Source organism: Oncorhynchus keta, chromosome 3 (assembly GCF_023373465.1).
Source record: "Oncorhynchus keta strain PuntledgeMale-10-30-2019 chromosome 3, Oket_V2, whole genome shotgun sequence".
Taxonomy (NCBI): domain Eukaryota; kingdom Metazoa; phylum Chordata; class Actinopteri; order Salmoniformes; family Salmonidae; genus Oncorhynchus; species Oncorhynchus keta.
In genome coordinates, this window is record NC_068423.1 from 2,405,708 (window position 1) to 2,477,796 (window position 72,089).

At 43.4% G+C, this 72,089-nt stretch overlaps 1 protein-coding gene and 1 long non-coding RNA gene across 8 annotated transcripts; one reads left to right on the top strand and one right to left on the bottom strand.

The window, feature by feature from the left end:
- Window positions 1-813: 813 nt before the first annotated feature.
- On the bottom strand, window positions 814-43,401 carry LOC118363693 (proline-rich protein 12-like). Its single transcript, XM_035744834.2, is given in 16 exon segments — window positions 814-2,158; window positions 2,615-2,710; window positions 2,900-3,031; window positions 6,007-6,104; window positions 9,546-9,665; window positions 10,443-10,858; window positions 11,323-11,453; window positions 12,006-12,122; window positions 12,302-12,813; window positions 16,632-17,316; window positions 17,483-17,713; window positions 18,042-21,248; window positions 21,250-22,424; window positions 22,764-22,928; window positions 33,557-33,711; window positions 42,533-43,401. Coding segments are annotated over 16 exon segments (7,452 nt in total). The 5' UTR covers window positions 42,610-43,401; the 3' UTR covers window positions 814-2,023.
- A 654-nt stretch (window positions 43,402-44,055) lies between these two features.
- LOC118363705 (uncharacterized) lies at window positions 44,056-58,351 on the top strand. 7 transcript variants are annotated; one of them, XR_008086214.1, is made up of 12 exons: window positions 44,056-44,289; window positions 45,829-52,774; window positions 53,080-53,524; window positions 53,630-53,792; window positions 53,983-54,576; window positions 54,684-55,261; window positions 55,378-55,488; window positions 56,042-56,149; window positions 56,737-56,831; window positions 57,461-57,620; window positions 57,737-57,891; window positions 58,010-58,351. It is a non-coding gene; the product is annotated as an uncharacterized LOC118363705 (long non-coding RNA). The 7 variants fall into 7 exon arrangements; XR_004821458.2 differs by having other exon boundaries at window positions 54,684-54,751; window positions 55,036-55,261; window positions 57,737-58,351; XR_008086211.1 differs by having other exon boundaries at window positions 57,737-58,351.
- Window positions 58,352-72,089: the final 13,738 nt, after the last annotated feature.

Here is a 72,089-nt window from a genome sequence, read left to right on the forward strand (position 1 = left end):
TATAATTCACACACTTACAAGATAACATCCCTGGTCATCCCTACTGCCTCTGATCTGGTGGACTCACTCAACACATGCTTCGTTTGTAACTGATGTCTGAGTATAGAAGCTGTTTTTCAGTCTCAGTCCCAGCTTTGATGCACCTGTACTATCTCTACCTTCTAGACCAGGGTTTAATGTCTGCTGGTTTTTGTATTTTACTTTCAAGTAAGACCTAGACAACCAGGTAAGACCTAGACAACCAGGTAAGGAGTTCCCTTACTAATCAGTGAACTTAATTCAATCAATCAAGTACAAGGGAGTGAAAAACCGCAGACACTCTGCCCTCAGTAGAAAGGGTTTGACACCTGTGCTCTAGAAGGTAGTGGGGTGAACAGGCCTCCTGAGGTTGAAGAGGTGCTGTTGTTACAACTTCTTCACCACACGGTCTGTGTGGATGGACTATTTCAGGCTGTCAGTGACGTGTACGCTGAGGAACTTAAACCTTTTCACCTGCTCTCTGCTGTCTCTTGAAGTCCACAATCAGCTCCTTCGTTTTGTTGATGTTGATGGAGAGGTTAATTTCCTGGCACCAGTCTGCCAGGGCCTTCACCTCCTCCCTGTAGGCTGTCTCATCGTTGTTGTTAAACAGGCCTACGACTGTTGTTGTCTGCAATCTTGATGATTGAATTGGAGACATGCGTGGACACGCAGCCATGGGCGAACAGGGAGTACAGGAGGGGGCTGAGCAGGCACCCTTGTTATGCTCCAGTGTTGAGGATCAGCATAGTGGAGGAGTTGTTGCATTTCATATACATTGATTTCAACAACAAATTGTTCTTTGCCGGTTTTATTTGTTTTTCAAATACAGGGTTAATGTACAGAAGAAAACAACGTGTCAAGAACTGTACAATATTTACACAAAGACTTTCTTTCGAAGGAAAATTTGATTGACTTTCTTTTGGAAACATAGTAATATGCCCAAATATCAAACTAATAAAATTGAAATTACTATTTCCTTTTTAAATATTACTTATTTATAACCACTCGTGTATAAGGGAACTGGATATGGTTATTAGTTTCTTTCATTTTTAACCTGCATGATTCTGATGAATGAACTAATGCACTACAATGTCTACATTTCAAATATACTCTCCCATTCTCCCCGTTTACAGACATAGTTGATAACATGTTTTCGTCTCGTCCTCAAATCTTTTGTATAGAAAAAAAAAAAGGAAGACAGCTCGGATATGTGGGTGTACGATTTTATGTATAACCTGTGAAAAATGTTACTTAAAATGCTAAGGCGGCATCCCAGCGCTTGTGAGAGTTTATATTAAAAACCTCATAAATAATACAAATGTGTTTATATACTACCACATAGCGCGCCGGTACTGCCGACTACTGTCGCATAGAGCGAGCGAGAATTAACACCTTTATGTTGCATCCGTTCCCATATAGTCACACTGCACTCCTCTAACACAATGTTTTAAAAAGCATTCTCGCTCACGTCCACTCGTTAAAAGCCGTTAGAGTCTTTAAAAGATAATTTATGTAAAAACGAAACAGTAATAGATTCTCTCTGAACTGTTTGGGACTGACACCGTTTTACAATGTCAGTATGACAATCCTCTGTAACTTGGTGCAATACCTCATCCATCTGCCTTGTCTTTTCTCTGTGACCCTAATGTCAGTCTTTGTCTCCTGATTGGTCAGTCTCCTCTCTTGGCCCATCAGGAACGACCCCAGCACCTGTGGGGTCATCATCCATTCTCAAGGTCAAGTAATTCTATATTTTAGTAATTGAGCAACTAAGGAGAGGTCACTCTCCAAGGTCACACCTACCAACCCTCTTGTTCCTAGAGTGGCCTTTCAAGTTGTCCCTCAGACCCACACGACTCCAGGTGAGATGGGGCCTCTATACAACTCTATTCCGTCGTTTCCACTCGTTCACCAACCTCTGTTTCTGGGGCCCTAGTTTCTGTGCCTTATGTTCTTTGGCTTTCCCTCTTTCTTTCTGTATTCTTTCCCCTTGGTCTGTCCCTCAGGCCTTGGTGCTGAGTGTGAGCAGCTCGATGAAGGAGTTGAAGAGGGTATCCAGCCAGCCATGGTTGGCCATACACTGCTGCACCACCTCCTCTTGCCCAGGGTCCTCAGCTGCCTGCTCTATAGTGTTGGTCTGCCAGGGAAGACAGAATATAAGCACAATATATGTTTTGACTATGGTAATAGTATGTCTATTTGAAAAATAGAAGTTCATGTCTAGGCTATGGTGTATCTACCCAAGGAATAAACAATATTTGATGTATGCTGGGGAAACACAATATTAATATAAACAAAATATTTAGAATTCCTATCAACTATTGTTGATTGGCAATGAAGTATGAATTTAATTTAGTTGACTATGTCAGCATGGGACATATAAAACACTATATATTACATCTCTTGTGTGTTGATTGGAACAATATAAGCTTGTGTCTTTAAGCAGTGGTTCGGGAATCAAACAAGATGGACTAATATTTCTGCTGGGTAAATATAAATATTTTTTAAAGAACTGTTCTCGATGCTATTTAAATATCGCAACATATTTAAATACCTATTACAATAGTATAAAATACAGGTCGGATGTCCTTACCTCTTTCTTACAATGTAAGAAAGTATGATATTTATAATGATGCAGGGAGTGATAGAGGCTGTAGATCCGACATGACTCTGTTGACAGTTTTAGGTCCTGGCGGAAGACAGAGAGGTTATTCTAATAGTATAAAAACATATGAACCCCCCCCCCCCACACATCTAATCAAGGTTCAACAGCATGACATGGGAATACACACACACACACTTTATCAACTTATGAGAGATGGACAACCAACCCCACCCTCCCCCAAACACACACACAGAATTACCAACAAACACACACCTGTGGTTTGGGCAGGCTCTTCTTGACTCTGTTGAGAGTCTTGCGGTTGTAGCCCTCCCCACTGAATCGCACCCTCACAGTTCCTGAGTCCAGGGGGTCCCCCGCCATCTGAGGGTACGTGTGCAGGGTATCCTAAATGGGTGGAGAGAGAGAAATAGGAAGGACAGAATGAAAGGTAGACCTTGAATATCGAAAAGGCTAGAACGTTTGAGGTTAAATAGAAACATAATATTCTATAAAACAAATATCAAATGTAAATTCATCAGAATCCTGCAAACAAATACATAGAAACAGATGGCCAGAGAAGCATACACAGACTGAAGAATACATTAGGAACACATGATCTTGCCATGACAGACTGACCAGGTGAAAGCTATGATCCCTTATTGGGGCGGCAGGGTAGCCGAGTGGTTAGAGCGTTGGACTAGTAACCAGAAGGTTGCAAGTTAAACCGCCGCGCTGACAAGGTACAAATCTGTCGTTCTGCCCCTGAACAGATAGTTAACCCACTAGACCGTCATTGAAAATAAGAACTTGTTCTTAACTGACTTGCCTAGTTAAATAAAGGTAAAATAAAAATACAATTATTGATGTCACTTAATTAATCTACTTTAAAATCAGTGTTGATGAAAGGGAGGAGACAGGTTAAAGAATAATGTTTAAGCATTGAGGCAATTGAGACATTGATTGTGTATGTGTGCCATTCAGAGAGTGAATGGGCAAGCAAAACGATTTAAGTGCCCTTGAACGGGGTATGGTAGTAGGTGCCAGGCACACCCGGTATAAGGGTGCGTCAAGAACTGCAACGCTGCTGGGTTTTTCACCCTCAAAAAGGACATCCAGCCAGCCAACTTGACAACTGCGGAAAGCATTAGAGTCAACATGGGCCAGCATCCCTGCGGAATGCTTGACAGCTTGTAGTCCAGGTGGCAACCCTAAGTCGAAATATTGCTGTTACATTGCACAACCTTCAATGTTAGGTCATAATTATGTAAAATTCTGGCAAATTAGCTTGCAACGAGCCAGGCAAGCCCAAACTGTTTCATATACCCTGACTCTGCGTGACATGAACGCAAGAGAAGCGACACAATTTCCCTAGTTAATATTGCCTGCTAACATAAATTTATTTTAACTAAATATGCAGGTTTATGTGTGTATTGATTTTAAGAGAGGCATTGATGTTTATGGTTAGGTACATTCCTGCAACAAATATGCTTTTGTGAAATCATCACCTGTTTGGCAAAGTAGGCTGTGATTGAATGATAAATGAACAGGCACCGCATTGATTATATGCAACGCAGGACAAGCTAGATAAACTAGTAATATCATAAACCATGTGTAGTTAAAGTGATTATATGAAGATTGATTGTTTTTTATAAGATCAGTGTAATGCTAGCTAGCAACTTATCTTGGCTCCTTGCTGCACTCGTGTAACAGGTGTAACTCTGCCACGCAGTTTCCTAGTGGAATGCAATGTAATCGGCGCCCAAAAATGCAGATGACCGATTGTTATGAAGACTTGAAATCGGCCATGCTGATTAAATCGGTCTACCTCTAATACAGAAGAATGTCTTTTACCAAATAGGTCTAAGTCCATAATATGGCAAGAACAGCTGAAATAAGCAAAGAGAAACGATAGTCCATCATTACTTTAAGACATGCGTCCGTCAATCCGGAAAATTTCAAGAACTTTTAAAGTTTCTTCAAGTGCAATTGAAAAAATCAAGTGCTATGATGAAATTGGCTCCCATGAGGACCGCCACAGGAAAGGAAGACCTAGAGTTATATCTGCTGCAGAAAAGTTCATTAGAGTTAATTGCACCTCAGATTGCAGTCCAAGTAAATGCTCCACAGAGTTCAGACACATCTCAACATCAACTGTTCAGAGGTGACTGCATGAATCAGGCCTTCATGGTGACATTTCTGCAAAGAAACCACTACTAAAGGACACCAATATAAGAAGAGACTTTCTTGGGCCAAGAAGCATGAGCAATGGACATAAAACTGGTGGAAATCAGTCTTTTGGTCTGATGAGTCCAAATTTGAGATTTTTGGTTCCAACCAACTTGTCTTTGTGAGATGCGGAGTAGGTTAACGGATGATCTCCGAATGTGTGGTTCCAACCATGAAGCATGGAGGTGGTGGTGTGATGGTGCTTAGTCTGTGATTTATTTAGAATTCAAGGCACACTTAAACAGCATGGCTACCACAGCATTCTGCAGCGACACGCCAACTCGTCTGGATTGCGCTTAGTGGGACTATCATTTGTTTTTCAACAGGACAATGACCCAACACACCTCCAGGCTGTGGTAGGGCTATTTGACCAATAAAGGACTGATGGAGTGCTACATCAGATGACCTGGCATCCACAATCACCTGACCTCACCCCAATTGAGATGATTTGGGATGAGTTGGACTACAGAGTGAAGGAAAAGCAGCCAATAAGCACTCAGCAAATGTGAGAACTCCTTCAAGAATGTTGGAAAATAATTCCAAGTGAAGCTGGTTGAGAGAATGCCAAGAGTGTACAAAGCTGTTATCAAGGCACCTTTGCACCCCATTATTTCTCTCTCTACTTTGCACATTCTTCCACTGCAAATCTACCAAGTCAGCCAGTGTTTAACTTGCTATATTGTATTTACTTCGCCACCATGGCCTTTTTTTTGTTGCCTTTACCTCCCTTATCTCACCTCATTTGCTCACATTGTATATAGACTTATTCTTCTACTGTATATTGACTGTATGTTTGTTTTACTCCATGTGTAACTCTGTGTTGTTGGATGTGTCGAACTGCTTTGCTTTATCTTGGCCAGGTCGCAACTGTAAATGAGAACTTGTTCTCAACTTGCCTAGCTGGTTAAATAAAGGTGGGGAAAAAAAGGCTACGGGTGGCTACCTTGAAGAATCTCAAATATATTTTGATTTTGTTTAACGCTTTATGGTTACATGATTTCATGTGATATTTCATAGTTTTGATGTCTTCAATATTATTCTACAATGTAGAAAAATAGTAAAAATAAAGAAAAACCTTGAAATTAGTAAGTGTGTCCAAACATTTGACTGGTACTGTATATACACACACACAGAGTACATTCAAAGCAGGTTACCTGGTGCTGAGTACCCATGTTAATTCTCCTCATCAGCCTCCTCTTCTGTTCCACAATGATGCCGTCAATCTTCCTCATCCCGGGGAGGTACAGCTCATCTGAGGGAACCAATGGAGAGCAAAACATTATTAAATGGATATGTTTCACAAGGCTCTCAAATCATTCCAAACCTTGGGGAGGCTAACCAGGGGCATATTCAGTTGATGAAATATTTTAATTACAATCCTCAACGGTTTTTTACTGAACGGCACACTTTCCTACAGTGTGCACTGACTGCTCTTCAACATTCCTAAAGGTATGTTTGCCCTTGTTTGGTGTGTGTGGCATTGTGTAGCCTGATCAATAGGGGTTTGACCATTTGAAATCTCAAAATACCAAACAATTGATCTCTCAGCCACCATAACCACAACTTTCTTCAACTGGTCATTTAGAACAGTACAGTTGACGTTCAATTTAACGTTAAGCGTTGGGCCCTTACAAAACTCTTTACTGACATATTACAGCTGACATGACCACACTAGCTGCTTTTCACAAATGAGCACAAAGCAACTGCTGAATCAGACACTTTCTAATAACCTTGTTCCTGCAATTAAAGGTGAATGCATAACCAGGCCTAACAAGTTCAGCGCAATTGTGTAAATCATGCAACAGTGACCCTTTCTACCAAATACATCTAACTCCTAATCAGAATGATTTAGGGCCAAGTCCTCAACTTGGGATAACCATGAGGCAACTTGTACTTTCTCACAAAGCATTGGCATAATGCAAGACCTACAGTTGAAGTCGGAAAATTACATAAACTTAAGTTGGGAGTCATTAAAACCCATTTTTCAACTATTCCGCAAGTTTCTTGTTGACAAATTATAGTTTTGGCAAGTTGGTTAAGACATCTACTTTGTGCATGACAGGTAATTTTTCCAACAATTGTTTACAGGCAGATTATTTCTCATTGTATCACAATTCCAGTGGGTCAGACGTTTATATACACTAAGTTGACTGTGCCTTCAAACAGCTTGGAAAATTCCAGAAAATTCCGGCACGGTTTTAGAAGCTTCTGATAGGCTAATTGACATCATTTGAGTCAATTGGAGGTGTACCTGTGGATGTATTTCAAGGCCTACCTTCAAAACTCAGTGCCTCTTTACTTGACATCATGGGAAAATCAAAAGAAATCAGCCAAGACATCATACAAAAAATTGTAGACCTCCACAAGTCTGGTTCATCATTGGGAGAAATTTCCAAATGCCTGAAGGTACAGCTGTTCTTACAAAATATTGGTAGTGTGTGTATGTGTGTGTGTGTTTGTGAATGAGTGTGTTCTGCACTCAACTTCTGTGTCCTCCAGGGTTTGGATCATGTCGGGGTCCAGGGCTGTGTGAGTGAGTGTGTTCTGCTCTCACCGTCAGTGTCCTCCAGGGCCGAGTACGTGTGTGTGTTGTGTCATGTTGGGTCCAGAGGGGTGTTCTATGACGATAGTTAAGATCTTTTCATGATTTTCTAAACCTAGCCAGCTTCAGTTAGCTTCAAAATTCCAGCTCAGGCTTCAACCATGTTACGAAGGTGGAACTGTATCATGCAACCACCATTAACTCGAGCCAGCTTGTAACTGCGCATTCGTGTTGAAAGTGGATAGTCGAACGCCAAAGTCTTCATTGAGACAACGCTGAAATAGTAATCCATGCCACATTTACATTTTTGCAGAAATCAAAATGAAAGGTTATCCTGCAAATACAGCTGGCTATGGTGGGAACTAGGCTTTTAGAAGTGTCGTCTTTCGTGTGCTTATCATTTCACAAGTCATTTTAACCCACTCCTATCCAAAAAATGTAAACGCATGAAGTCATAGAAAAGTTTTACTGCTTGTGAAGTTTCAAATGCATCCTGTTATTACTAAATGTGTACTGTGATATGCATTAGAATATCACTATTTAAACGCAAAATAACATTTGATTAAAGGAGCTATGTAATATTTTTGCATTGTAATTTCAGAAAACATCCTTTATATATGTCTACAGTGATAGTGGAATGATAGTACTGTGAAACACTGTTTCCCCAAAATGCTTATTGGGCCCACACAAAAATTGTATTCTAATGGTGCAGCCTTCTTATTGGTCAACAAAAGACCTGACTATATACACAAACACTGAACAAAAATATGTAAAATGTTGATCCCATGTTTCATGAGATGAAATAAAAGATCCCAGAAGTGTCCATATGCAAAAAAAAGGTTATTTCTCTCAAATTTTGTGCACAAATTTGTTTTCATCACTTTTAGTTAGCATTTCTCCTTTGCCAAGATAATCCATCCACCTGACAGGTGTGGCATATTAAGAAGCTGAGTCAACAGCATGGTCATTACACAGGTGCACCTTGCGCTGGGGACAATAAAAGGCCACTAAAATGTGTCGTGTGACAAAACTGCACACTGCCACAGATGTCTCAAGTTGAGGGAGCGTGCAATTGGCCTGCTGACTGCAGGAATGTCCACCAGAGTTGTTGCCAGAGAATTGCATTTCTCTACCATAAGCTGCCTCCAACATCGTTTCAGACCATTTTTGCAGTACGTCCAACCGGCCTCACAAACACAGACCAAGTCTAACCACGCCAGTCCACGACCTCCACATTCGGGTTCTTCAACTGATTTCCTTATATGAACTGTAACTCAGTAAAAAAATTGAAATTTTTGCATTTATATTTTTGTTCAGTATATGAATGGACAAAACCATCGATCACATGACACCATTCATTCCTATTTGAAGACTCAATCGCGCATTGTAGCCAAATGAAGACTGTTAAGATGGCGTCTCATGGAGACATAACATGCGCAGTTTGAGCTACTCCAGGAAGTGACGTTGCAGACTTGCTTAGTGCTGCCCCTTCTTTTGAGTAACTCAAGTTGAAGGCTGACTGGGGTACTGCAGGCTGCCATTAGCAACCATTACTAACTTCTTCTGGGTGCCATTTTTAAATAAATCAGTTCAAGGACATACTATACATATTGTGTATTAGAAGCAATTTTTGGTACAAAAATCATCTTGGAATTTTTGACATTTTTTTATATGAAAATTGACCACGAAGCAGATCCTGTTTTCTGCAAACAATGCCTGTAGTACTGCGGTCGGCCTTGAACTTCAATGGCTTAAATGGGAAGGGGCAGTACAACGAAGGAAGCTAGATCTACACTCTGGGTTTTCTAACTAGCCAGATTTAGTTAGGTGTACATTACAGCACAGGCTTCATCCGTACTACCAGGTGGATATTTCTTGACCTCCAACAGCTAACTCTAGCTGAATTGTATCTGTACGTGCATGTCGCACAAGCTCGTTGAACTCTTCATTGAGACAATGGTAAATCATCAAGCCATGGGTGAGTCAGTGCCACATTTTAATTTATTCCAAATCAAAATAAATAAAAAAAGTTATATTCCTTGAAATTGACTGTGTTCTGCTCTTAATGTCTGGCCTCCAGGGTTTGGATCATGTCGAGGTCCAGGGTCATGTGTGTGTGTGTGTGTGTGTGTGTGTGTTCTGGGCTCTCACCGTCTGTATCCTCCAGGGCTTGGATCATGTCGGGGTCCAGGGCCGTGCTGACCAGCATCTCCACATAGCTCCTGAACATCTCACGCATGGCCCGGTTGTTCACCCCACCTCGCACTGGCACTGCACAGAGGTTACAAACACATACAGGGTTTAGACAACACACACACAAACACATACATAGGGTTGGCAAACCACCTGTATCAAAATACTCAGGCGTATTATGGTATGGAAACTGAGGAAGATGGGCATAATGTTATCTTATGTTGTAACTCACAAGTAAAAAAATAATAATGCATTTCCAAGCTTTTGCACACAATTATGTAACATACAGTACAATTCATAGAGGGAAAAAAAGTGTAGTCTGCATTGTGTTCCTATCGTGACAACACTACACACACAGCATCTCTACCCAATTGCCAAATACATTCCTGACAGATTTTCTTTTTGTCTCCCCTCCTGAGTCATTCTATTCCATTCATTGAGGGCAGACACAGACACCTATTACTCCCCCGAACATCTCATAATCCCTCCAACCAGTTTGAATGCACAAACACATACTTATAGGCTAAACAGATATGGTCTACATTCCAATTGGCACCCTATTCCCTTTATAGTGCACTACTTTTTGACCAGGGCCCACAGGGCTCTGGTCAAAAGTAGTGCACTATATAGTATGTATGGTGTAGCTATCAATAAATCGGTACAAAATGGGTTCACAAAGTATCAAAAATATTATGGGCTACTTTATGATGGACTATCATGGACACGGTTTATGCCTAGTCTTGGACTAAAAAGCTATTTCAAATGAGAATCTCCATTGAGAATGCTTTTTAGTCCTGGACTTGGCTTAATCCGTGTCTGGAAAACTGGCCCTATAGGCACAAAATGGTTTCTCACTCTCATCCTCACTGGCTGCCTCCTCGGACGAGTCTGAATCAGATGAAGAGGGGACCTCCTTCAGCCACTTCTTCCTCTTTTTCAGAGGAGGCTCTGCCTTGACCTTGGCTGGCTTCGACTTGGGAGGGCACTCAATCTTCTCTTTCTCCACTCCTCCTTTCTTCTCCTCTTTCCCCTTCCCTCGTTCCATCGTTGCCACCGCGGCGGCCCGTTTCTCAGGCTTCTCCTGAGATAGTTGCACCCTCCTCTCCTTCTCCCTCTGCTTCTCTTTCAACCCCGCGGTCGCCTTTTCTCGCTGTTCGTTCTTTGCCCTTGTTCTCTCCCTCGGTTCGCGCTGCACTGGCTCACGCGGCGGTGCCACTCGCTGCTCCCTCTCGGCTCGAGGCGGGGACGCTATTTTGGGGAGGGCCTGTCGCCTGTTGAAGACGAGTGGAGATTTGAATAAAGAGAACGGAACAATATTTCAGATGGCCAGTTCCATAAGCACCCTCTGCCAGCAAAATAGCTGACAACTAACCCTCATGTTGTGGGGGGTTATGCCCACGCACCCTCTAGCTTGCTACATTTTTCAGTATGCTGGCTACTTCAGATTTTCTGGAACACTCTGGATGGCTAGATCAAAGTGCAAACACCATGTTAGCTCTTTAGGCTAGTATTTTCCTCTTAAACATTGTCCATGGACATTCAACAGGACAGCACTCTCCGAAATGTATATTTGAGAGGTGCAAGTAACAAACCTTCCAAGCATATCTTTCAGACAGTACTGTCTTATGGATTGTTCAATGACAAGGTGGAAGAATAACTTTGAGAAGTGAAGGCATAAAAAAAAAAAACACTGGACATGTCTAGATTAGAATTGAATAAATCCCCTAATGGGTACCTCAGTCCAGATGGTCTGTGCCAGGGTCGTCGAGAGCACACTCTCACGTAGTCCTTCTTGTTAACGTTCTCCAGGAACTTGACGTACAGGCGCTGGTACCGCCTCTTGGCATCTCCAAAATAGCCCAGATACTGAGGAAGAGTAGCCATTTTGTTTATTTGGATACCTGATGAGTAGCTGTTCAATAAGTACCTATCTTGGGATCCACACAAATCAATGGGCCTGTCCCAGGTTAATCTTTATTGCAGTTGTGCTGCACGGTGTATATCAGGTTCCACGGTCATAAAGTGTCTCACTTTAGGAGTGTTGATCTAGGACCAGGACCACACTGTCCATTTGTTAGAATCTAAAAAGGCAAAGGAGTACGAGTGCTGATCTAGAAACAGTTTGGGCATTTTAGATATCAGGAATCACATTAATATGATATAAGCACTCTTCTGAGAACTAAGACGACCTGTAATGCAACAACCAACCACACATAGACAGACATCATCAGGGTCGTGTTCATTAGGCACTAAATGGAGGAAAAGGTACTGAATCAGGTAGAGAATTTTAATTTCATTTTAACAAAATGTTTTAAAACATTTTCCATTGCGTGCCCTGTTGATAGACAGTAACATACATGCTGTGTTGACATTGAGCAGTGACAGTCATGTGTTTGGTGGACAGACGGACTGACTCACGTTGCTGGTGGCACAGAACTGCCTCTCTCCGTCCTTGATCTCAGGGCTGAACTTCTGCAGCAGGGCTTTCTGCACCCTCCAGATGGGGGGAGGCTCTCGACCGGTCTTCAGGGCCAGCTAGGGTTTGAGGGGTGAGGGAGTCAATACATCACATACTGAACACACACCTACCATATATGAACACACACATACTCTCACACACTTAACGGAACAGATGGACTATTTTGACAAACTGTTGATTAGTGATGTATTTTTTACTCACACATACACACACACACACACACACACACAAATACCTTCATAGTTGCAATGTCTTCCACACGCACCACAAACTCGTCCCTCTCTCGGAAAATGCCTTCACCTCCGCTCTCGCTCTCATCCTCCTCGCTCTCTCCGGCGATGGCGGCATCCTCCTGCTTCTGAGCCACGTGCAGCGAGGTGACCTGAGAGGCAGGGGCTTCTTCCGGGGACGCGCGGGGCTCCGGTGAGTACTTGGGGATATCCGTGGCCGGGGATGACTGAGGAAGCGGGGAGGAGAGAGGTAGAGTGGCAGAAGCAGGATGAAGAGGGGAGGGATAGAGAGGGAGGGTTGCGTGAGCAGGATGAAGAGGGGAGGGATTGAAAGGAGGGAGGGGGCTCAGAGGTTGGGACTTCTGCTGTTGTGCTTCTTCTTGTGGCGGCAGGGGTGATGAAGGGAGAGAGAGGGGAGGTAAGGGGGAAGGCGGGGGAGAGGGAGAGAAGGATTGAGCGGGGGAGGCGGAGGGATGTGGGGGTGCGACTGGTGCCTCCTGGGACTCTGGGAGGGAAGCTGGAAAATGGAGAGAAGTGCTCATGTAATTTTCTTCAAGAATCAATAGGTATATACGGTATAATTTAAATAAACCAAAACAGCTGTAAAGATCACAGTTGTGGGCCTTTAATATCATTCAGTTCAAACTTTTAGAACTATCATCATAACATTTCTATTACTCAGTTCTTTACTTTGTGTGCAATTCAAGGACAGAATTGTACAGCAACAGCACAGCCACAGGCTAAAATAATTATTTGTCATGAGCTAACTCCTGAAAATAAATTCGAAGAAAAATGGGGCATGAGCTGAACCAACAAGAATATGAAGAAAAGTCTTGTAAGATATGAGAAGGGGAACGTTTTTTCCTGGTGCCAAAAATAGATATATTATCTACACTGAACAAAATCAAACGCAAGATGTAAAGTGTGCCCACATTTGTTTACATCCATGTTAGTGAGTATTTCTCTTTTGTCAAGATAATCCATTCAGCTACAAGGTGTGGCATTTCAAGAATCTGATTAAACAGCATGATGATTATACAAGTGCATCATGTGTTGGGGACAATAAAAGGCCACTCTAAAATGTGCAATTTTGTCACACAACCCCACATCTCAAGTTTTGATGGAGAGTGCAATTGGCATGCTGACTGCAGGAATGTCCACAAGAGCTGTTGAATGTTAATTTCTCTACCATAAGCCGTTTGAAATTTAGCAGTATGTCCAACCGGCCTCAAACTGCAGACCATGTGTATGGCGTCGTGTGGGAGAGCGGTTTGCTGATGTCAACGTTGTGAACAGAGTGCCCATGGTGGTGGTGGGGTTATGGTGTGGGCAAGCATAAGCTACGGACAACGAACACAATTGAGATTTATCAATGGCAATTTCAACGCACAGAGATACCATGATGAGATCCTGCCATTCACCCGCCACCATCACCCCATTTTTCAGCATGATAATGTGCGGCCCCGTGTCGCAAGGATCTGTACACAATTCCTGGAAGCTGAAAATTTCCCAGTTCTTCCATGAACTGCATACTCACTAGACATGTCACCCATTGAGCATGTTTGGGATGCTCTGGATCGACATGTACGACAGTGTACTCCAGTTCCTGCTGATACCCAGCAACTTCGCACAGCAATTGAAGAGTGGGACAACATTCCACAAGCCGCAATCAACAGCCTGATTAACTCTATCCGAAGGAGATGTGTCGCGCTGCATGGAGGCAAATGGTGGTCACACCCGATACTGACTGGTTTTCTGATCCACACCCCGACCTTAAGGTATTTGTGACCAACAGATGCGTATCTGTACTCGCAGTCATGAGAAATCCATAGATTAAGGAATTCATTTTTATTGACTGATGAATTGTAATTCAGTATAATCTTTGAAATGTAATTCAGTATAATCTTTGAAATGTATTTATATTCACTATATACAGTTCATTCGGAAAATATCCAGACCCCTTGACATTTTCCTCATTTTGTTACATTACAGCCTTATTCTGAAATAGATATTTTTTTTTATTATTCAATCTACACACAATACCCCTTAATGACACCGTGAAAACAGGTTCTTAGGTTATTGTTTGCAAATCTATTAAATATAAAAAAACAAATACCTTATACACATACAGTTGAAGTCGGAAGTTTACATACACTTAGGATGGAGTCATTAAAACTAGTTTTTCAACCACTCCACAAATGTTTGTTAACAAACTATAGCTTTGGCAAGTCGGTTAGGACGTCTACTTTGTGCATGACACAAGTACATTTTTCAACAATTGTTTACAGACAGGTTGTTTCACTTATAATTCACTGTATCACAATTCCAGTGGGTCAGAAGTTTACATATAGTAAAGTTGACTTTGCCTTTAAACAGCTTGGAAAATTCCAGAAAATTATGTAATGGCGTTAGAAATTTCTGACAGGCTAATTTACATAATTTGAGTCAATTGGAGGTGTACCTGTGGATGCATTTCAAGGCCTACCTTCAAACTCAGTGCCTCTTTGCTTGACATCATGGGAAAATCAAAAGAAATCAGCCAAGACCTCCACAAGTCTTGTTCATCATTGGGAGCAATTTCCAAATGCCTGAAGGTACCAAGTTCATCTGTACGCAAGTATAAACACCATGGGACCACGCAGTCGTCATACTGCTCAGGAAGGAGACACGTTCTGTCTCCTAGAGATGAATGTACTTTGGTGTGAATAGTGCAAATCAATCCCAGAACAGCAAATTACCTTGTGAAGATGCTGGACGAAACAGGTACAAAAGTATCTATATCCAGGGTAAAACGAGTCCTATGTTGACATAACCTGAATGGCCGCTCAGCAAGGAAGAAGCCACTGCTCCAAAACAGCCATAAAAAAGCCAGAATATGGTTTGCAACTGCACATGGGGACAAAGATCGTACTTTTGGAGAAATGTCCTCTGGTCTGATGAAACAAAAATATAATTGTTTTGTCATAATGACCATCGTTATATTTGGAGGGAAAAGGGGAAAGCTTGCAAGTTGAAGAACACCATCCCAACTGTGAAGCACGGGGGTGGCAGCATCATGTTGTGGGGGTGCTTTGCTGCAAGAGGGACTGGTGCACTTCACAAAATAGATGGCATCATGAGGTAGGAAAATTACGTGGATAAATTGAAGCAACATCTCAAGACATCAGTCAGGAAGTTAAAGCTTGGTCGCAAATGGGTCTTCCAAATGGACAATGACACCAAACATACTTCCAAAGTTGTGGCAAAATGCCTTAAGGACAACAAAGTCAAGGTGTTGGAGTGGCCATCACAACGCCCTGACCTCAGTCCTATTGAACATTTGTGGGCAGAACTGAAAAAGCGTGTGCGAGCAAGGAGGCCTACAAAGCTGACTCAGTAACACCAGCTCTGTCAGGAGGAATGGGCTAAAATTCACCCAACTTAATGTGGGAAGCTTGTGGAAGGCTACCCAAAACAGTTGACCCAAGTGAAACCATTTGAAGGCAATGCTACCAAATACTAATTGAGTGTATGTAAACTTCTGACCCACTGGGAATGTGATGAAAGAAATAAAGGCTGAAATAAATCACTCTCTACTATTATTCTGACATTTCACATTCTTAAAATAAATTGGTGATCCTAACTGACCTAAGACGGGGATTTTGTACGAGGATTAAATGTCACCCAGAGCCCGGACTTGAACCCGATCGAACATCTCTGGAGAGACCTGAACATAGCTGTGCAGCGACGCTCCCCATCCAACCTGACAGAGCTTGAGAGGATCTGCAGAGAACAATGGGAGAAACTCTCCAAATACAGCTGTGCCAAGCTTGTAGCATCATACCCAAGAAGACTCAAGGCTGTAATCGATGCCAAAGGTGCTTCAACAAAGTACTGAGTAAAGGGTCTGAATAATTAGGTAAATGTGATCGTTTTTTATTTTCAATACATTTGCAAAAATGTCTGGGGTATTCTGGGGCTTTGTCATTATGAGGTATTGTGTGTAGATTGCTGCGAAAAACAATTTAATCCAATTTAGAACACAAAAAAATATGGAAAAAGTCAAGGGGCTCAGATATTATGGTACAATATTTTATACTATTACATCTGAGCCAAAATAGTAAATATGTGGGAAACTACTACTAAGTGGTCGCTTGCCACATTTTATGCTGCACTGTGCAACTTTTATTAAAAACTTGTCATCCAAATGACAAAGTTTTCATTTGCAATCTCAGTTGATCCCCTCACCTCGCAAGGACATGTTTTTTTTCTTCTCCTTTTGCCATACTGGCATTGGCAATCATCGACAACAAAATATCATCAATATGATCTGTATGGCCCCGGTATTTCCCTTACCTTCTAATTTGTGTACACCAAGTGTTTCAAACTCTGGCGCCTCCTCTTCCATAACCTTCACTTCACTCTCATTACCCCCTCCTCCCATCTTCCTCTCCTCCTCATCATCATCATCATTCTCCTCCATCTCCCGGTCCTCTCGCTGTAGTACAGCCGGCTCGGCCGCCTGGAGCTGGGTGTGAGGGGTGTGTGAGGGGGTCTGGGGGCTGAGGGTGGGGGGCTGCAGAGGGGTCGATGTGTGCTGGGCCTGCCTGGGTTGGGGTTGGGACTGGGGTGGGGGAGGAGGAGGGGGCGGCTGGAAGGCCAGCTGCGGTGTATCATAGAGAGCCGAGATGGCTGAGGAGATGCTCTTCTGCAGGTCCTGGTTCTTGCCCACCGAATCCTCCTCATCCGAGGAGAACGAGGGCAGCGTCTCCAGGTTCCTCTTCAGCTCGTCATCCAGGGTGCGCTTGCAGGGGCTGGGGCAGCCAACCAGGGCCAGGCCGCCGTTGCCCTCACCCTCCCCGAATGGAGGCGGCACTGGGGACAAGGGACAGAGACCGCCACATTTGAGAGGTGAGGTGTCACCATGTCCTGATTCCATTCCCATAGGCATTTCCAAGCCCTGAGGTCTCTTTCCCGACTTGAGGAAGTCCATGAAGGAGGCCATGAAGCCCGCCTTGGATTCCGAATCCTTCTCCTCCACCTGAGAGCGAGACAGAGAGGGAGCGGGTCGGGAATAGATTAGAGGGGAAATACTGCTTTCCACTCTTCATTTGACCAACTAAGAAGGGTAATATTGTCACGTACAACACAAAGGATAAAACAATTTAAACCGATTCAGTGGACAAACAAATGTGAAAGTCCTTTACCCTTCCATCCATCCCCTCTCCGTCCACTCCATCACTCATCATCTGGCTGTTCTGCTTGCTCTTGTTCTGGGTCCTGTTGGAGTCTGTCCCTCCGCACGGGGGTCCGGGACTCAGGCCAAGGGAGGGTGCCGAACCCACCGAGCCGTCCGACAGAGCGGGGTCTGTACCAGACAGAGAGTCTATCCTCAGCAGGTCATCGGAAGAGGACATGGAGCCGATGGGCAGTTTGATCTACGACAGGAAAAAAACGGGAAAGGTTTTGTTAAAACGCCAATAGAGTACAGAGTACAGTAAACTTTTCTATGCCCGCCACATTAAAGGAACATTCCACTCCAAAATGAAAAGCTGTCAGATGTCATGATGCATTCGAATCCCATGTCATCAGTTGTGTAGATCCAGATTTATGGGAAGTGGTTAAATCTTGACATTCGCCTACTTTAGAGATCTGAAACTGTTTGACAATCTTTAATTTGAAAGTGTTATGTCCCTTTAAGTATAGGCCTGCTATGACATCTATATTTCCCCCTGGGGATTAATAAAGTTCAATTCGATCACTCACCTTGAGAGGTGGTATGGGCTCCTGATGCTGTGGAGCCTGGTGGTGGAGCTGATGCTGTTGTTGCTGATGGTGGTGTTGTTGCATGTGGTCCTTCCTAGTCATCTCCATAAACATGTCATTTCTCCTCAACCTGCATCCACCACCACGATCCCTGCCCAGTTTACCCTCCATTCCTCCTCCATTCCCCCCTCCTACTCCGGTTCCTCCTCCCAGCTCACCGGTCAACATTTCGCAGGGCGTGTGCTGCTCTGGCTGCGGGCGAATGCGAGGCCTACCCCTGGGCCTGGGAGGCCCATCTCTCTTTTGCTTGGTGGGCTTACGGCCCCTCTTCTTGACCATGTCCTGCGACATGAGCTGGGGAGGGGGGCCGAGGGGGGGGTAGCCTGTCGTGTGGTAGAAGTTAAGGTCTCCCATGAGGGGGCTGAGCGTGCCTCCTCCTCCAGCCCCAACTCCTGTCTTACGGCAACTAGAGACCAGGTCAGGGAGGTCGGGGAGCCGGCGGCTGTTCAGGCGGATGTCTGCCGGCTGGTTGTCCTTGTCCTCGTCATCCTCAAACTCGTACTCCTGCGCGTAGCTCTTCTTGGGCAGCGTGTTGGGGTCCCGGCGCTCCTTGAGCAGATGGAACGAGCTCGACTTGAGTAGCTTCTTGGGGCGCGAAGAGCAGAAGATGGGTGAGGTGAGGCCTCCAGGACTGACACCAGTACCGCCAGCGCCCCCGCCTGGACTCGAGGACAATTTCCCCGGGCCAGTGACACCCATGCCTCCAGGGCCCTGCAACTGGATCAGGCCCAGCTGCTCCGTATTGACGGTGGAGGGCAGCTCGTGGGTCTTAAGGGAGTCCAGGTCCAGGGTGCTGCTGCCTGACTCGGAGAGACCGTGGCAGTACTGCACGTAGCCCTGGTCGCCGCCGTGGTGGCCATGCATGTCGTAGCTGGCTCTTCCGCTTCCCCCTCCACTTCCTCCACCTGAATTAGCCTTCATGGCCTCCTCATGGCCATCTCCTGGTCCCTCTTTGTTCATCTCCCCCTGCATTGGGCCTGCGCTTCCTCCGGTGCAGCTAGACTTGGAGTAGTCGTCCGAGCAGAACATGTCCTCCATGCCAGGGAAGAAGGAGCGGTCCTCGTCTTGCAGGAGCGAATCCGGGAAGCAGATGGAGGTGAGTGGGACGAAGTGATTCTGGCTCTGGCCGCCGCTTTTCTCCACAGGGCTGACCGTGTCAAACGGGTGCTGCTCAGAGCGCTGTTGCTGGTCCAATTGTACCTGCTGGCCCAGGGTGAGCTGGGAAGGGTGGGACTGGGACTTCTGTTGCTGTGAGTGTGTGGAAGCTGAGGGAGGGGGCAAGTGGTTGGACAGGGGGTGAGCATGGCCTTGGGAGTGGTGCCCTGAGTGGCTTTGCTGGTGGTGTGAGTTGGGGTGTTGCTGTTGTTGATGGTGCTGGGGGAGGTGGTGCACTTGCGAGGAGGCGGATAAGCCCATGTCAGGCTCAGAGAGTAATGAGTGGACCTCTGAGTGTTGAGGGTGGTGGGACGAGAGCCTCTGCTGCTCTTGTTGCATGCGGCACTCTCCACTCCCTCCACCACTCCCTCCTCCTCTTCTCCCCTCCACTCCCCCTCCATCCGTACTGGAGGTCTGGGAGAGCGAGCACTCCAGCATGTCCAGGGAGGACACCACCGAGCTCTGCTGTTGTTGCTTGGACTGGCTCTGGTCCTGCTGAGGAGGTCCTTGGCTGTAGTGAGTGGCCGCCACTGCGGCCTCCAAAGCCTGGGACTGGAGTTGTAGCTGAAGCTGGGAAGCCTGCTGGGTCGGAGTCTGGTGTTTATTCGGGCCCATTCGCCCTCCGGCTCCATCCATCATAGCTTGTTGTTGGCTCACCGAATGCTGCTGCTGCTGATGGGGTTCCATCTTGTTGCGGGTGGTGTGGGACAGCACAGACTGGAGCAGGTGGGGCGTTTGGCGGGACTGGTGTGTGGGGGAATCCATGAGGGTGGCTGAGGCTTGAGACTGAGAGTGTTGTTGCTGCTGGACCTCGGGGGTCTTGCGTGGGTACACCAGCTCCGAGCGCTCTTGTGGCTTCTTCTGCGGGTCCATTTGAGTGAGGGATTGAAGGTGGGCATGGGAGGCAGTGTGCTGTTGCTGCGGGTGGGAGGTGTGTTGGGGGCCCAGGGAGTATGGGTCCCCCCGGCCGTAGTGCACCACTGATCCCAGAGAGTGGTGGAGGAGGGGGTGACTTTGCTCAGCACTTCCTCTTCCTCCAATCCTGCCACCACCTCGTCTGTCATTCCTCTGTTGTTGTTGCTGCTGTTTCTTGAGAGACATCTCCAGCTGCCTGTCTAGGCCAGTAACCCCCCCGCCCGATTCGGTGCTGGAGGTGGCGCTGTGAGTGCGGATAACACTCTGGAGGTGGCACCTCTCCTCAGAGCTCTTTCCCAGCTCATAGGACGACAGCCCTTTGCCGCCATCTGTGGTGGAGGAGACGGGCTGTGGAGGTGCCTGCTGTTGGGCCGTCTGTTGAGATTGTTGCTGCTGGGAGTGGTGATGGGACTCCTGGGACGCTGGACTGGCCTGGGCTTGGAAAAGGTGCTGGATCAAGAAGTCGTCATCCACGTCCTCTTGAGACCTCTGAGAGCCCACACCTAGCATGCTGCTGGGGTCAGATTTGGTCTTGCTGGAGTTGGGGTGGTAGGACTGGGGCCGAGGGCCTCTGGTGTCAGGGTAGCCCTGAGGGGAGGACATGAAGGTGGGGGAAAGGACAGAGGGGATGTATTTGTTGGAGCCCGTTCCTCCTGGGGTCTTGGTGGGGCAGGCAGTGGCAGGGGAGTGCAACCCTGGACGGATGATCCCAGAGTTGGCCGACGGGGAGGGGATCGACTCAGGGATATGGTAAGACCCTCCTCCGCCACCTCCTCTCTCATTTACCATACTGCTTGTGGCTCCTCCTCCTGAGCCGGAAGTCCCACCTCCTGAGCTGCTACTACCACCGCCTCCTGAGGTTCCACCCCCAGACGGCCCACCCGACCGTAAAAGGGCGGGGGAGTGGCCTGGGCCGTAACCTATTGACGGACTTCCCTCTCCGCCTAGTGAGGAGGGGAGGGAACCGTAAGCAGAGTCAGTCCCGTATACCACATCCGCAGAGTACGACTGGCTTTGCCCTCCCAGGCTCCCATAGCCTTTTCTTACCCCAGATGAGCTCAGGTCTTGGGCCTGAGGGGGAGCTGAAGCCGCCATATGACTGGGGGAGGTGGGAGAGAGGGGGCTGACTGGGTGAGTATGACTGGGTCTGCGGTTGCGGCGGGGTTTGGCCTGCGAGGGCAGCGGTGGGGGGTTTCACAAGGGGTGCGGGTGAGCTGTAGCTCGAGAGCCTGTGCTTGGGTAAGGGCTGCTGGGCAGACGAGGATGAGGTTGGAGGGGGCTGTTGCTGCTGGGGAGCTGGGGGAGCGCTCTGGGTGGGAGGCTGCTGTCTAGAGGGGCCCGAGCTAGAGCTGGAGGGGGGAATGGAGTTGGAGGGGTGGGCTCCCGAGGCAGAGGAGGAAGAAGAAGAGGTCGAAGAAGTGGAGGATGCAGAAGGGGGTGTGTGAGGGGTGCGGGAGGAGGACACCGAGCTGGCCGAGGAGTAGCCGCTGCTAGAGTTGCTCTTGGCGCCCTTCCCCACTGCTGAAGAGGAGGAGGATGAGTAAGGGGGCTGGATGATTGGCCGATAAACCTGTTCTGTCCGGGAAGAGGCCTTGTGGTCCGAGGAGGGACTCTGGTCACCCAGGGGGCTGCAGGAAAGGCCGGCATGCCGGGGGTGGGCTATCTGCTGGTACCCGGCTCCTCCGCAGCTGAGGTACTGCTGTAGGGAGTGGGCTGCCGAGGAGGAGAGCTGTGACTGGGACGGCGTGGGCCGCTGGTAGTGCTTGATTACGCTGTCCTGCCGGGGCACAGCCCTCTCCTGGACCGAGTTAGATTGGGCCTGAGCTTGGGCCTGAGCCTGAGCTTGGGCTGAGGAGAACACTGAGGCGTTGTACAACTGGGAGGACTGGTCCTGCAGCTGGGAGGACAGCAGGTTGAACTGGTGGGACTGGATGTGTAGCGCCGACGAAGCTTGGGCTGAGGAGGCGGCGCCTGTGGAGTCCTGGGCACCACGGTAGGCTGCGGCGGCGCCCTGAGAGGACAGGAGGCGGTCGAAGCCCAGGCTGGACTGGGCGGGACCCTTAATGTGTAGCAGAGGGTCGTGGGGGGAGAGGAGTCCATTGGAGGTAGGGCTGAACGTGGGAGTGTCCTGGAGGGTGGGGAAGGAGCGGCTGGAGAAGGAGGCTGGGTGCTGATAGGCCGAGAGGGCAGAGGAAGAGGGGAAGGAGCCCGAGCCGGAGATGAAGAGCTCGGCAGGGGCAGGGGTGTGCATCGCTGTCAGGGTCAGATAAAGAGACAAGAGGACGATTATTCAACACCCGTCAACTGAAAAAACTGACACGCATGAGTAAATAAATTGAAACCCACTCCCCTCCTGTAAAATGTAAACAGATAAGACAAACCAATATCCAAATGACACCAACATAACCTCAATGCAAATCACTGACAGTAATCACCGTTCAGAGTAAGGCGAGGCGCAACAATGCCGACATAAGAGAGGAATAACAATTCGACATTGTTTGGCGTTGGAAATGTCATATTGACTTTTGCAACCCCGTTTTGAATGTAAACACATTAACACAGGTCTGGTCACATGCCTGGTCACATGCCTACCTGTCTGCCAGGACGGAGTGCGGAACTGGGAAAGCAGGGAGGAGGCGGAGGGTTGAGGCTGGGGACCCCGCTGGGACTCAAGAGCAGAGATCAAATTCATGACTGAGGCATCTGGGCCAGAGGGGCTGGCATGGTGCAGACCTGTGTCAAATAGTCCAGAGAGACCTGATGAGACAAATACAACCATGAGTAAACCGTGATGACCATGTCCTTATTTGACAGCAAACTCAACAGGACCCGCTTTCTCAAAAGCATCTTAAGGCTAGGTATATCATTAGAACTGTCAAAGAAGCATCGTTAAAACAAAGAGCTGTTTCCCCAAAACCATTGTGACTGAAGTTGGAGTTGAAAACGCTTATTATTTACCGACTGCCACAGACCATTCGTAGAAGAGCTAAGTGCGTCGTTTAGATGCTTTTTTGCCACCTTTCCTCATCACTTTATACAAAGAAGATCTCCGCTAAAACATAGGATCAACAAGTTCTCCGTCACCGCTGAAGTTAAAGGATAAAAACACGCTTCAAATACAAAAACGAGACGACCGCATAATAAAATAAAATACAGTAGACATATAGGCCTATTATTTAAAATCATATAAAAATACTTTCATGTTCCATTTTGCTAATTGAAGGCTACGGTCTAATTTTTTACCCCAATATACAGTGCATTTGGAAAGTCGTCTGGCCCCTTCACCTTTTTCCACATTGTTACATTATAGCCTTATTCTAAAATGTATTTTTCTTGAAAATTAATTTAATAAAATTGAAATATCACATTTACATACGTATTTAGACCCTTTACTCAGTACTTTGTTGAAGAACCTATGGGAATGATTGCAGCCACAAGTCTTATTGGGTATGTAGCTACAAGATTGGCACACCTGTTTTTGGAGACTTTCTCACATTTTCTCTCTGCAGATCCTCTCAAACTCTATCCGGTTGGATGGGGAGCGTCGCTGCACAGAAATTTTCAGGTCTCTCCAGAGATTGATCAGAATCACGTCTGGGCTCGGCAAGGGCATTCAAAGACTTGTCCCGAAGCCACTCCTGCGTTGTCTTGGCTGTGTGCTTAGGGTTGTTGTCCTGTTGGAAGGTGAACCGTCGCCCCAGTCTGAGGTCTTGAGCGCTCTGGAGCAGGTTCATATGAAGGATCTCTGTACTTTGCTCCATTCATCTTTCCCTCGGTCCTGACTTGTCTCCCAGTCCATGCCGCAGAAAAACCTCCCGATAGCATGATGCGGTCACCACCATGCTTCACCGCAGGAATGGTGCCAGGTTTCCTCCAGACATGACGATTGGCATTCAGGCCAAAGTGTTCAATCTTGGTTTCATCAGACCAGAGAATCTTGTTTCTCATGGTCAGAGTCCTTTAGAGTCCTTTTGGCAAACTCCAAGCGGGCAGTCATGTGCCTTTCACTGATGAGTGGCTTCAGTCTGGCCACTGTACAATAAACACCTGATTGGTGGAGTGCTGCAGAGATGGTTGTCCTTCTGGAAGGTTCTCCCATCTCCACAGAGGAACTCTGAAGCTCTGTCAGAGTGATTAATGTTTTGGCACCCTTCCCCAGATCTGTGCCCCAACACTATCCTGTCTCGGAGCTCTTCGGACAAGTCCTTCGACCTCATGGCTTGTTTTTTTCTCTGACATGCACTGTCAACTGTTGGACCTTATATAGACAGGTGTGCCTTTCCAGATCATGTCCAATTAATTATGCATTTATTTATTTCACCTTTATTGAACCAGGAAGGCTAGTTGAGAACAAGTGCGACCTGGCCAGGATAAAGCAAATCAGCGCAGCACAAACAACAACACAGAGGTACATATGGAATAAACAAACATGCAGTCAATAATACAGTAGAAAAAAAGTATATACAGTGTGTGCAAATGAGGTAGTATACCGGAGGAAAGGCCATAGATTGGCCATAGTGGTAAAATAATTACAATATAACAATTAAACACTGGAGTGATAACTGTACAGAAGATGAGTGTACAAGTAGAAATACTGGGGTGCAAAGGAGCAAAAGTAAATAAAATAGATAACAGTATGGGGATGAGGTAGTTGGATGGGCTATTTACAGATAGGATATGAACAGGTGCAGTGATATGTGAGCTGCTCTGACAGCTGGTGCTTAAAGCTAGTGAGGGAGATATGAGACTCCAGCTTCAGTGATTTTGGCAGTTGGTTCCAGTCATTGGCAGCAGAGAACTGGAATGAAAGGTGGCCAAAGGAGAAATTTGCTTTGGGGGTGACCAGTGAAACATACCTGCTGGAGCGCGTGCAACAGGTGGGTGCTGCTATGGTGACCAGTGAGCTGAGATAAGGTGGGACTTTACCTAGCAAAGACTTATAGATGACCTGGAGCCAGTGTGTTTGGCGATGAATATGAAGCGAGGGCCAGCCAACGAGAGCATACAGGTTGCAGTGGTGGGTAGTATATGGGGCTTTGGTGACAAAACGGATGGCACTGTGATAAGACTGCATCCAATCGTCTGCGTAGAGGTGGATCGGAGAATCACCAGCAGTAACAGTGACATCATTGATGTATACAGAGAAAAGAGTCGGCCCGAGAATTGAACCCTGTGGCACCCCCATAGACTGCCAGAGGACAACAGGCCCTCCGATTTGACACACTGAACTCTATCTGAGAAGTAGTTGGTGAACCAGGTGAGGCAGTCATTTGAGAAACCAAGGCTGTTGAGTCTACCGATAAGAATGTGGTGATTGACAGAGTCGAAAGCCTTGGCCAGGTCGATAAAGACGGCTGCACAGTATGGTCTTTTATCGATGGCGGTTTTGATATCGTTTAGGACCTTGAGCGTGGCTGAGGTGCACCCTTGACCAGCTCGGAAACCAGATTGCATAGCGGAAAAGGTACGGTGGGATTCGAAATGGTCGGTGATCTGTTTGTTAACTTGGCTTTCGAAGATTTTAGAAAGGCAGGGAAGGATAGATATAGGTCAGTAGCAGTTTGGGTCTACAGTGTCTCCCCCTTTGAAGAGGGGGATAACTGCGGCAGCTTTCCTATCTTTGGGGATCTCAGACTATATGAAAGAGAGGTTGAACAGGCTAGTAATAGGGGTTGCAACCATTTCAGCGACCGGCTGATTTGTAGGGGATCCAGCTTTTGCATCGCTTTCAGAACATCAGCTATCTGGATAAAGGTGAAGGAGAAATGGGGAGGCTTGGGCAAGTTGCTGTGGGGGGTGCAGGGCTCTTGACCGGGGTAGGGGTAGCTAGGTGGAAAGCATGTCCAGCCGTAGAAAAATGCCTATTGAATTTCTCAATTATCGCAGATTTATCGGTGGTGACAGTGTTTCCTAGATTCAATGCAGTGGGCAGCTGGTGCTCTTATTCTCCATAGACTTTACAGTGTCCCAGAACTTTTTGGAGTTTGTTCTACAGGACACAAATTTATGTTTGAAAAAGCTAGCCTTCGCTATCCTTACTGCCTGTGTACATTGGTTCCTAACTTCCCTATTCAAAGCTAATGCAGTACGCCACAGAATATTTTTGTGCTTGTCTAGGACGGTCAGGTCTGGAGTGAGCCAGGGGCTATATCTGTTTCTGGTTCAACATTTTTTGAACGGGGAATGCTTATTTAAGATGGTGAGGAAAGCACTTTTAAAGAATATCAAGGCATCCTCTACTGATGGAATGAGGTCAATGTCCTTCCAGGATACCCGAGCCAGGTCGATTAGAAAGGACTGCTCGCTGAAGTGATTTAGGGAGCGTTTGACAGCGATGAGTGGTGGTCATTTGACCGCAGACCCATTACGGACACAGGCAATGAGGCAGTGTTTGCTGAGATCCTGGTTGAAGACAGCAGAGGTATTTGGAGGGCAAGTTGGTTAGGATGATATCTATGAGGGTGCCCGTGTTTATGGATTTGGGGGTTGTACCTGGTAGGCTCCTTGATAATTTGAGTGAGATTGCGGGCATCTAGCTTAGATTGTAGGACGGTTAGGCTGTTAAGCATGTCCCAGTTTAGTTCACATAACAGCACAAGCTCTGAATAAATGGGGAGCAATCAATTCTCATATGGTGTCCAGGGCACAGAAGGTGGTTTATAGCAAGCGGTAACGGTGAGTGAGAGACTTGTTTCTGGAAAGGTGAATTTTTTTAGTAGGAGCTTGAATTTGGGCACAGACCTGGATAGTAAGTAAGACAGCACTCTGCAGGCTCTCTCTGCAGTAGATTGCAACACTTCCCCCTTTAGCAGTTCTATCTTGTCAGAAAATGTAATAGTTAGGGATAGAAATATCAGGGGTTTTGTTAGTCTTCCTAAGCCAGGATTCAGACACGGTTAGGACATCTGGGTTGGCAGAGTGTGCTAAGGCAGTGAATAAAACAAACTTAGGGAGGAGGCTTCTAATGTTATTTTTTTAAATTTATTTTACCCTTATTTAACCAGGCAAGTCAGTTAAGAACAAAGTCTTATTTTCAATGACGGCCCAGGAACAGTGGGTTAACTGCCTGTTCAGGGACAGAACGACAGATGTGTACCTTGTCAGCTCGGGGGTTTGAACTTGCAACCTTGCGGTTACTAGTACAACGCTCTAACCACTAGGCTACCCTAGGCTACCCTGCATGAAACCAAGGCTTTTACGGTTACAGAAGTCATGAAATGAGAACGCCTGGGGAATGGGAGTGGAGCTTGTCACGGCAGGGCCTGGATCAACCTCCACATCATCATCGGAGGAGTAGGATAAGGGTACGGCTAAAGGCTATAAGAACTGGTTGTCTAGTACGTTCGGAACAGAGAGTAAAATGAGCAGGTTTCTGGGCACGGTAGAAAAGATTCAAGGCATAATGTACAGACAAAGGTATGGTAGGATGTGAATATAGTGGAGGTAAACCTATGCACTGAGTGACAATGAGAGGGATAATGTCCCTAGAAACATAATTATAACCAGGTGAGGTCACCACATGTGTGGGAGGTGGAACTAAAGGGTTAACTAAGGCGTATTGAGCAGGGCTAGAGGCTCTACAGTGAAATATGGTAATAATTACTAACCAAGACAGCAATGAACAAGGCATATTGACATTAGGGAGAGGCATGCGTAGCCGAGTGATCATAGCGGTCCAGTAAGTGGCTCGGGCCGGAAACAAGGCAATTCAGGCAGCTAGCGGGCCGGGGCTAGCAGATGTGTATTCAGGGGACATCGCAATGGAGGAGCCAGTTGATAAAATAAATAGGTATAAAATAAAATAGGTATTATAGCCCAAGGAGTGGCTGATGGACCTCTTCGGCTAGCTGGTAGATGGGCCTAGCAGGGCTAGCTACAGGCTAATTGGTTCTTGCACCGGGACAGAGACGTTAGCCAGGAGTGGCCACTCGGTTAGCAGCTAGCTAGCTGCGATGATCCAGGTGAGAAGGTTCAAAGCTTGCGGTAGGAATTAGAGGTCGACCGATTAATCGGAATGGCCGATTAATTGGGGCCGAGTTCAAGTTTTCATAACAGTCGGAAATTTGTATTTTTGGACACCGATTTGGCCGATTGTATATATATATATATATATATTTTTTACACCTTTATTTACTAGGCAAGTCAGTTAAGAACACATTCTTATTTTCAATGACGGCCTAGGAACTGTGGGTTAACTCCCTTGTTCAGGAGCAGAACAACAGATCTTTACCTTGTCAGCTCGGGGATTCAATCTTGCAACCTTACGGTTAACTAGTCCAACGCTCTAACCACCTGCTTTACATTGCACTCCACGAGGAGCCTGCCTGTTATGTGAATGCAGTAAGAAGCCAAGGTATGTTGCTGGTTAGCATTAAACTTATCTTATAAAAAACAATAAATCAATCATAATCTCTAGTTAACTACACATGGTTGATGATATTACTAGTTCATCTAGCTTAAAATCGATGCGGTGCGCATTCGCGAAAAAGGACTGTCGTTGCTTAACGTGTGCCTAACCATAAACATCAATGCCTTTCTTAATATCAATACACAAGTACATATTTTAAACCTGCATATTTAGTTAATATTGTCTGCTAACATGAATTTCTCTTAACTAGGTAAATTGTGTCACTTCTCTTGCAACAGAGTCCGGGTATATGCAGCGGTTTCGGCCACCTGGCTCGTTGCAAACTAATTTGCCAGAATTTTACGCAATTATGATATAACATTGAAGGTTGTGCAATGTAACAGGAATATTTAGACTTATGGATGCCACCCGTTAGATAAAATACGGAACGGTTCCTTATTTCACTGAAATAAACATTTTGTTTTCGAGATGATAGTTTCCGGATTCTACCATATTAATGACCTAAAGCTCGTATTTCTGTGTGTTATTATGTTATAATTAAGTCTATGATTTGATAGAGCAGTCTGACTGAGCGATGGTAGGCACAAGCAGGCTCGTAAGCATTCATTCAATCAGCACTTTCGTGCGTTTGCCAGCAGCTATTCGCAATGCTTCAAGCATTGAGCTGTTTATGACTTCAAGCCCATCAACTCCCGAGATTAGGCTGTTGTAACCGATGTGAAATGGCTAGCTAGTTAGCGGGGTGCGCGCTAATAGAGTTTCAAACGTCACTCACTCACTCTGAGACTTGGAGTAGTTGTTCCCCTTGCTCTGCAAGGGCCGCGGCTTTTGTGGAGCAATGGGTAACGATGCTTCGAGGGTGGCTGTTGTCGATGTGTTCCTGGTTCTGGGATGGTGTTCTTTGGCTTGCAAGCATCCCCATTTTTCCTCCAAACATAACGATGGTCATTATGGCCAAACAGTTCTATTTTTCATTTATCAGAGTAGAGGACATTTCTCCAAAAAGTACAATCTTTCTCCCCATGTGCAGTTGCAAACCGTAGTCTGGCTTTTTTATGGCGGTTTTGGAGCAGTGGCTTCTTCCTTGCTGAGTGGCCTTTCAGGTTATGTTGATATAGGACTCGTTGTACTGTGGATATAGATACGTCTGTACCTGTTTTTCCTCCAGCATCTTCACAAGGTCCTTTGCTGTTGTTCTGGGATTGAGACAGAACTCCGCTCCTTCCTGAGCGGTATGACGGCTGCGTGGTCCCATGGTGTTTATACTTGCGTACTATTGTTTGTACAGATGAACGTGGTACCTTCAGGCATTTGGAAATTGCTTCCAAGGATGAACCAGACTTGTGAAGGTCTACAATTTTCTGAGGTCTTGGCTGAATTATTTTGATTTTCCCATGATGTCAAGCAAGGTCAAGGTAGGCCTTGAAATACATCCACAGGTACACCTCCAATTGACTTAAATTATGTAAATGAGCTTCTAAAGCCATTACATTTTAAAGGCACAGTCAACTTAGAGTATGTAACCTTCTGACCCACTGGAATTGTAGTACAGTGAATTATAAGTGAAATAATCTGTAAACAGATTCCAACAAGTCTGTAAACAGTTGTTAGAACAATTTACTTGTGCCGTGCACAAAGTAGATGTCCTAACCGACTTGTTAAAACTATAGTTTGTTAACAAGAAATTTGTGGGGTGGTTGAAAAACGAGTTTTAATAACTCCAACCTAAGTGTATCTAAACTTCCGACTTCAACTGTATTTGAGCTGTTCTTTCCAAAATGTGGACTTGGTCTTTCCCTATCTTGTCACAACACAACTGGTTGGATCAAACCCATTAAAGGAAAGAAATCCCACAATTTAACAAGACACTCCTGTTAATTGAAATGCATTCCAGGTGACTACCACACGAAGCTGGTTGAGAGAATGCCAAGAATGTGCAAAGCTGTCATCAACGCAAAGGGCTACTTGGAAGAATCTCAAATATATTTTGATTTGTTTAACACTTTTCTGGTTACTACATGATTCAATGTGTTACTTCATAGTTTGATGTCTTCATTATTATTATACAATGTAGAAAACTGTAAAAAAAAACACACAAAAAACAGAATGAGTAGGTATGTCAAACTTCTGACTGGTACTGTAAGTAGTAAACAAGTTACAGCAACTGTAAATGAACTTTTCATCAAGTTGTCAATTTAGCATTGATGATGCTGCTGCTAAAACATAGCTAGCTAACTAGCCAGTTTTGCTGCTGCTAGCTAATGACTGTTTCGCCTAAATTACACTATAGTGACCTGGAAACAGGATGAGATTGCTAAAGTAGTCAAATAATGAATAGGAAACAACTATTCCATCATTATGATGTCATCAAATTTACTTTAGGCAAATGACAATGTTACCATTAGCTAGCCAAGTTTGTAAAAAAAAAAGCTGAGTTTAGCGATGCTAAAGGTAGCTTTCAGTCGAGCATCAGTCTTCAAAAGAACATTCTAAACAAAACGTGCAATCCGTGATTAGCATGTCCTTTTAATAATAGTTAGTCTTCTAGCTAGACACTTCTTGAATGGTTGCTGCCGCTGCCAGGTGCAAGATGCATGGAAGTGGAGGAACAAGCTGCTGGCAAATCCATGTGTGTAAATTGCAATTGAAAAGTATTCAGACCCCTTGGCCTCCCCACATTATGTTGTTACAGCATTATTCTAAAATGTATTAAAAATTAATTGTTCACCTCAATCTACACTCAATACCCCATAATGACAAAGTGAACACAGGTTTTTAGACATTTTTGCAGAGAGAAATACATTATTTAAAGCAGTATTCAGACCCTTTGCTATGAGACTCGAAATTGAGCTCAGGTGCATCCGGTTTTCATTGATCATCCTTGAGATATTGCTACAACTTCATTGGAGTCCACCTGTGGTAAATTCAATTGATTGGACACGATTTGGAAAGTGGCCAGACTGAAGCCACTCCTCAGTAAAAGGCACATGACAGCCCGCTTGGATTTTGCCAAAAGGCACCTAAAGGATTCTGACAATGAGAAAAAAGATTCTCTGGTGTGATGAAACCAAGATAGAACTCTTTGGCCTAAATGCCAAGTGTCGAGTTTGGAGGAAACCTGGCATCATCCCTATGGTGAAGCATGGTGGCAGCAGCATCATCATGCTGTGTGGATGGTATTCATCGGCAGGGACATGGAGACTAGGCAGGATCGAGGCAAAGATGAATGGAGCAAAGTACAGAGATCCTTCATAAAAACCTACTCCAGAGCGCTCGGGAACTAAGACTGGGGTGAACGTTCACCTTCCAACAGGACAACGACCCTAAGCACATGGTAAAACAACACAGGAGTGCCCTTGAGTGGCCCAGCCAGAGCCCGGAGTTGAACCCAATTGAACATCTCTGGAGAGGCCTAAAAATAGCTGTGCAGCGACGCTCCCCATCCAACCTGGCAGTTTGAAAGGATCTGCAGAGAATGGGAGACTCCCTAAATACAGGTGTGCCAAAGAAAACTTGAAGCTGTAATCACTGCCATGGGTGCTTCAATAAAGTAGAGTAAAAGGTATTTTTGTTTTTAACTAGGCAAGTCGGTTAAGGACAAATTCTTATTTACAATGACGACCTACAGCGGCCAAACTCGGACGACGCTGGGCCAATTGTGCGCCGCCCTATGGGACTCCCAGTCACGGCCGGTTGTGATACAGCCTGGATTGTGATACAGGTTGTCTGTAGCGACGCCTCTAGCACCGAGATGCAATATCTTAGACCACTGCGCCACTCGGGAGCCCCAAGTCTGAATACTTATGTAAATGTGATTGTATTTATTTTCTAAAAACCTGTATTTGTTTTGTCATTATGGGGTATGGTGAGGAGATTGATGAGACAAATATATATATAATTCATTTTAGAATACGGCTGTAACGTAACAAAATGTGGAAAAATTCATGGGGTTTGAATACTTTCCCAATGAACTGTACATAGCCTGATTTGCAATGCTGTCCAATGTAAAGTGTGCTCATAACAATGGATTGAACTTCTCTGGCCAAATCAGACAAATTTACTTTTCAGGTGGAAGACAGTACAAAGAAACATTTGCTGCCTTGCAGCCAGCTACTGCACAATTTCTCTTCCTTTTGCTCATTGCTTTGAAGTAGGAATTATCTCTGCCAACATTGAGGAATGGAATGTCAATATGATCGGGCGGGGCCAACAGCAGTGTAGGAGGATATGCAAATAAAAAATGAATTGGTCTATTAGAATCAGATCGCTGTATGATGTTATGTGGCGGCCCAAAAACTAAATCCCACCTGAACAATAAGAAATTCCAAGCCATATTTGCAAACTGCACTGACACAAAAAGGGTATTAATCATAATTTTCACAATTTCAGTGTTACTTTGACCTCAGTTTGGAAATACCATTGAAAATATATTAAAAAAACAGGAAAATCTCATTAAATGCACTGCCACTTTAAGGTAAGATTTGAATGGAGAAAGCTGATCCGAGAGCAGTGCTGCCTTCTTTCGATCGTATCAGTATCGACACATGCTCCAGCAACGTACTTAGCGAACGTTATCTCTGCGGGGTGATTTGGGAAATGCATGTTACATCTTCAGACACTGTAGGAATGATGCATCGTTAAAACACTTGTAAGCCTAAGTTCCACCTCTATCAGGAAACCAGGCACAGGGCATTAACAAAAGACATACAATTCTATAACATAGGTATAGCTAACTGTACTGAATGGGTCAAGGAGTGTCCATTTCACCATAATACGTAGGCCTAACAGATGTTAGAAATAAAATGTGGCCCTATATGTTACTCTGTAAAAACAAATACAGTTTTTTCCCCCACACAAGTGGCTTCCATAGAAACTGCCTCCAATAGCATTCGGTGAAATGCATTTGTCAGTGGCAGCAACCTTACTACCAAAAGCATGGCCTGTCATATATCATTCCGAAAGCCCTGTACTGTGGCAAGTGGTGACTAAATAGTAAGGTGTGTGACATGTCTCTCACCCAAACTCCGTCCTGCACCCCAAGCACCTCCTTGGCCAGAGCTGCCCGGGTGGTGATTGGTGGCATAGCCCTGCAGAGGGTGAGGAGTGCCGTAGGCTTGTCGATGGAGAAGCTCTGACTCAGGGTGTGATGATCTGGAGCTCCCATAGACGAGACTGGGGAAGAGGAGAAGAGGTAATTAATTTAACCGTTCAAGTCCATTTTCATATTAAAATTTTCCAACGGGTAACCTTAGGGAGAGGCTGTGAAATTGAAATGTATTCAACGACTATGTAAATACTAAGTGGATTGTTTGTCATGACAAAGTACAACACTCTGTTCAGAAAACCTTGCAATCGTATTAAAAGTTATTCAGATACATCAGTCAACTTAGAGTGCATCTCCATCCTAATAAAAATGAATATGGCATAATTACTTTAGGTCACCATTCTTGGCATTGTAAAAAAAATGTGGCTATGGATTATACAAAATCAGTAAGAAGATAATCAATTAGCTTTATCAATAACATCAAAAAGATCTTAAAGCCTGTTGTAGACTTCTTTATTCACAATTCCTATCTTTGATATTTGACCAACACTACTTTATGCCTGTACCCCCTCCTAGGGGTGTTATAATTATTATTATGACGCATAATACCTAATTTTAAGTGGGCTAAACAAGCACATTTCAAGAATTAAAGTAGATTGATAGAATGGCGCATTCTTGTTAAAACATCCAGCCTATAAGCTAGAACAAACATAAAAATATAAAAATGCAACATGCCACAATTTCAAATGTTTATTGTGTTACTATTCACAGAAGGAAATCCGTCAGTTGAAATAAATGTATTAGGCCGTAATCTATGGATTTCACATGACTGGGAATACAGATATGCATCTGTTGGTCAAAGATGCCTTAAAAAAAAAAGGTAGGCACGTGGATCATTAAACCAGTCAGTATCTGGTGTTAACACCATTTGCCTTCGCATAGAGTTGATCAGGCTGTTGATTTGTATTTGTTATGGATGTCCATTAGCTGCTGCCAAGGCAACAGCTACTCTTCCTGGGGTCATGACATGACATGTCTGGTGACAATGCAAGCCATGGAAGAATTGGTCATTTTCATCTTACAGAAATTGTATACAGATCCTTGCGAAATAGGGTTGTGCATTGTCATGCTGAAACATGAGGTGATGAATGGCACGTCACGGTATCTCTGTGCATTCAAATCAAATTATATTGGACCCATACACATATTTAGCAGATGTTATTGCGGTGTGGTGAAACACTTGTTCCAAGCTCCAACTGTGCAGTAATATCTAATACACACAAATCTTAAAGTAAAAGAATGGAATTAAGAAATATTAGAACAAGCAATATTGGAGTCTGGTGTATAAAATGTACACTATATATTAACACAAACGTATGTGGACACCCCTTCAAATTAGAGGATTTGGCTATTTCAGCACACCCTTTGCTGTCAGGTGTATAAAATCGAGCACACTGCCATGCAATCTCCATGGCTTTACTGAAGAGATCAGTGACTTTCCTATGATGGCACCATCATAGGATGGCACCTTTCCAACAAGTCAGTTGGTCAAATTTCCACCCTGCTAGTGCTGCCCCGGTCAACTGTAAGTGCTGTTATTGTCAAGTGGAAATGTCTAGGAGCAACAACGACTCAGCCGCGAAGTGGTAGGCACACACAAGCTCACAGAATGGGACCATAGAGTGCTGATGCGTGTAGCACCTAAAAATTGTCTCTCCATGATTGCAACACTCACTACCGAGTTCAAAACTGCCTCTGGAAGCAACGTCAACACAACGGTTTGTCGGGAGCTTCATGAAATGGGTTTCCATAGCCGAACAGCTGCACACAAGCTTAAGATCACCATGCGCAATGCCAAGCGTCGGCTGGAGTGGTGTAAAGCTCGCTGCCGTTGAACTCTGCAACAGTGGAAACGCCTTCTCTGGAGTGATGAATCACACTTCACTATCTGGCAGTCTGACTGACGAATCTGGGTTTGGCAGATGCCAGGAGAACATTACCTTCCCCAATGCATAGTACCAACTGTAAAGTTTGGTGGAGGAGGAATAATGGTCTGGCGCTGTTTTTCATGGTTCAGGCTAGGCCCCTTAGTTCCAGTGAAGGGAAATATTAACACTACATCATACAATGACAATTCTGTGCTTCCAACTTTGTGGCAAGAGTTGGGAGAAGGCCCTTTCCTGTTTCAGCACGATAATACCCCTGTTCACAAAGCGAGGTCTATACAGAAATGATTGGCAGGGATCGGCGTGGAAAATCTTGACTGGCCTGCACAGAGCCCTGACATCTACCCCATCAAACACCTTTGGGATGAATTGTTACACCGACTGAGAGCCAGGCCTAAGTCGCCTAACATCAGTGGCCGACCTCACTAATGCTCATGGCTGAATGGAAGCAAGTCCCTTCAGCAATGATCCAACATCTAGTGGAGAGTCTTCCAAAAATAGTGGAGGCTGTTATGGAAGCAAAGGGGGGGACCAACTGCATATTAATTAGGGATACACAATATATCTGTGAAAATATCGTAATCAGCCGATATTAGCTAAAAATACCAACATCGGTATCGGCCCGATGTCTAGTTTAATGCCTACGTGCAAAACCAATGTCAAAGCTGACGTGCATACATATAAACGCAGGTACATGACGTAAATGACACCCACTATCGTTAAAAAGTTTGGGGTCACTCAAAAAGGTCCTTGTTTTCCATGAAAACATACATAAAAGTATTGGCAAAATCATTAGGAAAGAGTCAAGACGTTCGACAAGTTTAGAATGATTTTTAACTGAAATAAGTGTCCTTCAAACTTTTCTTTCATCAAAGTATCCTCCATTTGCAGCAATTACAGCCTTGCAGACCTATGACATTCTAGTTGTCAATTTGTTGAGGTAATCTGAAGAGATTTCACCCCATGCATCCTGAAGCACCTCCCACAAGTTGGATTGGCTTGACGGGCACTTCTTACCATACGGTCAAGCTGCTCCCACAACAGCTCAATAGGGTTGAGATTCGGTGACTGTGCTGGCCACTCCATTATAGACAGAATACCAGCTGACTGCTTCTTCCCTGAAGAGTTGCTGCATAGTTTGGAGCTGTGTTTTTGGTCATTGTCCTGTTGTAGGAGGAAATTGGCTGCAATTAAGCACCGGCCACAGGGTATGGCATGGTGTTGCATAATGGAGTGATAGCCTCCCTTCTTCAAGATCCCTTCTACCATGTACAAATCTTCCACTTTTACCACCACCAAAGCACCCCCAGACCATTACATTGCCTCCACCATGCATGACAGATGGCGTCAAGCACTCCTCCAGCATCTTTTAATTTGTTCTGCGTCTCACGAATGTTCTTCTTTGTGATCCGAACACGTCAAACTTAAATTTGTCTTTCCATAACACTTTTTTTCCCCATCTTCCTCTGTCCAGTGTCTGTGTTATTTTGCCCATCTTAATCTTTTCTTTTTATTGGCCTGTATGAGATATGGCTTTTTCTTTGCAACTCTACCTAGAAGGCCAGCATCCTGGAGTCACCTCTTCACTGCTGACGTTGAGACGGGTTTTGCTGTTACTATTTAATGAAGCTGCCTGTTGAGGACTTGTGAGGAGTCTGTTTCTCAAACTTCACACTCTAATGTACTTGTCCTCTTGCTCAGTTATGCACCGGGGCCTCCCACTCCTCTTTCCATTCTGGTTTGAGACAGTTTGCGCTGTTCTGTGAAGGGAGTAGTACACAGCATTGTACGAGATCTTCAGTTTCTTTACAATTTCTCGCATGGGATATCCTTAATTTCTCAGAACAATAATAGACTGATGAGTTTCAGAAGAAAGGTCTTTGTTTCTGGCCATTTTGAGCCTGTTATTGAACCCACAAATGCTGATGCTCCAGATACTCAACTAGTCGAAAGAAGGCCAATTGTATTGCTTCTTTAATCAGAACAACAATTTTCAGCTGTGCTAACATAATTGCAAAAGGGTTTCTAATGATCAATTATCCTTTTAAAATGATAAACTTGGATTAGCTAACACAATGTGCCATTGGAACACAGGAGTGATGGTTACTGATAATGGGCCTCTGTACGACTGTATATATCCTACAAAAAAAAATATTTCAGCTTCAATAGTAATTTACAACATTAACAATGTCTACACTGTATTTCAATACATATAGGTTGACAAATGTGGCTCAATTTACAGTTGTTTCGGAGTCCCGCAATAAGAGCTACGACCCTAATGTTCTCTGGGTGTCACTGAGTAGACTTACACCCCATGTCATTGATCCACAATCCGTAGGTAAGACTGTACAGTGAAAAAAGTATGCCCCCAATGCAATTCTAAAGTATAATACATCCAGTGTGATTTCAACAGATTGTCAAATAAACAAATTATAGTATTTTGTTGATTTTATATAAAACATTCCAACCTTGTTTAGCATGATCTATTAAATTATGGCATAATTCTACTATTCTATTCTATTCTACGTACTTTAATTTTGAAGGCTAACCGCAAAGTCCACTGTTCGGCTAATCCTTAATGTAGGCTAGCATCACAAATGGCTCCGAGCACAATTAATCAAATAAGAACTGTCTTATAAATTAGGGTTATTTTAGATTACACATTAGCTAGCTAACTATATAGCTTGTGAAACAGATGTCATTTTGCTGTTTTTGGGGAAGAACAATGTTTGCATCCATGAGCTAGCTAGCTTTTTTTATGACCAGCACTGTAGGTGCGTGAGACAACCTTACCAGCGTCATAGCATACGTATCGATGAATCGTTGTGACATATTAAATACGAGTGATGGTGTAATCAATGTGTAATAACTACATTTAAAAAAAACAACATATGAACAGGCTCAACATTTATAATGAGTATTTCTGTGAATAGATGTGGCTCTCGGCAAAATCACAGCATTATTTGAACTACTGAACATAACACACCAATGTAAAATTAGATTTTTGGATACAAATATGCACTTTATGGAACAAAACATACATGTATTATGTAACATGAAGTCCTATGAGTGTCATCTGATGAAGATCATCAAAGGTTAGTGATTAATTGTATCTATATTTCTGCTTTTTGTGACTCCTCTCTTTGGCTGGAAAAATGGCTGGGTTTTTCTGTGACTTGGTGGTGACCCAACAATCGTTTGTGGAGCTTTTGCTCTTTAAAATGGTGCCTAATAATTGTATGTTTGAGAAATTTGATTTTTTGAGATTTCTGTTGATTTGTATTTGGCGCCCTGCAAATTCATTGGCTGTTGGCGAGGGGGTTCTGCTAGCTGAACGGGGTTAAAAACCTTTGACAGCGATTACAACCTTGAGTCTTCTTGGGTATGACGCTACAAGCTTTGCACACCTGTATTTTGGGGAGTTTCTCCCATTCTTCTTTGCAGATCCTCAAACTCCGTCAGGTTGGATGGGGAGTGTCACTGCACAGCTATTTTGAGGTCTCACAAGAGATGTTCGATCGGGTTCAATTACAGGCTATAGCTGGGTCACTCAAAGACATTCAGAGACTTGTCCCGAAGCCACTCCGGTGTTGTCTTGGCTGTGTGCTTAGGGTCATTGTCCTGTTGGAAGGTGAACCTTCGCCCCAGTCTGAGGTCCTGTGCAGATGTTTATCGAGTATCTCTCTGTACTTTGCACCGTTAATCTTTCCCTCAACCTGACTGGTCTCCCAGTCCCTGCCACTGAAAAACATCCCAACAGCATGATGCTGCCACCACCATGGTCATGTCGTGGCCTCTTCCTCGGTGCGCACTGTCGCTGTGTCCGTTTCCATCTTGTCCAGTTGTGCATGTAACATTTCACATAAACCCATTTTCTTGTCTGCATCGAAGTAGCGGTTCTTGTACATAGCATCGAGCATGGTGGCGGCACAAAGAGAGAATGCCACCGAATCGCTTGTTCACAGTCTGTGTGGGCAGTTTTGTTGCCGGGGCAAACTGTTGTCAAGGGCAACTGTTTCATTTGCCAATGTGGGTCAGTAAAAACATCCACCTCGTTGGGAAAAGGGGCCAGCTTCACTCCATAGAAACTAGTCCGCACTAACATCGCTAGTGAGAGGAACCAATTCAGTCCCTGACTAGCAACAGAGATGTATTGGCTGTCTAGATGTGTAAGGAGTTGACTGCACCTAGGAGGAGGGTATAAATATATGTGCTTGTGTAAAACTGTCTTTGTAGCTGTATTACCCAGTGGGTGAATAAACTTGGTTTGAGCTTTTTCTAGTTGTCCCTGAGTTTTTACTCATTTTGTTCAGAACAGCTCTAATATGCATGCATATGGGTGTTTTGAATTAACCTTCACCTTAGAAAGTGCAGTCCATTTCTTGTGTTAGGCTTTGAAACAACATCCATAACGACCATGTTTTCCACTCAGTTGCAACCTGTTGTTTAACTTCATTCTTTAAATTGATCAATCACAGTGAGGTGAGTTTTAAAAACACATACTGTTTGATGTGATGTTTAATTGCATTTGCATTGATGTCAGACTGGTTAGAAAGACAATAGAGGCCTGAGTACCAGGCGAGTTGGGTGCTACTAATGTTTGTCCAGAGTGCATAAGAGGAGACTACCATGACTCAGCGGTCATGTAGAATTTTACTGCAGTCATGACTGCCGGTAATATGGTCAACGCAACAGACCTCGTGATGACTATCAACTTTTCTGATCAATTTGATGTCCTTTTAAATGGACAACGTTTTTTGCTTTTCTTTAAAAAACAAGGACATTTCTAAGTGGCCCCAAACTTTTGAACGGTAGTGTATATGGATGATTTATAAAATCAGGCACATTTAACAGTTAGGCTATTGATTATAGACTTAATTAAATTGTGGTTTCCTCTCTTCTCACTTTTCTTAAAAAATTAAGCAAAGGGCTGTTTTCTCATTGCCTAACTCTGCTGCTGCCACCTCCACCACATTGTTCTCAACACCAACATGCTGGTTAACTTTGCTATTATGCACATAGCAACATGGTCTAGAAAAAGGCACCAATACAACAGTGCATTGATGTGTTTCAGAACTGCGACCACTATCCAACTGGAGAAAGCGCATTTGTTATAAAATAATATTTGTATGTGTTGCTCTTACATAATATAACCATATACAATTTCAGTAGCACATGTCTTAAACTGATGGACTGTGCCATCCCCAAGGTCTCCACAATGGATCGGTCCACTTAGACAGGCACAGGCACAGACCAGACAGGTACAGGTGTCTTTTTTGCTACTGCTCGACGAAATAAATCTATATATATTTATTTTTTTTACCTTTACTTAACTAGGCAAGTCAGTTAAGAACAAATTCTTATTTTCAATGACGGCCTAGGAACAGTGGGTTAACTGCCTGTTCAGGGGCAGAATGACAGATTTGTACCTTGTCAGCTCTGGGATTTGAACGTGCAACCTTTCGGCTGCTAGTCCAACGCTCTAATGACTAGGCTACACTGCCGACCAACAACCTATCGACCAAACAATTGACCAGTCCACTAAATGGGGTCAGCCCTAGTCATTAGGTAGCCTAGCTAGCAATCCAAATCATAATAGAGATCCCTATGGATTATTATAATTTTTGGGTAATTTTTATTTAGGATACCCATTAGATAACGCTGTAACGCTAGCTAATCTTCCTGGGGTCCAACACCAAATAACAAGACATTACAAAACAACCACAAATCAAGTCTTCAAACATTCAACAAGTAGACAGTACAGACAATTAAAATACCTGACAGGAAACACATTTAACATTCAGTTGATGCTTTGTCCTTTTCCTGTCCAGTCATATGGTCTATCAGATTGATGGCAATTTGTTGAAAACACTGATAAGAGAAATTTAAATAAAGACTTAACTAACGTATTTTGGTCACTAGCAAGACTGGGTATAATGCATTGTAATTTACTTAACCACAATAACCTAAAGTTGTGGTGTTATTTAAGGAGTCAATGTGTTTACTCTCATTATCATACTTCATAGCATAAGAGTTGCCAACATTCGACCACTGGCACCTTGTGCTGTGATTCCCTAAAAGCAAGCTACGACCAGAAGTGACTTTTCATAGCAGATTAGAAGAGCATTTTCACTAACCTTAGGAGAATTAGGAAAGGTTAAGGTTAGCGAAAATGCTCTTCAAATCTGCTATGAAAATATCACTTCCGGTCATAACTGTGTCGAAGTGGTGTGTTTTTAGGTAATCTCCCTAATGGTAATTACTTGCCACTCAAAAATGTTAATTGTAAACTTTTGATACTTCACGGGCTGAGTGATCTCTCTTACTATGTGAAACATGGTATCATGCAATGTCACAGGAGAAAACTGGTTAGATAGAAATTGGGCATCAAGCTATTCAAAATAAACGTCCCACACAAGTTTTTTTTTTTTTTACACATTGCGCACGTACAGGACTTTTATTTTGACATGAGGTAATCAGATAGGAAGTGACCCTACAACAGAGCCACGTTTGGAATGTCTGTTTAATAATACGATCAAAGATATTTTCTCAGACTTCCCCGTCATAATGACCAAATTCCCTGCCCACCGGCACAGTAAATTGAAATGGAATTGTATTCCATTTCTGCCTTCCCGTGGACTGTTTGGTGCAACCCAATATAATTGAAAGCAACGCTAGTGTATGTAAATACACCTGCGTTGCTAAGAGCAGCTAGTTCCAACCCATCCCATTTTGCTCCCGTTTCCTCCCTGTCTGTATACCTAAAACCACGCATATTGTCTGTCAATCGCATTATTAAGAGTTCTACTTGCTAGTCTTTCCACCCCGCTTGTTCCATTCCCTGCTGTTTATAATAGTAACAACATCGCGATGCTGCCAATAAGCAGGATACATTTCGACGTCAATGTACCAAATTAACGCCCAATCGATTACAAAAAAAGCAACGATAATGTAATATATTTGCTAGTGTGTAAACATTATATGGACTAAATCAGTGGCTTACCTTGCTTTCGCGGATCTTTCGTAACTCCATCCTGCGCCCAAATCACCGAACCCCGTTCCCGGGTAATTTCTATCCATTTTGAATTTACGAGGTGTGTGACAAGGACGAAAGCAATTACGACAGAAGTGGGGTATCCGTCTTCCCGTGATCGACTTTAGACTATTTCCCCCCTTGTCATAAACAAGTCCTTGGCCATGGAAAACAGCATATTGAAAGAGAAATGAAGGGGAGAAGAAATCTGGATGAAAAAAGGGGGGTCTGGGGGTGTACTCGAACCACCTCAAATCAGTCTGTCCTTTCCTACACTTTCTCCAAATATCATTTCCACAATTGCCAATTTGCAACGAAGTTATGCATGATCATGATAACACTTTTGTATTTGTCAATCATCGATAAGTTGCAGAGAAACATTTGATCAAACGCGTCCTTTCCTGCCGTGTCTCAACCCCTTTATTTTATCTACTGAACATATTCCGAGATTTATAAAATTACCATCGATATCACACGATTGTTGCAAAATGTATCAAACGATAAGAGATCATATTATCGTGAGTTTTTTTAGCATGCAAAATACCTTCCCACCCTAAAATTGTTGTGGCTACATTAGCAGATGCTAGCTAGCCCTGTCGACGCATCTAAATAAAACGGAATTACTATTTATAAAGCCTGCTATGCTGCCTTCTCTTTTTACATTAGAAAATAGTGATAACGACGATATCGCGAGGTCTGGAAACCATAATCTAAATTCCGAAAATCAATGAAGACGGTAGAAGTAGGCCTCTTTTTTAAATATTTTTTTGTTATTTTCCTATGAAGACGCCATGTTTGAAGGCGGCTGGCTCGCTCTCTTTTCTCCCTCCCCTCACTCACATCTCTCAAGCACACGCGCAATCTGTTTTTTTTTCTGTCCTCCATTCACCGGTTCTGTTTCGGCCTAGCAAACCATATTGTTTCTATTTTGTTCGTTACAAATGAACATATCATAATAAACAAAAAAAACAAACCTCATAGATTTAAAATTGATACTTGCCATTCAAACTCTACAATTGAATATGTGTATAGTCTAAAAATCCAGATACCTATTCACCCAGACTGTTGGGCAGATATTGTTCAAAACCTTTGTTTTGTAGGTGAACAATAATGTTATTATTAAGTAATTTTTTACCAGGCCTCATCGGTGTTGTACTTACAGTTTTTATTTTATTTATTTTACCTTTATTTAACTAGACAAGTCAGTTAATAACACATTCTTATTTTCAATGACAGCCTAAGAACAGTGGGTCAACTGCCTTGTTCAGGGGCAGAATGACAGATTTTTCAATGTTATGTCCAATTCCTCTACTAACCCTGTGAAAATAGATACTTATTTAATTAATTGAATAGCCTACATGTCAGATAGCCCTGGAAATCAAATGTATATATATATTTTTACCATTTTAATATTGTACAACAGCTTCCCTGCATTTTGACATGAGACCAGCAGATGGTACTCTAAATTTGTTGGTACCCTATGGTTGAAACAATGGGAGACATAGGGTGCGTTCATAAATTCACTCTGGCTATCTACTCCGATTTCAGAGCACTCTCGCCAGACCACAGTATAACTGCTGAATTTACGAATGCTCAACACCAGTTGAATATGGCCGGTGTCAGTAAACGTTGGCAAAATGCGTAATTATATTGTTGCCAATAGCAGAGTTACAGTCACCAACGCTCTGGATAACACGGAAACAGCCTAATCAGCTCTACTTGGCAGGGTGAGTAAAATGTTCAGAGTGAGGTGGACTCTTATTTGTATCTGAAAAGTAGCTAGCCAATTAGCTTGGGTGCTTGACTGTCGTTGTGAGGTCAGAACGCTCGAATCAACTCTACTTTCTGCAAGAGCGTCGTGTGTGCGCGCTGATCGCGAAACGCTGTGAATTTACGAAACGATAATCTGACGGCACTGAATTTACGAACTCCCAGAGCGCACTCTGGCAATCCAGATTTAATTTACAAACACACTCATAAATGCCATGGGATATAGGACAACTGATTCCATGACACGAAAGACCGTGCCCTAACAAATTTAGTAGTTGTCCACAAAGCGGCTCCGCCTAATCCTTTCTTTGGATTAGTGGATATATCTAATTATTGTCATATTTTTTTATATCGATAAGGGTTGTTGACATCAACTGTCGGTATTCAATGGAGAGTGACGCTATGCTACTTGCTTCATTACATGAATATGCATAGCCATCTCGAGACAATGTTGATATAGTGTTTTTTCTCAAAGTTGCCGAGATGTCACGTGGCCTACTTATGTCAGCATACTCGTAACAACTGTAGCATTACTTCTATTCGATCAAATAAACCTCACTCAGAAAATTAGCCATATGTTTTTTTTTTTGCCAAATTCAACACTCATTGACCTCCATACAAAAACTCCTTGCTTGGTGGCCAAAACAAAGAAAAACCGCCACCTGCTGGAGGGAGACATATTTTCCATCGAGTTGGGCCCCTCTTCCACTCTGATAATACCAAATAGTAAATACATGTTATAGGTAGGAAATAAATAGCTACATTTCATTTTTGAATGTCTGTCCCACCCAACATGTTAAAATATAAGTTCCAAGAATACAGACACTGCTTTGGCTTTACCCTTTCCATTTCTGAAAGTAGTGCCCTTATGAAAAATACCTCAAAGCGGAAGCATTTTGGGTACACGAGCAAGAGGGAGTGGACGCACATTGTGGTTATGGAGCACAACAAGATTGTGTGACATAAGCTAGCAAGGGATAATGAAATCAAGACTACAACAGTGATGACACAATCAACTCATTCTTCTCTCTGTGAATTCTCAAAACTAAATACAAAAGACATGTCTACAAAAATACCCTGCAAAGGGCTACTATTGACAAGAATTATCTGTCAAAGTCAATGGATTGGGGAGCTTCACAGACAGTACTTTGAGATGAGGAAGAGGGTTTTGGTAGTGCAGGGTTGTGCTTAGACAGTACATGTATTGTGTATCAGAGCGATTGAGAAGTGCCATTTCTGAAATCTCCCATTCACAGCAATTCATACTGTGTAAGAACTGCTCCCCTAAGACTTTTCACAACTTCTTGAGCCCCCCAGCCCATTCACTTTGTTGACTGATCTTTTCTCTCAAAAGCAGCTCCCAAAGTTCCAAATTGTCCCGAAACAATACGCTACCCTGTCCCATTCGGTTAACACCTTTACCAACAAAGGCATGCGGCCCTACATCCCTTCCACAAAAAGTATAAAATGCTAACACCACAACCATGTCTTTACAGGAGACATGCAGTGCCAGCAAATCTTCTGCAAGAGAACCAAACAGTTGGTGGTTATGAAGCCCTACACCACTTTCGGCAGTCTTATCCAGCTGGCTGTTCATCACAGACAGGACAAGACCATTCGCCATAAGCACAAAGAATCTCAGCTTCCCCAGCCCACCATGCCAACAGTTGGTAGAGCATGGCGCTTGTAACGCCAGGGTAGTGGGTTCGATTCCCGGGACCACCCATAAGTAGAATATATGCACACATGACTGTAAGTCGCTTTGGATAAAAGCGTCAGCTAAATGGCATATATTATTATTATTATTTATTATTATTGCCAGTGTACCAAAGCCAGATAAAGCACTATGGCTGTGTTTACACAGACAGCCCAATTCTGATATTTCACTAATTGGTCTTTTGACCAATCAGATCAGTTCTGAATAAGATCTGATGTGAAAAAAATCTTGTGATTAAGACCAATTAGTGGAAAAAATATCAGAATGGGGCTGCCTGTGTAAACACAGCCAGTGTAGCTCAGCATAAGACCATGTAGAACAAGGGTTTTGTAAATAAACTGAACCAGGTTATCAACCAGCTAATTATTAGAATCAGATGTGCTAGATTAGGGCTGGAGTGAAAACATACAGGACTGTAGCTCTCCAGGAACAGGGTTGGAGAGCCCTGATGTAGAACCTACATGAAATAGATTTTTTTTTTTTTTATATATATATATATATATATATATATAAACACTTTTCTTTTTACCATTAATAACATCCAATTGATTAGAAAGACATTGTTAATGTTGTAAATTACTATTAGCTGGAAACGGCTTATTTTCTATGGATGATATACATAGGCGTACAGAGGCCCATTATCAGCAACTATCATTCCTGTGTTCCAATGGCACATTGTGTTAGCTAATCCAAGTTTATCATTTTAGTTAGCACTGCTGGAAATTTGTGCTTACCCTGGCCATTTTGAGCCTGTACTTGAACCCACAAATTCTTATGCTCCAGATACTCAACTAGTCTAAAGAAGGCCAGTTTTATTGCTTCTTTAATCAGAACAGTTTTCAGCTGTGCTAACATAATTACAAAAGGGTTTTCTAATGATCAATTAGGCTTTTAAAATTATAAACTTGGATTAGCTAACACAACATGCCATTGGAACACAGGAGTGATGGTTGCTGATAATGGGCATTTGTACCATTGTACACCTGTGTAGATAATTTTTTTTTTTTTTTTATCTGTCTGGGGCAGGTCATCATTGTAAAATAATAATTAGTTCTTAACTGACTTGCCTAGTTAAATAAAGGTTAACAAAAAAAAAAGATCTGGGGAAGGTTACCAAACAAATTCTGCAGCATTGAAGGTCCCAACAACACACTGGCCATCATTCTTCAATGGAAGAAGTTTGGAACACCCAAGACTCTTCCTAGAGCTGGCCGCCCAGCCAAACTGAGCAATCGGGGTAGAAAGGCCTTGGTCAGGGAGGTGACCAAGAACCCGATGGTCACTCTGACTGAGTTCCAGAGTTCCTCTGTGGAGATGGGAGAACCTTCCAGAAGGACAACCATCCCTGCAGCACTCCACCGGCCTTTATTGTAGAGTGGCCTGATCGAATCCACTGCTCAGTGAAAGGCACATGACAGCCCACTTGGAGTTTGCCAAAAGGCACCTAAAGTCTCTCAGACCATGAGAAAAAAAGATCCTCTGGTCTGATGAAACCAAGAATGAAGTCTTTGGCCTGAATGCCAAGTGTCACACCTGGAAGAAACCTGGCACCATTCCTACGATGAAGCATGGTGGTGGCAGCATCTTGCTGTGGGGATGTTTTTCAGTGGCAGGAACTGGGAAACTAGTCAGGATCAAAGGAAAGATGAACGGAGCAAAGTACAAAGAGATCCTTTATGAAAACTTGGTCCAAAGTGCTTAGGACTTCAGACTGGGGCAAAGGTTCACCTTCCAACAGGACAACGAACCTAAGCACACAGCCATGACAACGCAGGAGTGGCTTCGGGACAATGAATGTTCTTGAGTGGCCCAGCCAGAGCCCAGACTTTAACCCGATCTAAAATCTCTGGAGACTTGAAAATAACTGTGTAGCGACGCTCCCCATCCAACCTGTCAGAGCTTGAAAGGATCTGCAGAGAAGAATGGGAGAAACTCCCCAAATACAGGTGTGCCAAGCTTGTAGTGTCATATTCAAGGCTGTAATCACTGCCAGAGGTGCTTCAACAAAGTACTGAGTAAAGAGTCTGAATTCTTATGCAAATGTAATATTTTCAGTTTTTATTTTGAATAGATTTGCTAAAATTTCCTAAAACCTGTTTTTTTCTTCGTCTTTATTGGGTAGTGTGTAGATTGGAGGGGGGATTTACTCCATTTTAGAATAAGGCTGTAACGCAAAAGTCAAGGGGTATGAATACTTTCTGAATGCACTGTATATCAATCTTAAATGTCTCTGCCTTGAGGGATTCACAGAATATATTTATATGCTGTACAGGGCTCTGTAGAATCAAACAGATGCTAGACATTCAGATATCCAAATAATGTTAATTTGTCAATCTAAAATACAGGGGTGTTTACACTATTTAATGCTAGTTCAAGACAACTGGGTGTTCAACAAAAATGTTATGGTAAAAGTAACATACAGAAAAATATAGCATGAACAGTGTAGTAAAGTTCAGTGTGTCTGAGGTGTACACCCAAGTGTAGAGTACTGTAGCTACAGATTGTTACACCAGATGTGATTTACCCAAAGATTTTAGCTGACATCTTGTCTATTTCAAGTCTTCTCTCATTGATCAAGACAGGTGGGTTTCCACCCCAAAGTGCTGCATGTCATGATGATAGAGAACTGTCTCCATCCGTGAGAGAAGACTTGAAATAGACAACATGGCGGCACACATATTGTTGAATTACTTCATGATGCAAAAACTGTTTTTATTTTAATAACGGAGCATTTTCTAAATTTAAAAACTGACCCTTGCAACTGGACACAGACATTTTGAGACTCGCTAAGGTTGGTCCAATTCTCTGCGCTACACCAAACATGATCTATTTTGTAACTCCCAATAATGGATACCAAAAATCTTTGGTTAAATCACATTATCTGGGGTAACAACTTGTACTGTAGTTAAGAGAACTGGTGGTCATGATTAAAATGCCACTCACAAAGAAACATATACTATGGTCAGTGTACTAATGTTCAGGGAATACTTGTAACGTTGTGGGAGGAGTGTTGTCATGATCAAACTGCCATTCAGCTCAGGAGTCACCGAATAAATTAGTCTACTGTACAGTTTGAACGATAGTTGAACTGTTCCAGCATAACATCAACATTAGGGTAGACTAGTTTACATGCATACATAGGCATATTACATTTACAAGCTAACTTGCCAGCAAAATCAAGTCATACAGCACTCATGTGTAACGTTTCCTGGTAAACCTAGCTTAGGTGGCTGGTTATAGCTTGCTGTTTAGTAGCCATATCTATGACTAAAAAGAGAATGGGTTTTACAATCGAGAAACAGAAGATCTCAAATTCTAAAAACGATTTTATTTTTAGTCATAGATATGGCTACCAGGCGGTAGTTGTTTAGCCAACTTAGTTCGCTAGATAAGTTAGCAAACATAACAATTATTCGATTTCCCTCCACATTGTAACACATTAGTGGGTTAGAAATATATGTTTCAGTAGATATACTAAAGTCAGCTAGCTAGGTGGCTTGCAGGAAAAATAGATTACTTAGCCAAGCACCGTATTAGTTATCTGCCCTCTTGATAGGCTGAACACATCACATTTTTAACAACGCTTTTTTTCTGATTAAAAACTAGTTCATTGCATCCGCCGTGTAGCCCAGTTTCATAACGTTCCCATGTACCCCTACTGCTTGCCGTAGTTTTGAAGTAATATCGGAAAATGTCCTTATTTTCAACCCAGTCTCTCATTATTAAGTATGTACAAATAAGCACAATGTTTTTATGTACTAATAGCACAAACGTATGGCGAATCATACTCAATAACGCCAGATACGATACATCTGATGCCGCGCCCTGAGTTTGTGCTATTAGTACAAATAAACACAACTGCTTATTTAGTTGAAGCTAGCGAGCTATTTTACAGTGAGAATGCGGTACGTTATTGGACAAGAAATGACACATAATCTAGTATTTTATGTATTTCGTCCACCAAAATTCTAATGTATTGTATTTTAATCAGTTACGTATATTGGCTAATCTTGTAGACAGGAAGTGATTTTTCGCTCTGGCCAACAGTATTATCACAGATAGAACAATGAGACAGATATTTCACTGTATGTATAAATATGAAGCAGCCTCTTGGTGTTTCCTCTCACTACCAAATATGGTAGTAAGAGAGGAAGCCCACTGGCGGGCAGTGGGAGAAGATGGAACGAGATGGATGATTTTGTAAATGGTCTCAGCGATGAAACATTTGATCTCAATACAGTTGTTTTATGTTCCCAAAACTAGAATATGTTATGAACAGAGTGGACTAAGTTTAGTAAACTTTAGCATTTGTCAAAGTTGTTTTAAATCGCGTTGTTTAGGAGTGCAAAGTGGAATTGAGTTATTGCAGGCTCGTATTTCACAGAGAAGGCGTTCCCTTACGGAAATATGAATATGTATGCCGAAACGAACCAATAGGATCTCGCTAGCTCATGCTTGGCTTTGCCCTCCCAGCTTGCTTGTCCTGCACAATATGACTCATCTGTTCCCATTGGAAACGACAGGCTGTGGTCTAATAGGCTGCCCACGCCGCTCCATGCACGAGCATTGCAAAATATTTAGAAATCTATATTATTCAATTATTGCACCTACACTGCTCGTGTGCACCAACAAGCATCTGTGTAGCCAAGGGCTAAAATAGAAGTCATTCCTATTTCTGACACAGATCGCACTGCAAGTCCTGCCTCTCCCATCTCCTCATTGGTTTATAGAAGCAGGTACCCATGTGCCATCTCCTCATTGGTTATACCCACGTAGGTGATTGACGGACAAACTGTTGCCGGTTGTCGTGGTAATACTATGAAAGTTTAGATGCCAATCACCATATAAGTTAAACGATGAAAAGGCCTGGAAGGAGGAGAGATGACTAGAAATTACTTGGTTGACCGTTGTTATGTGTGGATTAATTGTTGGAGTAGAGGACCGTTAGGCCAGCCAACTAGAGCATACAGGTCGCAGTGGTGGGTGGTATAAGGTGCTTTAGTAACAAAACGGATGGCACTGCGATAAACTGCATCCAGTTTGCTGAGTAGAGTATTGGAAGCTATTTTGTAGATGACATTGCCGAAGTCGAGGATCGGTAGGATAGTCAGTTTTACTAGGGTAAGTTTGGCAGCGTGAGTGAAGGAGGCTTTGTTGCGAAATAGAAAGCCGACTCTAGATTTGATTTTAGATTGGAGATGTTTGATATGAGTCTGGAAGGAGAGTTTACAGTCTAGCCAGACACCTACAGTGCCTTGCGAAAGTATTCGGCCCCCTTGAACTTTGCGACCTTTTGCCACATTTCAGGCTTCAAACATAAAGATATAAAACTATTTTTTTGTGAAGAATCATCAACAAGTGGGACACAATCATGAAGTGGAACGACATTTATTGGATATTTCAAACTTTTTTAACAAATCAAAAACTGAAAAATTGGGCGTGCAAAATTATTCAGCCCCTTTACTTTCAGTGCAGCAAACTCTCTCCAGAAGTTCAGTGAGGATCTCTGAATTATCCAATGTTGACCTAAATGACTAAGGTGTATGTAAACTTCTGACTTATATGTTATTGTATGTTATTATTTAAGATATATATAATAATTTTATGACATATCTGTCAGAGTGGATTCTCATCTATTCACCCAAAAAACACAGTTATAGTAAGTTATCCTTAAGTTGCATTGATGAAGAAATATAACTCAATTTTTAGGTAATAGTTTCCAGTACCTGTACCCATCCTCCTACAGTACCCATGTTCCTGCACCTAATCCCCACAAGATACAGCTACAGTATCCTAGAATGTCAAACAAATACCTTGCCAACCTTAAAGAATGTTCATACAGATATTATTTTCATGAGTTCTGTCATGTTGTTTTAGTATTATTATTTTTTTATCTCCACACAACTCCCTGATGCAGGACCTACAGGAGCTTATGGGGAGTTTCACGGGGCCAGATTGTCATGTAACCCCAAAGGTGACTTAGGCAGAGATGCAGACCTTGTGTGCATAAAAGGGTGGTTGAAAAGAGTGAGGCATGCTCTCTCAGGTACTGTGTTGGGCCAGTGTCAGTATTGCAAAAGTGAGGATGCGGTTGTGCGGCGTAGAGAGATTGCCTGCCCAGGCATCTTCTCTGTGCCGCATGTGACTTGGCCACCCATAGCACCAAGGTTTTGCACAACAGGGAATCTTGGTTTGAAGGGTTTTATCGCCCCTTGTCCCCAACCACCGTAACTCATCAAGATGATGAGGGGTCCCTTGCCTTCCAGGAGCACGGTGTGCTTATTGTTTTGGTGTTTCAAATTAAATCTGATAGTACATCCTGCAATACCAACTTTTTAGTAATGCAGCACCATTTTCAATGGTTCAGTATTGATTGAACCATATTTAACTAGGCAAGTGAGTTAAGAACAAATTCTTATTTACAATGACGGCCTACCCCGGAACAGTGGGTTAATTGCCTTGTTCAGGGGCAGAACAACATTTTTACCTTGTCACCTCGAGGATTCGATCCAGTAACCTTTTGGTTAGTGGCCCAACGCTGTAACCACTAGGCTACCTGCCACTACAAGTATTTACAGTCCAAATATATAGAAACATTTATTTGGGATTCTTTGGCGTCACATTTTGGTTTCCACTTTGTCTTTTACCCATGGCTGTGCCACAGTTGTGTGGTTGCACCCTGACAGTGGCAAGTGGCAAGCAGGTCATCCTGATTGGTATAATTGGTAAGTGTGTGTTTTTTAAGCACTACTTCTATTCACATTTTTAAAGAATGTAATTCATTACTTCTAATAATTACTCCTGATTCAGGGTGCCACAACCTGTCCCTTCCTGCTCTGAACTGCTCCGGGTGGCACACCCTGATCTGTTTCACCTGTCTTTGTGTTTGTTGCCACCCCCCTCCAGGTGTCACCCATCTTCCCCATTATCCCCAGTGTATTTATATCTGTATTCTCTGTTTGTTTGTTTCCAGTTCATTTTATTCGTCAAGCTTACCAGCGGTTTCCCCCTTGCGCCTGTCTTTTTCTAGTTCCTGTTTCCCGGTTTTGACCATTCTGCCTTCCCTGAGACTGCCTGCCGTTCTGTACCTTGTCACACCAGCCTGGATTTTTGACCTCTCCCTGCCAGACTGCCAGCTGTTCTGTACCGTATGGACTCTGATCTGAATTACTGACCTCTGCCTGCCCTTAACCTGTCGTTTCGCCTGCCCCCTGTTCTAGTAAACTTGTGTTACTTTGACACTCTTTGCATCTGGGTCTTCTCCTGAAACATGTTACCCGGGTGTCTGAGACATTGGACAGTGGGGCTGGATGAATTTTGTAAAGAGTGGCTACCGGCCAGGCTCCGTGACTCACCAGACCATCTTCACAGTGGACCACTTCAAGTCTTTTGAAGACATGAAGGTGTTGGCCCCAGGATGCTCCTGTCAAGCCTTTGTGGGAATGCTTGACGGAAGAACAAAGCACTTTGACAGGGTAAGTGTGTATATACTAATCAAATAATATGAATGAATTAGTGGTTAATATTTGTCCATAATATAACATTTTCCCCTTATTATACCTCTGTTTTGCATGTTAAAGTGGAAAGATATGTGGCGACACGTTCCAGAAAGCATTCCTCGAGTGGACATACGGGCGGTTTGAAATAGACAAGCTTTGTGGAAGCGATCTTCTACATTGTCCTGATGCATGTTATATCAGTGGATGGGAATCGCAAGCAATACTGCTTTCGGAAAGCCTCAGGGTTTGTACTACCTTTTGTGTTTTGTTCAGGGTATAATTATACCTTTTTAAAGTGCATGCTGGTCTTTTTGTTATGAATATATGTTTGTTATATTGCCGTTGATTACCTTTTTAGAAGATTAATTGTCATTTTCCATGAAGAGAAATTGTGGGACAGTGATTTGTCTCTTTGCGTTATCCAAATCCCTCAGACACACAGAGGTTGGAGCAACATGGTCAGATGTTTGGGATTTAAACCAGCAAACCACCTCTCTAGGCTATGTGAATGTTGAGAAGGGCTTCTATGATGTCTTCCTGGAGAAACAAGATGATGTGTCATCCTTCATCAAACATGTCCATACAAAGACCAATCATTCTCAGTTTCTATAACACTGCTTAATGTCACCCAGTTTAGAGCTTGTTTCTTTTAAAGTTGATATCTGCACTTCACTGTGATTTTAATGTTGTAGACGCCAGGCAAAGGAGTGTGTGGCACATCAGAGTGGACAGCGGCCAAAGACGTCAGGAAAATTGTTTGCCAAAGTAGAGGAGGGCCTTGAGATAGCAGTTTGCCGACACAGCGTGCTCCTCAAGGCCCTCAACATGTACAGAAGCGAGATATATGCCAATGTACTTGCAGAAGAAGCTGTCTACTGCTGGCACGGTGGGCTTTTTCTGCTGCACTGTTGCATGCAAATACTGGCCATATTTGCAGATAGTTGTGCAGGCGTACCCAGAGTTGGAGGAGCTTCTAAAAAGGCACCCTCTCCGCTATTCATGCTAAGGCACATGAATGGTCTTGTGAGGTAATTGTTTTCCTTGACTATTTTTGTGTTATGCAGAAAGGATATTGTAATGCTTTTTAAATAATATAATGAATACATAACTTATTATTATTAGTTCATTATGGCAGTATAGCACAAATGGAGAGGCCGCAATCAGCTTTGGTGTCGGCAACACAACCGGAGAGAAGTCGGGCAGGTGAATAGTTTTATATCCAGAGTTGCTGTCACGACAAATTACATGTCCGAGACTGGTAATTGTATTATGATAACATAACTAATGCTGAATAAGGTTTAGGATTGCAACATAATTCCCTTATTGTTGAACTATTAAGTGGTCCTTTATATTTGAGCTCCAGCACACTTCAATGAATAAGATAAACCTAATTGCCCCTCCTGGACTGTCACCTTGCCACGGTGGAGAGGCTTGCATACTCCAATGACCCTGAGCGCTAAGCCGGATGGGGTTTATACTCCCGGCAGGTGCAAACAAGCCGGCCAGGTCGAATGGTAGGAAGCAGTCCATGGTCCTCCATGTGAGGCTAACTACCCCATCCCGGAAATAAACCCAGAAACATTGCCGAATGGAAAACAAATCAATTGTCCCAAAGCAGGACATTTCTTTGGGACACATGTTACTGCTGAAGGGAGAAGCAGACAGTGAAGGACATTTACTTTTTGGGAATAACTGATGATGCTATGATATTATGTAAGGTTAATAATTAATTTTTTATCTTACGACTGTAATTGCAATCTTTATGTTGATTGGTTAGGCACACAGTAGTAAATTATTAGAATCACTGACTGAAGATGTTTTTCCAACAGTACGGACAGAGATTATTACACTACAGTCAATGGGTTGGAATAAGAGGAAGTTCACCAACATGGATCGCATGTAACACTCATTTGAAGAAGTGGACCAAGATGCAGCGTGGGGTAGGTTAATCATATTCTTTAATGATAACCACAAAAAGAAGAGATAGAGAGAGAGAGAACCAACAAAACGTACAGCCTTGAAGGGCTCAACAGCAACAATACAAGGACAAGATCCCACAACATAGGTGGGGGGAAAAGTCTACCTAAGTATGACTCCCAATCAGAGACAACGATAGACGACTGCCTCTGATTGGGAACCACACTCGGCCAAACACAAAGAAATACAAAACAGAATGCCCACCCAAATCACACTCTGACCAAACCAAATAGAGACATAAAAAGGCTCTCTAAGGTCAGGGCGTGACATCGCATGTTGGCAAAGATGTGAACATTATTATTATTATTATTATTTTTTACCTGTATCTGCTTTCTCATTCTTTTTCTACATGTCTTCAACCCTTGCTCAGCGTTTTATTTTATTAGTCATCTTGATGTATGAAAACATCAAGATGACTGTATACATTCAAGTCAAATATCTTAGTGTAATTCACTTGAAAAAGTAGAACCTTCACCTTCACCCATGTTGTTCATTAATTGAATTGCATTTTTTCAGAATGTCAAAAGACTGGAGGAGACCAGCCTCGCGAAAAACGGGAAGAGCTAGACATCAACACCACTGTGCTACAGGTGTGGATTACTGAGGTCCAGCAGTGGCCTGATGGTATGTTAGGTTCTGAACAAATAGAGCAAAAACTGAAACAGACAACCAGAAATCCCAAACCAAGTTTATTCTACCCACAAGCACATATTTATACCTTCCGACCAGGTGGGAGTTGCCTAAGTCTAGGAACCTCATGGGCGTGGAAGTGTGTATGGGATAGGACTGTAGTCAGATGATTTTCGGGGTGGGCCCCCTCCCAGCAGTGTCTTCTCTCCAACTGCTGACCTTATCCTGAGTTGAGTTCCACATCCCTCATTGTCATAATTCCACAGGAACTGGCCTGCCTTATCAGTAACTGAAACCTAACTGCTACCCTTTGCCTCCTTACTTAGAAATATTAATATTCAGCAATAACATGTTTGAATAGAATATGAACTTTCTGCACTTCCCTTGTCTCACTCAGTAACTTTCCATACCCAAAGTTCCTATTCACCCTTCATTGACACCTAACATGTAAAGTAATCAATACGTTCTAATATGATGACAGGAATAAGTATGTTTCAAGCCAGAATCCAACAGGTAGAAAAATGACAGTTTCTGTCTCAACTTCATAATTGCATTAATGTCAGTGGAGTCATGTTTGACAGACACACTTCAGGATCGTCAGATGGGGCATCTCCAGAAGAAGCTTGAAGGACTTTACCACAGTGTGAAAGAGGAAACTACTTCTACCATTTGACAGGTAAGTCCCAACAACAGTATGACCTCAAACACATTATTAATCAAGCAGTACAAGTGAGTTGTGAAAGAGAATGCATTAGTCATACACATCAGACCATGTTAATGATCAAATGTAGGTATGACCTATGTTATTAATTGATCTAATGCAAAACATGTAATTAAACTGAGAAATTATGTGACCATGAACCTCTTGTGAGCCACACCTCTGCATGCCTTGTGTAATGTTAAACTACATGACGACAAATGCTTTGGAAATGAGTTGCTTGCTTTGTATTCTTTGTTTGTGCCTCTATAGTAGCTCTAACTTATAGTCATGTAATATATCTGAATATACAGTCCATCTAATCACCCTTTTTTATTTTGACGGCAACAAGAGGCAGCATCTGATTCTGAGAAATTGAGGACAAAGCAGCCTTGACAGCTGCCATTGTTCAACTTCACGAGCAGCAGGCAGAGTTTAGGCTCCCCACAGTGGATGAGCTGCTCAATACTGATAACTTTGTGTGGCCATGGGAGAAACTTGGGCACCAGTAAATACATGATTGCAGAAAGTATCTTTTGTGATTGAATGTTTACCTTCAGCGTAGGCTGCAATCATTGCTGTTCTGTTATATACCTCTGGGTTTACAGCTCACAGGCAACTGCCATCAAAAGGCAATCTTCAACAGACTGATGTTAGTGAACAGACTGCAGGAGGAAGAGAGGATCCTGGTCCGGGAGATGAAGAGGCACTGGGGAAGCCTACAAAGAGCAGTGGGAACTGTGGCGGCACTGTACCTACAAGATCAGAGTAAGTTGAGGTTTATACTATTTTTGGACTGAACTTTTTGTCTTGCTTTACAAATACCCTCCACACTATTTTGTGTAATGGAATTGTAAATGTACTGCTTTACATGTGACTTTTAGGTAATGCAGTGGAGTTTTCAGAGGGAGGGAAGAATGGCCTTCTCTGCCACCTGAAGAGAAGATTGAGTGAACTGACACAAGACCAAGTTGACACCAGGAATACCTACCACAAGCTGATTCTGGGAGAAGGGGATATTTTTTTAGGACTGATGTAGGTGAGAACTCCGATGAAGATAGAAGTTCTATTGCTGAGAGCTCAGATGACAACTGCTATGCTTTCTGAAATTCTACACCACCCCTGCCTCTTTCTCTCGGTCTCGCTTTCTCCCGCAGGAGAGGGAGAAGGCCGCCAACCACCTCCCTTGGGAGCAGCCTGGTCTCCTGACGTTGACCCCTCACCTTCTGAACCCATCCAGGGAAATGTAATTTGCCTGATGATGTGTTAGTGGAGAAGGAATGTGTTTCCTCTCCTCATCACCTCTCTTCCGGTCCTAGACTATGGCAACATCATCTGCAACTCATACTGTTGGTTGAGGACCACTTACTGAGGAATGTGGTTCTTCATTATTGTTTATAAGTATTTTCTATGCTGCCATGATTGGGGTTTTTGTGAGTTGCAAAAGAGTCCTTGATCTCAATGGGACTGCTAAAATAAATAAAGGTCTTAAAAAATAAATAAATGCATTAAGCACTGTGTGTGTTTCAATCAGTTGGTTCAGACCCATTTCAGGAAGTACCCGTGCTAAGGATGATTCAACTCTGGTCTGACCAATTGGAATTCACGCTTCAAGAATGTTTTGATCACCTGGACTGGGATATTTTCCGGGTAGCCGAGATTATTATCAATGTGTATACACTGATTTAAGGTTATCAGGAAGTGTATAGGAAATGTTGTACCCACTGTGACTATGAAAATGGCAGCATTCGCGCGGAACTGAAAGCGCAAACATCGCATTTAACCATAGCAAGGTGACTGGGAATATGGCCAAATCCAAAAAGTGTAGTTATTCCCTCCGTAAGGGAATAAAACAGGCAAAACATCAGAGACAAAGTGGAGTCTCAACTCAATGGCTCAGACACAACTTGTGGCAGGTTCTTCAGACAATCACGGACTACAAAGGGGAAACCAGCCATGTCGCAGACAACGACATCTTGCTTCCGGGAAGTTAAACATCTTCGCTCGCTCGGAGGATAATACAGCGTCACCGACGCGGCCCACTACCAAGGACTGTGGGCTCTCCTTCTCCATGGCCACCATAAGACATTTAAACATGTTAACCCTCGCAAGGCCGCCGGCCCAGGTGGCATCGCTAGCCGCATCCTCAGAGCGTGCGCAGACCAGCTGGCTGGAGTGTTTACGGACATATTCAATCTCTCCCTATCTCAGTCTACTGTCTCCACATGCTACAAGATGTCCACTATTCTTCCTGTACCCAAGAAAGCAAAGGTAACTGAACTAAATGACTATTAGTTTACCCAAATAGATCCACAGACGATGCAATCGCCATCACACTGCCCTATCCCATCTGGACAAGAGGAATACCTATGTAAGAATACTGTTCATTGACTAAAGCTCAGCATTCAACACCATAGTAATCTCCAAGCTTATCATTAAGCTTGAGGCCCTGGGTCTGAACCCCACCCTGTGCAATTTGGTCCTGGACTTCACCTCGCAGCACAACGCCTCTCCCCTATTTGACCTAGAGAGTTTGTGAATGCATTGACATGTAGGATACGTGTACCTTTAAAGAAAATGTATGTTCTGTCTTTGAGCTGTTCTTGTCTATTGATGCTCTGTATTATGTCATTCTGTATTATGTTTCATGTTTTGTGTGGACCCCAGGAAGAGTAGCTGCTGCTTTTGCAACAGCTAATGGGCATCCTCATAAAATACAACAAAAAAGACAAATTCCCAATGTCAAAAGGAATTGATCGTGTACTTTCGGAAACAGCAGAGGGGGCACCCCCCTGTCCACATCGACGGGACCACAGTGGAGCAGGTGGAAAGATTCAAGTTCCTCTGCGTACACATCCCTGACGAACTGAAATGGTCCACCCACACAGACAGTGTGGTGAAGAGAGCACAAACAGCACCTCTTCAATCTCAGGAGGTTGAAGAAATGTAGCTTGACACCTAAAACCCACAAACTTTTACAGATGCACAATTGAGAGCATCCTGTCGGGCTGTATCTCCGCCTGGTAAGGCAACTGCACCGCCCGCAACCACAGGGCTCGCCAGAGGGTGGTTTGGTCTGCCCAGAACTTCACCAGGGGCAAACTACCTGTCCTACAGGACACCTACAGCACCTGATGTCACAGGAAGGCCAAAAAGATCAAGGACAACAACCACCCGAGCCACTGCCTGTTCACCCCGCTATCATCCAGAAGGTGAGGTCAGTACAGGTGCATCAAAAGCTGGGACCAAGAGATTGAAAAACAGCTTCTATCTCAAGGCTCTCAGACTTAAATTATGTTTAATAAACATCACATTAGAGGCTGCTGCCCTAGACTTGTAATCACTGGCCACTTTAATAATCTTTACATATTTTGCATTCCTCATCTGACATTGCTCGGCCAATATTTCTATATTCTTAATTCCTTTACTTAAGATTTGTGTGTATTGTTGTGGAATTGTTAGATTTTACTGCACTGTTAGAGCTAGAAACACAAGCATTTCACAATACCTGCAATAACATCTGATAAACACGTGTATTTGACAAATAACATTTGATTTGATGTTGTAAGTGTCACGAATAGGCTCGAAGCCCGTAACAAAAAGGGAGATAACGTGGAGATAAAGAATAACAAAACATGTTTATTAATTGAAGTAAAGTAAATACAATTAACAGTGGTGCGTGTTTCGTCAGTAGTGTAAGTGAGTGGTCACGTGTATTATACATGTGATAATGAGGGATGTTGAAAGGTGCCAACGCAAACAAACCAAATAGCCACAAAAAATGACATAACCAAAATCTGTGTGTCTGCATGGAGAGAGTCTCCTCAATGAATGAGGAAGAGGTGCATTTATCCTGGGACACACCCGAGCCCAGGTGTGTCCCATTTCACTGACGACCCTCCCGGCTCCACCCACCGACATCCTGTTAAGGAAAACAAGAGCAAAGAGAAATAATTCATCAGACAGAGTGGGAGGGTCATCACAGTAAGCCATTGCTGCCCCTTGCAACATTGTAAGTACAACATCATCTTTCTAATTTGATATTGAGTTGAATGTACTGGTGCCCAACCCATATATTTCAGAAGTGCACCATAATTTCAAATGGTAAGACGTGTCCTGTTAAAGCTAAAGTTTACTGGCTGATGAATGACAATAACGTAGTATGCCTATTTACCGCAACATATGATTTAATAGTTATTTTACCAAAATTAATTGATGTTAATTGATATATTCATGGTATAAAAATATATAGAATTTTACATGATAAAGTTCACAAACTATAGCCTACTAAGATAGGCATATGGCACAATGCTGATTGATATAGGTTATGAGCAGTGGATTGGTCTGAGCAACTTTAGTAGGCCTAATGATTTTGTTGTGAGTAATGAGAAAACAGGATACGTAGGCAAATTCCGACATCAGTGGACCTGCGTGAGGGGTGTCATGAAGAATTAGGGCGTTTTGAAAGGGCTGATACAGCGTTAACTATTTAGGCCGGGGCAGGGCTCCTGTTACCATTTGTAACAGGGAACAACTTATTATAGATTATTATATGGCGACTGATCTTCAAATAGGCTATGCAATATAGGGCTATTTGCGATAATAAGCTTCAAGTCAAAATCAAATCAAATTGTATTTGTCAAATACACATGGTTAGCAGATGTTAATGCGAGTGTAGCGAAATGCTTGTGCTTCTAGTTCCGACAATGCAGTAATAACCAACAAGTAATCTATCTAACAATTCCAAAACTACTACCTTATAGACACAAGTGTAAGGGGATAAAGAATATGTACATAAAGATATATGAATGAGTGATGGTACAGAGCGGCATAGGCAAGATACAGTAGATGGTATCGAGTACAGTATATACATATGAGACGAGTATGTAAACAAAGTGGCATAGTTAAAGTGGCTAGTGATACAAGGATTACATAAAGATGCAGTAGATGATATAGAGTACAGTATATACGTATACATATGAGATTAATAATGTAGGGTATGTCAACATTATATTAGGTAGCATTGTTTAAAGTGGCTAGTGATATATTTTACATAATTTCCCATCAATTCCCATTATTAAAGTGGCTGGAGTTGAGTCAGTGTGTTGGCAGCAGCCACTCAATGTTAGTGGTGGCTGTTTAACAGTCTGTTGGCCTTGATATAGAAGCTGTTTTTCAGTCTCTCCGTCCCAGCTTTGATGCACCTTTACTGACCTCGCCTTCTGGATGATAGCGGGGTGAACGGGTGGCTCGGGTGGTTGTTGTCCTTGATGATCTTTATGGCCTTCCTGTGACATTGGGTGGTGTAGGTGTCCTGGAGGGCAGGTAGTTTGCCCCCGGTGATGCGTTGTGCAGACCTCACTACCCTCTGGAGAGCCTTACGGTTGTGCGCGGAGCAGTTGCCGTACCAGACGGTGATACAGCCCGCCAGGATGCTCTCGATTGTGCATATGTAGAAGTTTGTGAGTGCTTTTGGTGACAAGCCAAATTTCTTCAGCCTCCTGAGGTTCACGATGCTGTCTGTGTGGGTGGACCAATTCGGTTTGTCTGTGATGTGTATGCCGAGGAACTACTTTTCCATGGATGTGGATAGGGGGGTGTTCCCTCTGCTGTTTCCTGAAGTCCACAATCATCTCCTTAGTTTTGTTGATGTTGAGTGTGAGGTTATTTTCCTGACACCACACTCCGAGGGCCCTCACCTCCTCCCTGTAGGCCGTCTCATTGTTGTTGGTAATCAAGCCTACCACTGTTGTGTCGTCCGCAAACTTGATGATTGAGTTGGAGGCGTGCGTGGCCACGCAGTCGTGAGTGAACATGGAGTACAGGAGAGGGCTCAGAAAACACCCGTGTGGGGCCCCAGTGTTGAGGATCAGCGGGGTGGAGATGTTGTTGCCTACCCTCACCACCTGGGGGCGGCCCGTCAGGAAGTCCAGTACCCAGTTGCACAGGGCGGGGTCGAGACCCAGGGACTCGAGCTTGATGACGAGCTTGGAGGGTACTATGGTGTTAAATGCCGAGCTGTAGTCGATGAACAGCATTCTCACATAGGTATTCCTCTTGTCCAGATGGTTTAGGGCAGTGTGCAGTGTGGTTGAGATTGCATCATCTGTGGACCTATTTGGGCGGTAAGCAAATTGGAGTGGGTCTAGGGTGTCAGGTAGGGTGGAGGTGATATGGTCCTTGACTAGTCTCTCAAAGCACTTCATGGTGACGGAAGTAAGTGCTACGGGGCGGTAGTCGTTTAGCTCAGTTACCTTAGCTTTCTTGGGAACAGGAACAATGGTGGCCCTCTTGAAGCATGTGGGAACAACAGACTGGGATAGGGATTGATTGAATATGTCTGTAAACACACCAGCCAGCTGGTCTGCGCATGCTCTGAGGGCGCGGCAGGGGATGCCGTCTGGGCCTGCAGCCTTGCGAGGGTTAAGACGTTTAAATGTTTTCCTCACGTCTGCTGCAGTGAAGGAGAGTCCGCATGTTTTGGTTGCGTGCCGTGTCAGTGGCACTGTATTGTCCTCAAAGCGGGCAAAAAAGTTATTTAGTCTGCCTGGGAGCAAGACATCCTGGTCCGTGACGGGGCTGGTTTTCTTTTTGTAATCCGTGATTGACTGTAGACCCTGCCACATACCTCTTGTGTCTGAGCCGTTGAATTGAGATTCTACTTTGTCTCTATACTGACACTTAGCTTGTTTGATTGCCTTGGGGAGGGAATAGCTACACTGTTTGTATTCGGGTTCGCGCTTTCAGTTTCACGGGAATGCTGCCATCAATCCACGGTCTGTTGTTTGTCATATAGCCTGAAGGTGGTGTATCTTGCCCATAAAAGACCTTTGTATTTTTGTCTCAGGGCTCTCAACGAATCATCTGAGAGTGATTTGTCGACCAGCCATCATTATTGTAGAGCACTCAATCAATTCACTTTATATGTGTGTGTTGTATTGTGTCCAAACTTTAATGATTTGTAAGTCAAAAACAGATTATCATATCCAAACATTATTTGACATGGTTTACTAAGAGACCCTAATTAAATCATGAGGCTCCCACATTTCAAGCTTACATATGAAGGCGTCACACCCTGACCTTAGAGAGCTTTTTATGTCTCTATTTTGGTTTGGTCAGGGTGTGATTTGGGTGGGCATTCTATGATCTTTTTTTGATGTTTTTGTATTTCTTTGTTTTGGCCAGGTATGGTTCTCAATCAGGGACAGCTGTCTATCGTTGTCTCTGATCGGGAACCATACTTAGGTACCCTTTTCCCCCACCTGTTTTGTGGGAAGTTAACTTTGACTTTGTTCAGGGACATAGCCCAAAGCTTCACGGTTTGGTTTTGTTCTTTGTTTTGTCGGCGTCATTTTTAATAAAAGGAAAATGTACGCTTACCATGCTGCACCTTGGTCCAGTCCTTCAGCCAGCCGTGACAGAACTTACCACCACCAACGGACCAAGCAGCATGGTAAGGTGGACTCCTGGACATGGGAGGACGTTCGGGATGGCAAGGGAGTCTACACATGGGAGGAGATCCTGACGGGAAGGGATCACCTTCCATGGAAACAGGTGGAGGCAGCTAGTAGAGCAGAGGCAGCCGGAGAAAGGAACCAGCGGTATGTGGGAACACGGCTGGCAAGGAAGCCCAAGAGGCAGCCCCCCCAAAAAAACATTTTTGGGGGGCACACGGGGAGTGTGGCAGAGTCAGGAAGCAGACCTGAGCCAACTCCCCGTGCTTACCATGGAGAGCATGGGACTGGTCAGGCCCCATGGTATGGGGTGAAGCTCACGGTATCAAGGTGGAGCATTCACAGGCCGGTGTGCTCGGTGCCAGCGTCCCGCATTTGCCGGGTGGAAGCTGGCATCCAGCCAGAACGGGTGGGGCCACCTCTGTGCTCAAGACCACCAGTGCGCCTCCACGGCCCAGTGTATCCAGTGCCTTGGCCAAGGAAGAGGCCTCCTGGATGTCTCCCCAGCCCGGTGAGTCCTGAGTCTCCCTCCTGTCCGGAGCTGCCAGAGTCTCCCTCCTGTCCGGAGCTGCCAGAGCCTCCCTCCTGTCCGGAGCTGCCAGAGCCTCCCTCCTGTCCGGAGCTGCCAGAGCCGCCCTCCTGTCCGGAGCTGCAGAGCCGCCCTCCTGTTCGGAGCTGCCAGAGCCGCCCTCCTGTCCGGAGCTGCCAGAGCCGCCCTCCTGTCCGGAGCTGCCAGAGCCGCCCTCCTGTCCGGAGCTGTCAGAGCCGCCCTCCTGTCCGGAGCTGCCAGAGCCGCAGCCCCTCAGTCCAGAGGCGCCCCTCAGTCCAGTGGCGCCCTCTACGAGGGTCTTCAGTCCGGGGCCCGCTGCGAGGGTTCTTCACCTAAGTGGGCCAAGACTGAGGTGGAGCGGGGTCCACCCGGACCCTCCCCTTTAGAGTCAGGTTTTGCGGCCGGAGTCCACACCTTTGGGGTGGGTACTGTCACGCACTGGCCACAGAGAGGCTTTTTATTCTCTATTTTGGTTAGGCCAGGGTGTGACTAGGGTGGGCATTCTATGTCCTTTTTTCTATATTTTGCATTTCTATGTCTTGGCCTGGTATGGTTCTCAATCAGGGACACCTGTCTATTGTTGTCACTGATTGAGAACCATACTTAGGTACCCTTTCCCTCCACCTGTTTTGTGGGAAGTTAACTTTGACTTTGTTCAGGGCACATAGCCCAAAGCTTCACGGTTTGGTTTTGTTCTTAATAAAAGGAAAATGTACGCTTACCATGCTGCACCTTGGTCCAGTCCTTCAGCCAGCCGTGACACCAGTCCTTTTTCCCCATGTCGCGACTGACCTTAGAGAGCCTTATTTATTCTTTATTTGGTTAGGTCAAGGTGTGACTTGGGTGGGCAAATCTATGTTTCTATTTCTTTGTTGGCCTAATATTGTTCCCAATCAGAGGCAGCTGTTTATCGTTGTCTCTGATTGTTGATCATACTTAGGCAGCCTTTTTTCCCACCTTAGATTGTGGGATCTTGTTTTTGTGTAGCTGCCTGTGAGCAGCCCAGAACGAACGTCAGTTTTTGTTTGTGCTGGTTTGTTTTTGTTTGAGTTTCGATTTATTAAAATATGTGGAACTCTACGCACGCTGCGCCTTGATCCAATCCATCTTCAAACGGACGTAACACCCCATCTCTTTCAACCATACAGTTTTTAATTTCCTCATCAATCCATGGAGCCTTAACAGTCAGTTTCTTAACAGGTGCATGTTCATCAATAATTGGAAGAAGCATTCATCAAGTGCAGCGTCTGGATGCTCCTCAATAATCACATCAGACCAGCAAATATTTGTAACATCATCCAGATAAGAGTCAAAGCAAAATATTTTGTATGATCTCTTATATACAATTTTAGGTCCAGCTGTTGGAACTTTGGCTTTCCTGTATATAGCCACTATATTGTGATCACTGCATCCAATGGGTATGGCTATAGCTTTAGAACAAAGTTCTACAGCAATAGGAAAATGTGATCGATACATGTGGATGATCCTGTTCCTGTAAAGTTTGTAAACACCCTGGTAGGTTGAGGATGATATTGATACGAATCCGGTTAGGGTTAGAAAAATAAACTACAAAATGTCGCCATATTAGTAGTTCACAACTTATCCGGTTTAGGAAAGAAAATGTCTCATTATTTTTACATAAATTATTTCAGAAAAAACGGATATTGCATGAGAAAACGTCAACGTTGATTCAAATTAAAGACAGATGAAGCTACAATAATTTATGAATACTATCAAAACGTAATAATACAAATCTGGCAGGATCACATGACACCCTTACTATATATAATATAACTGCAGTATGCTGTAAATACTGCATCCAAAATAACAGTTTTTCTTACTGCAATTACTAAAACCATAATACCACAGTCGACTGCAGTTACTGCACATTTTACTGCGGTTTCAAAATTGCAATCTTTTTTGTAAGGGAGGGCTCAACGTTACAGAATGGTCACGTAGAAATGTTCTGTGTAGAGGCAATTGTGTCAGCAGTACAATCAAACTATAACAACACTTCAAAATTGACCAGGAACATATCGATTCTAAATATGACATTTATTGATGAATGAATGAATGTGCTATACATATTGTAGCCACGGGAGGTTGGTGGCTTCTTAATTGGGGAGGACGGGCTCATGGTAATGGCAGGAGCAGAATAAGTGGAATGGTATCGCACCGTGACAGTCATTATTATGAGCCGTCCTCCCCTAAACAGCCTCCATTGATTGTAGCAGTTTACCTAGAATTTGTTCATGTTACTGACCCAAATCTTAATATCTTAATATAACACTGAAGATCCATTTGGTCTCCACAGAATTAGGAAAATGGGACCAGGCTACATGTATGCTATCTACCATTGTATCCTCCTGGCTCTGCCAATTGCCTTATCTGCTGCTGTCCTGATTCATGGTACTAGATCTGTCATATTGCATGTAGGTGGTTATGCCATTAAACAATAACATAGGATTATATTGAATCCATTTAATTCTTAACAATGCCTTCATAAAGCACAGACCACACATTGGAAACTGAAGAGGATGTATTATATGGAAGGGAGGGTGGGAGTATATAGAGAAAGAAAGGGAACGAGAGAGCTCCTTCATAGGTATAGGGACAAGAGTGGGCTTTAGGAGATGGTAGGTAGGTGGGCCCAGGTGCTCCGCCATTTTCTGCCACTGCAATGAATAGCCACCACCACCAACAACAACAAAATGAACAAACCACATCAAGATAGGTCAAATGGAAGAATTAAATAACTTTTATGTTTGAATTATTTCTTGATTTACATACAGTATGTGCAGAGGAACAGGAGCTCAAGCAGTAGTAAATCTGAGGTGCCAGTACTCAGCTCCGGTGAGCTCCAACCGAAGTCAAGCACTGCATAAAGTATGTCCCAATAGATGAAAAAGTGGCAAAACTCTGGCAGAGCATCCTACTTACCAGGATCATGGCTTCCATCTGATTAAATATTCTCGCTGCCCCTTTATGAACAGAATTTAGCAAATGTTATTATTTGAAATCGCTTGCTTTGTGGTTTTGTGTAATTTACAACCTTTTACTGAATTCACAAATTTACTCAAATGATGGATGGAATTGACTATACTGACTGTACATCCTTGCAAATAACTAGGTGCAGGTCAAATAGAGTTGACATACATTGTTACCGTTTACAGAAAATCTAACAATTTCACCAGTTTGACCTTTTTATTGCATAATAACATCAATGTCATAACTGTTCTTCCCTTCCCTGTTCTTCCCCATAAATTCCGTTCTAACTAACCTCCCTAACTCTGGACTTCACCACTGTCTCAACTGTTCTTAAAGATTTCCTATCCTTGCATTCTGAAATAGGGATATTTCTACACATGATAGAATGGTAATGCATTTTAGTTGTTCCCTCAAACATGCTGTTGATAACTTAGTTGACTTTCACTGTCATTGCTGGTACATTAATAAACAACTAAGATAATGACAGCCCAGGCTCGCATTGTGTACAGTGGAGACAAAGAAAATAGTCAGTGACAAATTAAAGATAGTTCCATGTACCATTGCTTATTCGGTTTCTGTCTTTTCTGGCACTCTGCAGTGCCGGTGTCCTCCAACATTATAACAATGGACCCCTGCTTCTCTTCCACTGTGAACTTCAACCTGAATGAACACACACAGACATAATATTATTATTATATTATTATAATTGGTACTGAAACTCTTAGGTGGCACATGCACATTATTTTCCGGTCCAAATTCACTCACCACCCCTCCTTCTTGGCCCTGGCTTAACCCTTAGGTTTTTCTGAAGGGTCTGGATAGGTATAATCAGGAAAGTGATGGAGCTTACACCATATTGCTTACACCTTACACATAAAAGCATCTAATGGTTAGGGCCAAGGGACAGGGAGTGAACTGGGAACTGGGAACGGCTGATTCACTATGGGTAAAGCCCATTTTATCTCTATTTGTGCTTTTTGTGACTCCTCTCTTTGGCTGGAAAAATGGCTGTGTTTTTCTGTGAGTTGGTGGTGACCTAACATAATTGTTTGTGGTGCTTTCGCTGTAAAGCCTTTTTGAAATCAGACACAGTGGCTGGATTAACGAAAACTTTATCTTTAACCTCTCTGCGCACAGAAACCGGTAGCAGGATGAAATTCGACAACATACGGTGATCGCTACATAAATAGTCATATTAAACATTCATGAAAATACAAGTGTCTCACATGTTTCGAAAGCCTAGAATCTTGCTAATTCAACTGCGTTGTCAGATTTAAAAAAGGATTTACTGCGAAATAATACGATGCGATTATCTGAGTAGAGCCCCCCCAAAAAAAACTATTTCAACCAGCACAGGGGTAACAAAATCACAAACTGCAATAAAATAAATTGTTTACCTTTTGACGATCTTCCTCTGTTTGCAATCCCAATGCTCATTGTTACACAATGAATGGTCTTTTGTTTGATAAAATCCATTTTTATAGCCTAACACGAAACATTTTGTGAACCGCTTGTGTCGTGAATTCCATCTCATTCCATTTTCGACGACACATTCGAGTTAAATACACACACAAAACGTGACTTTTCCAGTCATGTTTGGTTTCATTGCAATCAACTGGTTTGTTTGTAACAGTCAACACGTCCCGCGAAATGACCCATCAGGTTTGGTTTGTTTGTAACACAACCAAACCTGATGGGTCATTTCGCGGGACGTATTGACTGAAAGAAACCGATTTGAAGACAATAAGTAATGACATCATTGTGCACCAATGATATGACCGCTGTTTCGTTGATTGACTGTATTTTAACCCAATGACCACTGATCGTCTTGAAATCTAGCTGGGTAGATAGCCAATGAGCTGAGGTAAACAGGCAATATGTAATGTTTATGTGTTGGAAGACCAACCCATGTAGTAAACTCCAGCTCCGGCGTAAAGAGGTTAATTTGCCATTGACGATTCATACCGGAAGGATGTTGCGCACAGCATTGTTGCGCACAGCATTGTTTTGGTAAAGCGCATATTCAGCTGTTTATATATAAATCAGTATGGCGACTAAGTCAGGGAAAGCTAAATCTAAGTCTAGATATACAGATGTACACACAATTTTAGAAGAAATTGATTGAGGTTGATTCATTTAGCGATTCCCAAATGGAGGAATATTTTTTTAATGGAGAGGACATCATTTTGGACTGGTAAGTTCTTCTCATGCTAATACCGTTGTTTGAAATTAATAATATAAAATATTATTTGTGAAATGAAATAGCCTATTTGAGGCTGTTGAGGGGACGGCAGGCCCACAACAATGGCCAAAGTGAAATGGAGACAGTAGATACAGCTGGTCTGTTGTAATATAATAAACACAGTAGATCTAGCTGGTCTGTCATAATATAATAGAGATAGTAGATCTAGCTGAAATGTCAGAATATAAATGACACAGTAGATCTAGCAGGTCTATAATAATATATGCAACCTTATGTTCCCTATACTCTATATATATCTGTTTATTATACCTGTTGATACAGGGCTCATATGTGAAACTATTCGAACTGAACATTTTCTTTCACAGTGACACTGACTCCGAATGGCAGCCCCCAGTACCAAGGTGTCCATCCCCCACTGAAGCTGGTTCATCCAGCTCCTGCCACAAGTGGTGTTCATCTGCCCAAATGTATTTCTGCAGGCATGGATGTGCTATGGCACCTGGCATCAGCAGCATAATATTGTGTAGAAGACTGAGGGTCTTCCAAATATTGAAAGTGTTATTTTGTAAATGTATATATTTTTTTCTTCTTCATGTTTTTTTCTCAATTTTTTGGGTGTGTGAGTTAGAATACCATTTTAGTATTTTGTATATAGTTATTCCATTCAAAATGTATAACTTCAACAATTTGGCCACTTGGGTACACTTGGGCTACTTGTGTGGGACACGTGGGTCACTTCATGATAAATGTCATGTAAGCACACTCATTTTGGAAGTTATCATTCTGAAACTCTTTTTTTGGCACACCACATCAGATACATGGGGCTACATATTGTACGACAGAAATGCACTGTTTTTGTTGATCAGATGCTATTCTGGACTTACGTGCAAAGGTAGCCTACTTTTTGAAGTGGTTTGTTTTACAATCAGATGAAAACACCATGACTGGTTGTGTTCATGCCACTTTAATAAGTAGGCTAATACATTTTTAAAGTTCAATTAAATATTGTTACTATAAAATCCACAATAGAACTGCTAAAGCAGTCATTTGGACTGATCATGAATTAAAACTATTTATTACTCTGCCAAGTCATGCCCCCCTCCATCCTTGACTTTTCCTAAATTAGTTTAAAATACACACTGTCTTTGTTAGAATCTTAATATCACAAACAGAACTGGTGTTATAGACAGTTTTAGGAGGGCATGTCATTTTTTATATGTTTTTCCCCGTTGCCCCTCCTCTCGACAGTAGAGCTTGCTCCCCTCCTCCCGATAGGGTAATATGCCATGCCCAGTTGAAACACACCCAGATAATTGCCTCGAAAGTGAACCTAAACTATGCCGAAACTAATTTCACACATATAATAACAGAGTAAATAAATGAAGTAGGCTAAATTGTGATGGGGAGAATGGATGAGTTGATGTGCGAGGGGGAGTGGACAACACATAATTATGTAGGTCATCACCAATAGTGAATGAAGAACAGGGTGGACCATTCTATTGTAATGATCTAGTCTAATTATAATCAAAATATGTAATGTACTCTATTAGTCTACTCTGGCCTACTTGGAGTACACAGTGAGAGAGTACATAATTTACAATGGCAAGATGACCTAGACGAATGGATGCACTCGTTAGCATTGCTTCAAAATCTGAATGAAAACGACTCAGATGGTGGGAAAGAAATTAATCATGATGACGACTCTGCTGCGTATTCTTCTGATGTTGAGCCTCAACCTGAGCCTACATATCCGAGGCCTAACTGAAAAATAGCCAAAACTGTGCACTGAGCAGGTGCCCACGCCACCAGCAAATGAAATGGTGAGACAGGAGAGATGATGAGACTATTTGGAATAGAACCAGCTGTTGAGAATTCTTCGGGCTGTTATCAGCACAAAATGTCATCAGTGAGGGAGCAGGGCCTACATTTCAAGCAATAAATAAAATCAGCAATGCACTCAACAGCTTTCGTTGTTGAGGCTTTGTGACATGGACATGCTCCAACTGATAATTGACATGATTTTCACTTTTATCAATCACACT